General features: G+C 37.9%; 2 long non-coding RNA genes across 4 annotated transcripts; both read left to right on the forward strand.

The window, feature by feature from the left end:
* The first annotated feature begins 12,321 nt into the window (after positions 1-12,321).
* LOC127103262 (uncharacterized) lies at positions 12,322-14,564 on the forward strand. 2 transcript variants are annotated; one of them, XR_007794761.1, is made up of 6 exons: positions 12,322-12,614; positions 12,695-12,821; positions 13,036-13,231; positions 13,315-13,451; positions 13,798-13,922; positions 14,171-14,564. It is a non-coding gene; the product is annotated as an uncharacterized LOC127103262 (long non-coding RNA). The 2 variants fall into 2 exon arrangements; XR_007794762.1 differs by having other exon boundaries at positions 12,323-12,614; positions 13,050-13,231.
* Positions 14,565-35,990: 21,426 nt separating this feature from the next.
* LOC127103263 (uncharacterized) lies at positions 35,991-38,365 on the forward strand. Of its 2 annotated transcripts, XR_007794764.1 has the most exons (5): positions 35,991-36,542; positions 36,771-36,952; positions 37,036-37,173; positions 37,520-37,644; positions 37,894-38,365. It is a non-coding gene; the product is annotated as an uncharacterized LOC127103263 (long non-coding RNA). The 2 variants fall into 2 exon arrangements; XR_007794763.1 differs by having other exon boundaries at positions 36,771-37,173.
* Positions 38,366-72,089: the final 33,724 nt, after the last annotated feature.

Below are 72,089 nucleotides of genomic sequence, written 5' to 3' on the forward strand. Positions count from 1 at the left end.
AACCATTTTCACTTCATTCAACTCCTGCAAGCAAGAGGAAGAGGAACCAAGTTGAATTGCATCAAGAATTGACCTCCAAAGCTACTATCTGAAGGTGAATTTCTTCAAATTTCAACTCTTCGATTCTCTCTTATTTCTTAAGATCTTGGCTTGATTTGTGGTTGGATGAAGTCCTACCAATATAGGCAATGATACTGAGTTGCTTTGAGGCCGAATGGAAGCAATTCAGTTTTGATACCTCAACTTTCAACTCCATATTTCTGATTATAGAGTGGGAGTTGGAAGATTTGGAGGTCACATTTAGATTCCTTGTGTTTTTCTCTTCAAAATGGTATATGATCCATTCATTTTGGTAAACTTTTTAATCTGACTAGTCTGGCGAGCTAGCAGGAGAAGATGACCAGAGCTAGGGCTCTGGTAGTGTGTTGACACGATCCAAACCCTCAGATCTTCAGGTTATGTTCTAATTTGTTCTGTCCTTTGTGAATACCAACTGTGTGCACGCATTGACTGTGGACTTGGTGGAAAGCGCACACGTGAGCATCAGATCACCTGAATTAATGAGAAAGATCTGACGGCCCTTATTTTTTATAATTTATTTTATTTTTCAAATTATTTTATTAAATAGCATTTTCTTACAAAATTCCCTATAATTTTATTTTAATCCAAAAATTATGGGACCACCACCAAAATTTCATAAATAATTTCCTCTTCCCACTTCTGAATTAAAATTAATTTTTGGATTAAGTTTGATATTTTTAGTGAACTTTGACTTGTTTTAATTGATTTTTAAATAATTCTGACTTTCAAAAAATGCCAAAAAAATTAGTCAATGGTCATTTGACCTTGTTTGACCTATGATAATTCCCCTGGCCATTTCTTTGTTGATTTGAAGGGATTTTAGATTTTTTTCCCTTTTAAAATGTATTTTCTTCATTTTAAAAATTGATTTAAATTGTTTTAATTGCTTTAATATTTTGTTGAGCTCTTTTATTGACTTTGTAATGATTCAACTTCTGTTTGGCCTTGGTCTTGGTTGAATTGGACCTTGACTTGGTCAATACCATTGAATTTAGGGGGCTGATGAAGTTTGAACTCATCCCTCAAGATAAATGAATGGTATTGATCAAGTGAGGTTCATCCCTTGATCAATTTGGGATTCTATTTCATTTCATCTCTCCATCTTCATCTCTTTTCTTCCCCTATCCTTTCATGGCCAATGAATTCTCATAGATCAAAATGCTAGTTGATTCAACAATGACCTTGTGTCAGATGAATAAACATGAGCATGATTGAGATAGGTCTATCCCCTCTTATTTTTGTGTGTGGTATGCTTTAGGAGCTTGGTCTTGATACCTTGTATCTAGCTTGCATTAACACTAATATTATTATTGACCGACCTCAGATAGTTGTGACTTCTGTATAAGTCCAATTACAATTGCTTAACATAGCGCTAAATTTGACCCGAAGGCAATAGCATTTTTGTAAGTGAGATTGTAAATCTCCTATTCCTCATGGTATTATGTGAAGATTTTGCCTCTTTTTCATTTGTGAGAGCTAGTGGCATACTTGTTGATTTATCCAAGTTGGAGTCCTTCTCATGAATGATGTATAGGTTCATATATTCATGCTTGTGAGTGGATGGTTAAGTGTTCTCCAAAAAAAAAGACTAAAATAATTTTTTCTTATTCCACTAACATTTACTAACATTTTTTTATATTGACTTTATTTTAGTGTCATTTACTTTAATGCAATTTAAATTCTTGCACTTTATCATTCATTGTCATTTACATGAAGAGATATTGTATTTTAAGATGAAAGATTGTGATGAACCATTGCTTGGAGAAGGGCCGGAGCCTGGTTCCCATTGGGGCATGGTATTTTATGGAGATGCTAGTTCATATGGTAATGGAATTTGGGCAGTGTTTGTAGCGGTAAATTCATGACCATCAAGCTATGGATAAGCTTATCATCAATAAAACCAGAGTCGCCACCGCGCTTTTATTGTTTCCAAAGGAAATGGGAAAAGTACGAACAAAACCCAAAGATAAGAAGTTTTCAAATCAAAACTAATAAAATTCCAGAGATTACATGTAAGGGGGTTGGTTACACAGAGGGAAGGTGTTAGCACCCAAAGTGTCCTAGGTACTCCTAAGGAGCCCTTTTTTATGGGTGTATGTGTTTTTGGTATAAAATGATGTTTGAGAAAAATAGAGTGTGAGGATGAGAAAAGAATTCATTGATTATATTTTTGTGTTTGACAAGACCTTCGGACTTGTGCCTATGTACCAACATAAAAATAAGGGATTAAAACCTTGTAGTTCGTGGTAACAATTTCAAAGTGAGTGAGTTGCTTTTAACAAAAGGTTAATGAGAAAGGCACAAAAGGCCCAAAAGTTTGGATGAGGTTATTAGTTCTTTTTGTCTTTTTAAATTTTAAGTCAATATGATTAGATTTATTTACAAGTTTGATTTAATAAAAAAGAAGTTCAAAAATTCAATGGCATAAGGCCAAAGTTTCTACTTGAAATAAGGTCTAAGTTTGAAATCACAAGCAAATAAGGTTTTTGAAAAGGGGGGAGATTTAAAATTTAAGAAGTAGGAGAAGATGAAGAGACTAATCATAAGCATAAAATTAAAATTTAAGAGTTGAAAATATCTGACCAATGGGATGCAATCTAACAGACAAGAATGTCATATAGAAAACCCATTTTCCCTTTGGACTTTGAATCAAGCAATAATCAATCAGGAAATTAGCAATATCAGACATCGTGAAGATAAAGGCATCAAATAAATATAGCCACATCCAAGCAAGCAATTCCCATAGCTAGTAGTCTTCTTTGCCTTCTCATGTATTAGATGAAATACTCTTTGATCAACTCAGAATAAGGCATTAGACCTAAGATCAAAATAATAGTTTTCATCAAGACAATGTAGCAGATGAGTTCAAATGAATCCCAAGACTTGCATCAGATGAAGGCTCAGTTCACAATAACTTGATCTCAGAATGTTGGCATTGGCCAGGTCCTTTTTGCACAGGTAATGTTGCCTAGTTCTAAGTCCAAAAGTTCAGATCAAGATCAAGAGTCCACCAAACATTTTTTAGGTTTTTTTTTATTGTTTATCAAGTATTTTAAGGTCCTATGACCACAAACAAAATCAAAATACACAAACAAACAAATATATACAGTCACAAGATATGGCTCAAATGAGCAAAGTGAAAATGGCATAAACATAAACAAGTTTAATGAAATGTAAATGGAAATGAATGATAAATTATTGAAAATTAAATTGCATAAAGTAAATGACTTGAAAGGAAAGCAATTTTAATAAGAGTTAGTCACATGTGAGTCAAGGTTAATTGAATGTTAGTGTTATTTTTGCTCTTTAATTGATTAAGTCATTCTTTGGAGAACACTCAACCATCTATTCACAAGCATGAATCCTTGAACCAGGACATCATCCATAGGAAGGAAAAAAGGACAAGTTTTCACACAATACCATGAAAGATGGGAAACTTACAATCTCACTTACTAGAATGTTATGCCTTTAGGGTCAAATTTAGCTCTATGTTAAGCAATCGTAATTGGACTTATATAGAAGTCACAACTATCTAAGGTCGGGCAATCAAAATTTAGGTGTTAGTACATGTAAGAGATTTGGTATGATGAACCAAACTCCTAAAACATGCCACACACTAAACTAAAAAATCCAAATGAATGGACATATCGCATCCCTACGTGTATTGATTCATCTGACACAAGGTCATTGATGAACCAATTATCCTTAGGATACCTGAGATTTCATTGGTCAATGAAAGGAATGGGCAAGAATATGGATGAAGATGAAGAGGGAGGGGAGGTAGAGAAACACAAATTGGTCATCGGAGGAATTTTATCAAATTAAAATCATTCATTCATTTTGGAGATGAAATGTACATTTCACCAATCCCTTAAATCCAATTATTTTAATCCAACAAAAAGTAAAATCAACCTTGACCAAAGCCCAAACAAATAGTCAAACATCACAAGACCATAAAAATGGCTCGATATAATTTTTACACAATTAATCAATTAAAAATCAATTTTAAAATACATTAAAATTCAATTTAATTTGGTCAAAACCTAAAATCTCTTCAAAACACCAAATAAATGGCCAAGATATTTATCCTTGGTCAAGCAAAGTCAAAGGACCTTAGACAAAAAATTTCATGATTTTTGAAAACTCAGAAGTATTTTTAAACAATTAAAAATATGCACAAAAACATTTAATTTATGAAAAATATCAAAATTAACTAAAAAATAATTTTAATTCGGAAAATGAAAGAGAAAAATATTTAAATATTTTTGGTGAAAGTCCCATATTTTTTTGATTAAAAACGAAATTATTATGAATTAAACAAAATAAAGCAATTAAATGAAAAATTAGAAAATATAAAAAAACAAGGGGCATCAGATCTCCCTCATTAATTGAGGTGGAAGATTTGATGGTCACGCACGCGCTATCCACCAAAGACCTGAGTCAAAGCGCCACACGTGTGGTAATCATAACCAAGGGCCAAGATTAAAACGTTTGGACCAGATCAGATGGGTTGGGACTTGTCAACGCACCAACGGAGCCCTGACTTCGGTCATCTTCTCCGGTGATCACCACCGGACTGGTCCAACCTCAACTTCATGAAAAATGAAAAATAAGGACACTATTTCAAAGAGAAAATGCTCAGGAGCTTGAATCTAACCTCAATTTTCTCCAATTCCAAGTATATAAAAAGATACATGGATTTGAATTTTGAGGATCATGAACTGAGTTGCTTCGATTTGACCTCAAAGCAACTCAATCTTATTTCCACATTGATAGGACTTCAGCCAACCAAAAATCAAAAAGAATAATAAAGAATTGAGAGAGAATCGAAGAGATGAAGTTTCTGAAATTTCACCTTCGAGTAGCTTCAATTCAACTTGATCTTGATCTGGATTTGCTTGATTCTTCCTCCTCTTGCTTGCAGTGATCAATTGAGATGGAAAGGGCAGTGAATTCTTGGAGTTTGAACTTCAAAACAGAAGGTGAAATTCAAACTTGATTTCAATGAAATCCTCAAGCAATTCTATGATGTGAGGGTCAGAGTTCTCTTGGCAAAGCTTGGGCAAGGTGTTGGTGTTAATTCTGGGGCCATGAGCTTGTTTAAATAGGCAAGGCAATTGATCTTTGCACCACTTGAAATTTTGCCAAAATTGGAAACCAAGTTGCATTGATGCATGGGAAATGATTTGGGCCTGATTAATTATGCAATCTATCTCCAATTCATGTGCAATTAATTCTGAAGTCATTACATGGAAGCATGCAAAGAGGAATGATCACTTGAATCCAAAACTTGCCAAAACAAATCCCACAATGGAGCCATGCGCAAGTCCCTCAATATTGATCCAAATGATATGACCTTGGACTTTTTGGAAATGTGAGATCAAGGGGAACAACTTTCATGTTGACCACTTTTCCATTTGAATCTTGGATCATGATGAATTTTGAGGTGGAAGTTTGGGAAATCAAACATATTTGAAAATTTTCTAAGTACTAAGACAAATGTTCACTTCTTCCACCTTGAATAACTTTTGCGATGAACTTCAAATGGAAATTGTTCCTTAATAAAAGTTGTATCTCTTTCAAACCTATTCAGTTTGGTCATAAATTTCACCTCATTTGGATTTGGCATGAAGGCGTTATGCATTTTAGAATTTGAGGAAAATCACTTGTTCAATGGTAATGGCCCAAAATGACCTATAGTGTTTCCTCTTGGCATATGCAGTTGAAAGTTGAATTTGAACTTATTCCAAACATAAAAGTTGAAAAGTACATCTTGAATTTTATCATGGAACTTGAATGTATTTCATCGCATAAAAATTGAGCAAGTTATGATCCTTAGAAGTTGACCTTCTAACTAGGATTCAAACAAAATAACCTATCATCTTTCACCATAAAAATGACTTTCCAAGAAAAAATAGCTCTTGAATTCATCATGAAAGTTATTTTGAATGTCATAAGGAGTAACGTTTCTCTTGGAATCATTTTCATATGACAAAAATTGTAGGAGATAGGATCTAGGGAACCCCAGTTTTGACCAATTGACTTTCTCTGGTCAACCATCACGAACCAACTTGCAAACTTGATATTCTCTTGATGTTTGGGACTAGTGGAGGATCATATATGTGTAATATGATATTATATGAAGTATCCTTTGAAATATTTGATCAAATGATGAAGAGACTTATTGAGGAAGTCACATAAGTTACCCAGATGAATTAGGGCTTCCAAGGCAAACAAGCTTCAAACTCTTGATGATCTCTTGATCAAAATGATATATGAAGACCATGGGGATCCATATATGATGTATAGAGCCAATATAAACCATATATTGATTGATCTCCTTGCATTGAGGGTCTTAAACCCTATATATGAGCTTGATGGAGCATGTGTGATCACACACACTACCTACAAAAATAACAAACTATACATTGACATATTTTTTTTGGTATTTTGGTTAGTAACACCCGAGTCTAGAGAGGACAGAGAGTGGTTACATGTTACACCTGAGGGCGAGGGAGTAGTTGTCGGTGCAGGAGGCATGACAATGAGACACTCCTAGCAGCTTCTAGGAAAAATCGAATTCACATCAGAATGAGAGGGATCCTGAGGTTGTGTAGGTATCAGACTGTATGGTTGAACGAAGACTTAAAAGGATTAATTGGTACTACCTATACCAACAAGATGCATATTCTTTTTGGTAGCGTAACCAATAAGAACTTCATAGTTAAGCGTGCTTGACTTGGAATAGTATTGGGATGGGTGACCTTACGGGAAGTTTCTCAAAAAGTGTGTGAGTGAGGTCAAAACATGCTGAAAAAGACTCGTGTTGGCTTGTGGGGTCATTCGGTAATCCTGAAAGAAGTTTGGGGTGTTACAAAAGGTATCAGAGCGAGACCTCTCCCAGTACGATGTGGTTCGGCAACGAACCAAGCGGAAGCCGGTGGGCATGTAACACCCGAGGCCAGAGAGGGTGGAGAGTAGTTACATGTAACACCCGAAGGCGAGGGAGTGGTTGTCGATGTATGAGGCATGACAATGAGACACTACAAGTAGCTTCTAGGGAAAAACTGAATTAACATCGGAATGAGAGGGATCCTGAGACTGTGCGGGTATGGGACTGCATGGTTGAAGGAAGGCTTATAAGGATTAATTGGTACCACCTATACCAACAAGATGCATCTTCTTTTTGGTAGCCCGTTCCATAAGAACTCCACAGTTAAGCATGCTAAAACTGGTATAAACCAACAAGTGAGGGCCTACAACATTGTATTGGAATAAACGGAAGAAAAAAAGAATGAATTAAGTGTTTGATTACATAGTACAAACAACTCTTGGTTCACAAAGAGGTATAAGACGGGGCACAAAGAGATAGTGTATTTGGATCATAGAATAAGGTATATCACATGAAGTGAATGAAGATAGAGTATGAATGCATCATGGAGATGAACGGAGGGAAGTGACCAAAGTCACAGAATAGAAGGATTTGGTAACAAGTCACTGAAGAAGTATGATTTGAAACCAAAAGTCAGATATAATGGAATCCATAGGAGAAATGGGATTCGTACCATGGAGGGAAACAAACATAATGGCCAAAAAGAAGGAACTAAATGTCTGGGGACAATCCAAACAACTCTAGGTACAAATGTGGACTATTCATTAGGCGTCCTAAAAGGATGTATCTGGGTATCCAAAGAAAGTGTATTTCAATGTCAAAGGAATAAGGTGTCACTGGGTGAACGATTTATGATCAAAGGTAGGTAATGCATCATGAAAGATATGGATGGTTCCCTAAGGATGAAGAAGGAATAATTAGAAGTATGCTCGTCAAGGATTCGCATCCTCGTGCCTACGTATTCTCATTTTGCAATGAGAAAGTCAGAGTAATCGTAGTTCGGAACTACGAGAAAAGAGAGGGAGATATACAATGATGAAAAGTATAACTTGCACCAACAGAATGGCATCAAGGGAACTCACAAATATAACTTGCGTTGAACCCAAGAGCAAAACTGGTATGAACCAAGAAGTGAGGGCCTACAACACTGTATTGGAACAACCAAAAAAAGATTGAATTAAGTGTTTGATTGCATATCACAAACAGATATTGGTTCACAAGGCAGACTGTTCATTAGGCGTCCTAAAAGGATAGATATGATACCCACAAGAAAGTATTATTGGATGCAAGGAACAGTATATCACTTGTTGGGGAACAAACAATTCGAGATCGAAGAAGAAGAATATCTTGGATCTATGAAGGAATAAACTTTGAACCGAAGAGCGAAAGAGGTATTGAATAGGATGTGGAGGAAATTAGGCATACCCACTCCTGTCATAACCAGAAACAAAGCGAATTAAATGTTTGGGTACAAGCCAAATAACTCTTGGTTCACAAAGCAGACTATTCATTAGGCGTCCTAAAAGGTTGAACATGGAAACCAAGGAAAAGTGATATTTGATCTCAAAAATATGGTATTGATTGATGAATGAAGAATGATTGATTGATAAATAGGTAGATTGATAAATAAGGTAGCTCACGAAGAATCTGGATTCTCCTACCTACATATCCTTATAGTGCAATAAGGAAATCAGAGCTTTCGTAGTTCAGTCTACTAGGGTTGAAAGTAAGATGATTAGAGGCAAAAGAATATGATTGAATGATTGAAAATCGAAATGAAAATAATGAAGGATGGAATGATAAGAGACTTGACAATTATTGGATAAGAATCACACTAAAGTCTATGAGTAAAGGTGGATACGATAAGCAACGAGCCAAATGTCTTGCACCCAAAGATATCGAATGAGTGTGGGAAAGCTCCAGTCTCATTCCTTCTTTACTACTTAAGGCTCATGGCATGTAATTATCATCCTAGCTTTCAAGTGGAGAGAGAAGAATCGTTGTTTTGTTTGTTGATGAAGACCTTAACAATCGTTCGATTCAAATTTCACTAAAGTTTAGGAATAAAGGCGAATACGATGAGCGCTGGGTCATTCGTCCCATACCCAAAGATATCCAGAACGGGGGTAGGCATTCTCCAGTCTCATTCCTTCTCCGTTGCTTAAGGCTCGTGTCGTACACTTGAATTATGATTGATAAGTTGTTGACGTAGTCCTTGCTTTTCTTTGTGGATAGAGAGAGACTTGTCAATCGTGTGATAAGGATTGTACTACATTCTATGAATAGAGGTGAATACGATGAGCGTTGGGTCATTCGTCCCATACCCAAAGATACTCACAATGGGGGTAGGAATCCTCCAATCCCATTCCTTCTCTATTACTTAAGGCTCATGCCACACAATTATAACTTTGATTTAACAAGCTTTTGTAGTTCGCCACCTTTAATTGCTTGTATTATCCACTGCTTGGTATGACTGAGGATGCCTTGATCGAGAATCTGACTTGAGGATTCGAGCTCCACAGCTTACAGGAAAAGTATTATTAAGTGACCAAGGGTCTTTTGGTCACTCAATTTAGACTGTGGTATCATACAAGTTCAAAGGATTTAATTAATCAAAATTGCTTTTGATCAATTTAAATCATGGGTTTGATTTGATTTAAGAAACTAGATTAGCACTTAATCTAATGGTTAGAAATTAATCGAACTATCCTAAGGGATCATGTCATGGTTAATCAAAGTGTTGACTAAAATTCTATGTACCAACCCTAAGGGAGCATGTCATTGTTAAGAGTTGATTAAACTTCTAATGTCAAATTCTAGTCCTAAGGGCTCATGTATTTATATAGTCAAAATGGTAAGATAAACCCCTAAAGGGTAAAATGGTCATTTACAAAATATTATTATCAAATTTATAACAGAGCAACAATCAATTAAAACGCTAAATCACAATCCTACTCATATATAATTCTAAAGGATCTAACTGAACTTAAACCACTTTACAACCTAATTAAACTAAAGGTTAATATTTCTAAAATCTCTTATTTCCAACATTTCTATTATTCAAAATTCAATGGATACTAAATATTCCTAATATTTATATTATTCTAGAATCTATTATAGTTAAACCTAATCAAAATTCTAACCAAAACCTAATGGATTCAACAAGTTCTAAAACCATTCTAATCAAATAAGGCTAAAGACTTAGAAAAACCAATTAAGTTCTACACTAAAAATACTCTAATTATTTAGTTCCCTAATTAAAACCTAAGGTTAGTTTCCCTAAGATTTTAACAAGTCACTGAGATTAGTTAAGCTAAACTAACCTAATCCTAATTATTCTAAAGCTAAGAAAAAAAGGATTAAACATAATTGGGGTGCAAAATTAAGAGAAGGTGGTGTAGACAACAGACGGGCCTTAGGCCCATGAACCTTGCATCATAGGATCCACAAGATGGGGGTGCAAATAGTGGTTCCATACAACCTGCACACCAAGAAGTAAAGGCCCAAAGATAGGCCCTATTTCCTCCAAAATTTTGTTTAAAAAAAGCAAGATGGGCCTAAGTGTTAGCCCACGCTCCAACAGGCCCTACCGCCTCCAAGCCAAACGAAAGGCCACACATTGGAAATGAGAAAAAGTGCAATTAATCTAGTTAATTCAGGATTTAATGGTCATTATGGTAATCATTTACCACTAAGCCTTGGGATTAAAAACTCATTAACTAGCCACTAGACATTAAACACGCATGAAGATATTAGGGATGGACCATTCACTGTTTAGATTTAAAAACTTCATTCTTTCCCTTTCGTCTTCTCATTCTCCACTAATACAAAACGCCATCGCGTCGGTAAAATCCAAATGGAGAATCGAGGCTATCAAATCTTGATGATAACCACCCTTCTCGAAATTCCACACTAACAAACCCGTCTTAGCTACCAATCTCCGGTCGATACCTGATCGCGACTTAGTAAGTCTATATGAATCGTGACTGCAAATGCACAGTCCTATCGCGTAGGTTTAAAGATTATCGAACCCACAAGGACTAATAATCGAACGTATCGTGGTTTAATGTTGCTATGTAAATCTAAGGCTAATGATTATTCTATGATTGGAGGGATGAAGAGAAATAACTATAACGTAAATAGAAATAAGATATGGGATATAGGGGATATCGGTATGTAATACCTCAAACTTCAGGGATTCGATAGACAGTTGATGTAGTCTTATTGGTTAAAATATTCTTCAGTAGAAATTATTTATAGAAAGGACTTAGTCTCACACTCTCGTTTTTATTGACTCTGACCATACTCCTAAACCAGAATGCTTGGCTCTCGCGGTCTCATTTTGAATTTAAAAGTAATTTTTGAATATAAATAAAGTCTAATTAATCCTAAAGCGCTCTCGTTATGTTTAGGATTAATGTCTAGTTTCAGCTATCTGGTTAAAATCTCAAACTCCAGTTCTTGTTGACCGTAACCTTAGTTTGTTTTGTACTCTCGTACGAAAAACAGTTTGATTAAAATAAGAAACTAAAACCGAAAAAATAAGTTTTATAAAAACTAACACCAATTATTTATTGAATCTCGTCGTTTCGACGATCTTTACATACCGATACCTAAGGGTTTAGCCGGACATGGATCCGGTAACAGACATGGTGATTGAGGAATTAAACATGCAATAAGGCATAAATAAATAAAACAGTAATCAAAATAAAACCTGTATTGCAATTTAAGAACTGGAACTGAATCTTGAATCTTCAATTAAAATAATTCCGGCAGGCTTTGGCAATGAATAACCCTTACAATTGAATCCCAAATGCGTAAAAACTAATAAACCGTAATAGTCCCTGATGTGGAGAAACTATCACTTTTACAAGGTAAGAAAACTGCCTAGAAAACTAAAAGAAAAAAATTGTGCTGAACAAAATTAATCGTGAACTTGAAATTGGAAGAAGAGAGAGAGTCCTGGGAGTCTGAGAGGTCCATTTTTATATCTTTTCCGTAATCCCTAAAATGTAGCAAGGTGGTGGCAATCGTGGCATAAAAAGTGGAGAAAATAGTGGAAGACTAGGTTGTGGCGGTTGCCACAACCCTAGCTTCTTAATGAGTGGCGAGCGCCACCTTTGTAGCAACCACTTCTCAAGGGCTGGTGGCGGGCGACACCTTCCTCATGGTCCAATGTGGAGGGCGCCACACTCCTTGGATAATGGGCGCCACAAGCCCATTTGCTTTGGTGGCCCATTATCCATTTGAAAGCCTCATTTTCTTCTCTTTTGCTTCCCTTTTTCTTTCCTTTTTGCTTGCGGTAAACCTTTTAATCGATAAATACCTGTAATAAACATGAAATATTGCGTAATAATAAATGTTAATCGAGTAAAAGAAATGCATATGGAGTCAAAAAATACGATACGTTTTCGCGTTACCAATACCAAACCCTAAGTCTTGAAGCCTGAAATAGGCGAGAATCGAAGGGAATTGGAGCCTCTTGCGTTAGGGCTTCCACTACTCCGGGTGATTACACACGCCTATGACAAAAATATTAAGAAAGAAAGGTGGATCGAGCCTACCTGTAGAACGGAGATCTAATCTGGAAGGCGTTGAAGATAGAAGACGGCGACGTAGACCAAGGATGGCGGCGTTTCCGGTATGAATCCTTCGCGACCTCGCCTTCTTCTTCTTCTTCTTCTTGTCTCGGAAAAGGAGGTTTAGCTCTTATTATTTCAGAACTTCAATGAGGAGCTCTAAACAACAATCCAGAATGAGCTTTGGAGTGAAAGTAAGAGAAAGGGGCAGCGAAAATTGCAAAGGAGGGTGAGAATCCAAAAATTCGATCCTTTGTGAATGAGGCTTGGTAAGTATTTATTACCTTTCCAGTTATTCAGTTTTGAAATTCCCATTCGTCTTCACCCCAAACTCGAGTTAGTTAGAAAAATCACAAATCTGTTAGGGTGGTTAATTTGTTGTAACTACCAGTTCAAATGGTTGAGTAATGATCCAATGGGTTACCCTTAGGTTAGTTAGAATGGGCCGCCTCCTTTTGTGATTTAATGAGTGAGTTTTTGCAGTTAATTATTTGCAGGGTTATGTACATTGAAGCTCTAGCTTGGCATGCTGCAGAGCAAAATGCATAGCGGGTTTTTTGCAAATGACTTCATGATGGTCAAGGAACTCTAGACCGATACAGCAGGTGTAAGCAGGTCTCACTTTGGATTTACGAGGCAGCCAGCACAGATTTTTGCAGACATTACCTATGTTGTAATGGTGAGGTCTTTGTGTTTTTGCTTTCGATTGGTTTCCAATAGCCTAGTTTAAAACAGCCCACTATCAATGTTCCCTTTTTGCAGGCTATTCCATTATTCAGAGGTGGTAAATATGGGGGAAATGAAGCGCTCCAAGTCGTTTATGATTGCCTCGAGGGTAATATCAAGCGGATAGGTGACAAAAATCTGGGGCCAAACCACGTCTCGACAACAACTCTGAGGTAATTGGACGATGTCTATTTCCACCTTTACTCGAGAAACTTTTATCAGCGGTTTCGCTTTCGGTACCGACCTTTGGAGCGGCTAAGTGTGTTATGATATTGTAATTCCCGATGCCTTTGTTTATAGTAGGTTAATTTCTTGTTGGGGTGCGTTTCTGCACTGGGTTCGTCATATTAAGTACATGGATCCAATGAACTTTACGTGCACCTTGCTATTCATGACTTGCATATCGCCAAACTAGAATGGTTGTATCAGTGATATGTGTTCCTGTCGCCGTTTGGTTGAGAAGCTCTTAGTCAATTATTTTATTTTTTGGCAATTAATCATGTCCCATGAATGCTGCAGGATTGGTACGTAACGTCGTTGGGAGGATCATACATGGTGACGCACCGTTCTTGTTTGATGGAAACTCTGTCAATTTGTTTGATTTTCAAGGCATGTTAATTGGCGTGTGGATTTGCTTGCTTGTGGTGAGTTTTGTTGTTTCTAATATGATTGTTAGTTACTAGGTTTAATGCATTACTTTGGAAATTTGTTGTCATGGTAAATTAGTGATGATGAATGTTATGTAAGCTATGTTATAATGCTTGGATTATTGTTAATAAGATGCATTTCTTGCAAGTGAAGATGTTATAGGATGTTAGTATGCTTAGCAATTATAAATATGGGTTGTTTTCATGAATTAGTATGTGACGTTTTGGAATTGTTAATGATGCAGGTCGTATGTGTTTGGCTACCATGACTTTGGTTGGACTGTTTGTGGAATGGATAGAATAGATCATGGCAGGATGTCATATGGAGCTATTATCATGGACATGTTGGCATGAATCAAGGCGGCTAGGAACTTCTACGGACCATTGGAAATGGAGAAGACTTTGAACTTTGCTTTAATGGTGATGTGGTTTGAAATGGCGATGTACACAATTTAACATTAGGTCATAGATGCAATGGCATGTTTGTATTGTAACTTGGTTGAATAAGGTAATGAATGAATTTGCTTGTGATTGTAAGTTGGATATTTAATGGTTAATCGAATTGGATGTGTATCATGGCAATTGGTTGTAATGTATGATTTTGTTTTGAATGGAAATCATATTGGTTTGGACATTGAAGGATGATGGATGTAATTGAAATTGGTTTAAAGGTTGGTTTGACATTTGAATGTGGTGTGAAAATATCATAATTATCATGGGCTTTGAAATGGTATGTTGCAAAAAGGTTACAATCATTGGTTAAAAATGGTTAAAAATGTGAAAATGAATAACATTAAAAATGGTTTATGGAATGGTTTATTTGATTGGAATTGTATTAAAATGTGAGAATGAACAAGATTAAAATAGACATTGGAACGAACATGATTTAAAAATACTTGGTTTAAAATGGTCATTGTCTTGAGGTTTTTGGATCTTAGGGTTTTAGGTGTGTGATTGACAACAAGAATAAGACTATTAGGGATTGAGGGATGTGAAATGGTAAGTTGACTTTGGTCAACTGGTTGACCAAAAAGTCAACAGTTGACCAAAAGTCAACATATGAAAAAAGACGATGTCATGGGCTTCAATGATTAAAGTTGCATGTTCAAAATGGATCCATGAACTAATTAGAATCAATGTACTAATTGAATGAATGATAGCGAAACCTAGTGATTATTCCATGACCTGACCAAAATGAATCAATAAAATTTGGATCAATGAAGATCAATGGAATCAATGGATGATGTGACTTAGATCAAATGAGACCGATGATAGTATGCAGTGGAATATGAATGCAAGCATGCTTGGAACCAATCAAAACAAGCCAAGTACTAGGGGTTAATGGCCAAAATTGAAATCCAAGTAATCAACCAAAAGCCTAAACCCAGAAGTAAGCAATGCACCAATGTCATGAACCACAATTAGGGTTTCCAACCCTCCTCAAAGAAAACCATATAGTTACCAACCTCTCAGATCAATTAGCTAGGGTTTTAATGAATTCCAAGTCCAAAAGTCAATCATACATGGCACTTGAACACCAACTATCCCTGATTAGGGTTTCCCACACAACACAAAGCTCCACAAGCAACATCTCAAACCAAGGGCCCATAATTAAGGTTCAGAACTCAAGGCAATTACACAGAAGGTCAAACACAAGATCCCATGGGAGAAAAGTCAAGGATTTGAGTTGGGATGCCCAGGTGAATGTCCTGATATAGACTTCAAGAGTCAAGGTCCCAAAGAATCCAGAAATTAGGGTTTCTCTCCACATGATGAGCAATACCATAATCTTCAAGCCAAAATCCTGATTTTCATTAACCACAAACCTTGAATCTATGACGCTTATTAGAAAGTGTTAATCATGAATGAATGATGTACATGAATGAAGCATGAGTGAGTTTAGACAAATCTCAAGTCATACGCTAAATGAAAAGTGAAAAGAGGAGGGCAAATTTTAGGGTACAACAACTTCCTCTATTTAATCTTTTTGAACCTGAATACAAGGTTACGGAAGCTTCCCAGGTATTCGAGGTGGAAGAGGATTAAATAATGATGTATCCAAAAATTTGTCTGAACGAGTGGTCCACTGTTGATATAGGTTTTTGATGGCTTTGGGGAAGTCATGGCAGAGGGCATGATATGCGTATTGCATGATGTGTGCTTTATTTTCAAGATGCATGGATGTTAGACAGATCTCCTTTATGGGGTATGATTTTTTGTTATGGTGGAAATTTCGACTCGTCATTGACTATCACAAGGTTAATATTGTAGGATTCAGGTGGTAACACTACTTTCGAGGAATCATCTACCTGCTGGAGAATGTCGGGATACAAAAACCGGCAGGGCAGCCAATTAGATGTCAACAGGTGTTCAAGCAGACAATTTTCAGGCTACCAGTCGTCTTTTAAGTTCGTCGGGATTTTACATTAATGCATAATGTTTCCCTTTAGTGTAGCTTTTATTGTTCTCCGAATTTTTAAGGTATTATGTAAATAAGATAAAATAGTTACTTTGCATACAAAACACGAAAGGAGAAAGATACTTGATGAAATGAACTGAATTTTATTGATATCAAACTGTACACATGATGTGTACAAAGATGCGGACAGTCTTGATGAGGATGTTTCAAAAATTGAAAAATAAATGAAATGGCAATGGGAAATATTTTGTATATTTTTCATTGATCACAACATTGGCCTTAGTCTACTGCAAAATCTGAATCCTGAGACCTTGCTTTGACTAACGATGATTGGATTGATCTTTGACCATCTGATCTCTAGCTTTTAGCGTAATGGGCTCGAGGATCATAGTCAATGCCTTTATCCCTAACTTTTTCCTAGACATTTTTCATTCTTTTTGTCCACCGTTATGCTCCTTTTTGCCTAAGTCTCCCTTTCAGGTTTTCGGCTTAGCGAGCTTTATAGTTGTTCCCTAGCTTTTGCATGGACAGTTCATTTTTTGGTCCATCGGGATAGCCATTTTTTCCTAGATCGATCTTGTGAAGATTAATCTAGAAGGCTTTCGTCATTTCTTTTTAAGCATAATATTTTTTGACTATGTCTGCATTCACTGGCGATGGCAAATCTTCCTCATCCATTGTTGTGAGGATTAGAGACCCACCTGAGAAGGCCTTCTTGATGACAAAAAGGTCCTTCATAGTTAGGAGTCCATTTGCCCCGCGGGTCTGAGTAAATAGCATAATACCTTTTGAGCACGAGTTCCCCTGCGCGGTACTCACGAGGAAGAACTTTCTTATCAAAAGCTCATTTGAGATGTCTTTGGTACAACTGACCATGATAGACGATCGTCAAACGTTTCTCTTCGATCAGATTCAGTTGGTCATACCGTGATTGAACCTATTCAGCTTCATCGAGGTCAGCCTCCATGATGACTCTGAGTGAAGGGATCTCGACTTTAGTTGGTAGGACAGCCTCAATCCCATATACCAACAAGTATGGAGTTGCCCTAGTGGATGTGCGGACTGAGGTTTTGTAACCATGTAGAGAAAAGGGCAACATCTCATGTCCGTCCTTGTATGTCTTGACCATTTTCTAGACGATTCTCTTGATATTCTTATTAGCTACTTCTACGGCGCCATTCATCTTGGGCCGGTATGGTGAAGATTTATGGTGCTCGATCTTAAATTCTTCGCATAACTCCTTTATCATGTTGTTGTTGAGATTACTAGCATTGTTAGGATCTTGCTAGGTATCCTATAGCGGCAGATTATCTCTTTCTTGATAAACCGGGTAACCACCTGTCGAGTGATGTTGGCATATGAAGCAGCTTCGATCCATTTCGTGAAGTAGTCAATGGCGACCAGGATGAATTGATGACCGTTGGAAGCTTTAGGCTCTATCACCCCAATCATATCAATTTCTCACATAGAAAAAGGCCATGGAGAGGTCAAAACATTCAATGGAGTCGGTGGCACAAAGATCTTGTCACCATATATCTGATATTTGTGACATCTTCTAACAAAGTTGTAACAGTAAACCTCCATTGTCGTCCAGTAATACCCAGCCCGAAGGATCTTCTTGGCCATAGCAAGACCTTTTGCATGTACACCCTCACAGCCTTCATGTATGAATTTTATGATCATACTGGCTTCGTGTCTATCCACGCATCTGAGCAGTACAGAATCATAATTTCGCTTGTGCAACACATCACTGTTTAGGAAGAACTTGGAAGAGAGTCTTCTCATAGCCTTCTTATCGGTAATGGATATACCCTCGAGATATTGTCGTTTCTCCAGAAATGTCTTTATGTCATAGAACCAGGGCTTATCATCAGGATCTGCCTCGATTGCTAGACAATGTGATGGTTCACCCATGTGGTCAATATGGATGGTTAGTGCTTCATTCTTCCATTTGACTTTGAACATAGATGCCAACGTAGCTAGAGCATCTACTAATTGATTCTCTTCCCTAGGAATATGATGAAAAGAGATTTCATCAAAGTAGGGTACCAATTTTCTGATATGCTCCTTGTAAGGTATCACTTTCTATCCCGAGTCTCCCAATCACCCTTCACCTGACTTTATACCAAAGTTGAATCACCGTATACCTCAAGAATCTTGATCCTTAAGTCGATGGTCGCCTCCAAACCGTAGATGCATCCTTCATATTCTGCCATATTATTGGTGTAGTCAAAACATAATCTAGCGGTAAACGGAAGGTGGAAACTGATCGGAGACGTGATAACAACACCTATGCCATGGCCTCGAGCATTAGAAGCACCGTCGAACACGAGTGTCCATCGTGATCCTGGTTCAGGGCCTTCCTCAGGGCCTGCCTCGAAGCCTGGCATAGTGAAGTCTCTGATAAACATTATGTCTTTGTTTGAAAAGTCAAACCTCAATGGTTGATAACCTTCGACAAGTAGGTGAGCAAGCTAGTCAGAGAGAACACTCCCTTTTATCGCTTTTTGGGTCAACAAGTTTTGCCACCGGACAATTATACCAGTAACAGCAGGCTTTTCGAAGATATACTTTATCGGATCCATTTTGGATATCAATAAAATGGTATGGCAAATCATATATTGTCTCAGGCGTCGAGCAACCCAAGTCAAAGCACAACAAGTTTTCTCTAAAAGTGAGTATTTGGTCTCACATTTAGTGAATTTCTTGCTGAGATAGTAAATAGCATGTTCCTTCTTGCTTGTGTCGTCATGTTGACCCAAAACGCAACCCATAGATTCATCGAGTACTGTGAGGTACATAATCAGAGGCCTACCAGGAACCGATGGTATCAGGATTGGTGGTTCTTGCAAGTACTTTTTTATTTTGTCAAATGTCGTTTAGCAATCGTCGTTCCAGATACTCGATTGATTCTTTCTCAATAGTTTGAATATCGGTTCGCATGTAGCTGTTAAATGTGATATGAATCTAGAGATGTAGTTGAGTCGACCTAAGAAACCTCGGAATCCTTTTTCTGTTCGGGGAGACGGCATTTCTTGGATGGCTCGAACTTTGTCGGGATCAACCTCAATACCCTTCTGACTAACTATGAAACCCAAGAGTTTACCGGATTGGACCCCAAAAGTGCACTTAGCTGGATTTAGTCGCAACTTAAACTCTCAGAGTCTGACAAGCAATTTCCTCAGGTTTACCAAGTGATCTTCCTCAGTTCTGGATTTGGCAATCATGTCGTCCACTTAAACCTCAATCTCTTCATGAATCATATCGTGAAAGAGGGTTACCATGGCACGCTGATATGTTGCCCATGCATCCTTCAAGACGAATGGCATTACTTTGTAGCAGTAAGTTCCCCAAGGTGTGATGAAAGTTGTCTTCTCCATATCTTCTGGCGACATCTTTATCTGATTGTACCCGAAGAACCCATCCATGAAGGAGAAGACGGAAAACTGAGTTGTATTATCAACCAAAACATCAATATAAGGCAAAAGGAAGTCATCCTTCGGACTCTCTCTATTGAGGTCTCGATAATCTACACACATTCTAACTTTACCATCTTTCTTCAGAACTGGAACGATGTTAATGACCCACTGTGGATACTCAGAAATAGCCAAAAATCCAGCATTAAACTGCTTCTTAACCTCTTCTCTGATCTTGAGTTCCATGTCGGGTCTGGTCCTTCTGAGCTTTTGCTTGACAGGGGGACATTCAGGTGTGAGTGGCAAGTGATGTTCAACGATGTCGGTATCTAACCCTGGCATATCTTGATATGACCAAGCGAAGACGTCAACATACTCGTGCAATAACTCTACCAACTCGGAGCGTACATTCTTGGCAAGGGATGCCCCAACTTTTACTTCTTTTTTATCAGTTTTAGAACCCAAATTAATGACATCCACTAGTTCTTTGTATGGCTGAATCTCTTTTTCTTCATGCTCGAGGAGTCGTGCTAGTTCAACTCGTAATTGACAATCTTCCTCATTGTCGTCTTCAGCTTGGTTGATTGGAAATCTAAATTTACAGTTGATTTTGGCCATATTGTAATTAATAATTTTGTTTGCTCTGCATATGATGAGCTTATTTTAGTATGCTTTTTAAGAAAGTGGAAAAAAGGAAAAAGAAGTCTTTTGCCATTTCGTTGTTTTAGTGAAAAAGGAAAAATAACTGAAAGAAAAGGGAACATAAGTTTTGCATGAAAAAAGTACTTTTTATTTATTCACATAATACTTTTAAACATGGAGGCCCTTACAAGCTATCCTCTCGACTCGGGCGAGGATGAGGGATTGAGAAAACAAAATGCATTACATTTTTTCCGAGTATACTATGGGAATCATTGTAGCCGTCTAGTTGGGAAGCTTGAACCCTTGAGGACATCTGTGTATGAGGCTAGGCGTCTCTGGTTTGCTGCCACTAGATTCTCCAATCACTGCCACAGTATGATCGTTTTGAAAGTCGGCGCTGTTGAATTTAACTGGGTTGAATTGCTTCTTTTTTGGGCTCGCCTTGTGCGCTGCTGGGTGATAACCGATACCAAATCTGCCGCACTTTTGTGCCACGTAAACAACTCTATCCCAACTGGGAAGCGGACCTTTCTCCAATGTCTGTTTGGCACTTTTGACTGAAGATAGGACGGTGGCGGATGATTGGTCATGATTGGCGGTAGTAGAACTGACTTCTTCAAATTCTAAATAGTGGAGCGGAATCTCACCAATTCCTTCATCTGTCTCTACATATCTGAATGACGAGAGTTCGCTAACCAATAGGTCTTCTTCACCACATACAATTACCAGTTTATCATAAATCAAGAACTTTAGCCTACGGTGTAATGTAGAGGTGACTGCCCCAGTGGCATGAATCCACGGTCTGCCCAACAAACAACTGTAGGTTGGGTTGATATCCATGACTTGGAAGGTAATGCTGAATTGGTGGGGTCCAACACATATGGGCAGATCGACTTCCCTAATAACATGTCTTCGGGAGCCATCAAAAGATCGTACAATCAGTGCATTGGTCCTCATCTCGGGCCCTTTAAACTGTAATTGACTTAATGTAGATTTTGGCAATACATTAAGCGAAGAACCAGTGTCAACGAGGACTCGAGATAGAAGAGAGTCTATGCACATGATCGAAATGTGTAGTGCTTTATTATGGCCATTTCCTTCAGGAGGTAGCTCTGCTTCATTAAATCCCAAATACCTACCGGCAATGATATTAGTAACCACGTCGTTAAACTGATCAACCGTGATATCTTGCATCACATGAGCGATATTCAGAACTTTCAGCAATGCTTTGCGGTGAGCCTCAGAACTCAATAACAAAGACAAAATGGATATCTTAGAGGGGGTTTGGTTCAACTGGTCGATGATTTTGAAGTCACTCTTCTTGATCAATTTGAGGAATTCTTGGCTTTCCTCAAAAGTGATGTTCTTCTTGTGATCTTCAAGTTGCTCATTCTCAACCATCGGCACTTTACCTTTAGACACCTCTGATTCTGCAACTTTGTTGCCAATAACATTCGTCGGCACTGGAACAGTTGTCATGTTCGGAGTGGCAGGTACAGTTGCCCCTGCCTTCGGAGTCGGAGTAGGAATGACCTTCTCCTTAGGCGGGGTAACTGTGGGTGATGAAGACACCCTAGGAGTGTACTTTGGAGAGAATACACGGCCACTGCGAGTCATGCCTCCCGCTCCAACGATGTTGACGATTTCGGTGTCAGGAATGCAAATTTATTTTCCTCCCAAATACGTTGTTGTCTCATAATTCCAAGGAATTGCCTTGGTGTTCTGATACGGAAACGGACTGGGAACCCGAAAATGAATTGGCTGATTCCTCTTGGGAGGAGCTTCAACCTTCTTCTTCCTATATACAATAGTTATTGGTTTGATCACTGTGATTTCTTTGGCTGCTTTAGACTTAGAGAACTGTATCAGTCCCTGATCCATCAGTTTCTGCACATAATCCCTTAACTCGCCACAATCGTCTGAATCATACTCACATACTGCACAATCATTGTGTACACCTGCTAGGAACCCAAATTGTTTGAGTCTTCTCAATACAACTGACAACTGAGTTTTCACATCATCGACCCACTTTATAGGCTCGGCGGTTTCTTCTTCAATGACGACACTAACCGTGGGACCATCATGATTAGGTAGAGGGTTCGTTTTCATGTTCGGCTTTTCCTTTGAGAAAGACAAGATCTCTCGATTAATCAAGTCTTGTATTTTGTTCTTTAACGACCAGCAGTCTTCAGTGGAATGTCCCACATGCCCAACATGATAGGCGCATGAGGCGTTGGGGTTATGTTTAGGATGATAAGGCAGCATAGCTTGAAGGATTTCTTTTGGCACGAAAGCCCTCACATGGATCAAATATGGTACCAGATCAGCATATGGTACTGGGATCTTATCATATTGGGTGTGTTTACCGTAATTACCTTTGTTATTCTGCCCTTGGCCTTGTCCCCTATTGTCATAGTTGTACTGTTGATTCTGATTTTTCTGAGTAGGTGATGGTTGTCGATTGTTGTTCTGCTGTTGATACTAACATGGTGGTTGTTGATACTAGGCAGCAGCGACACACGTATACGGATAGTACGGCATAAGGGCCATCGGAAACTGATATTGAGGGATGGGCACCTGCCGTCGCATCATTTTCTTCCCTCTCTTTCTTCTTTGTGAAGCCCTCATGCGACCTCTTTTTCGTTATCTTTGGAGCGGTTGTATCTGTGATTTCCCCGATTTTAGGCCATTCTCTACACGCTCACCAATGGTTACCATGTCTGCGAAGTTTGTAGACGAACTTCCAATCATCTTCTCATAATACAACCCTTGGAGTGTACCCATGAAGATATCCACAAGTTCATTATCAGACAGTGTTGGTCGGACCCTGGACGCCATCTCACGCCACCGCTGAGCATACTCTTTAAAGGTTTAATTAGATTTTTGCGCCTGATTCTGTAACTGAAGCCTCGTCGGAGCCATGTCAAGATTATACTTACAGTGTTTCCAAAACGCCTCAGATAGATCCCTCTAGAACCTAATCTTGGTGCATTCCAAACTCATATATCAATTCAGAGAAGCTCCAAACAGATTGTCTTGGAAGCAATGGATCAGCAAGTCGTCATTGTCGATGTGAGACGCCATCTTTCAGCAGTACATTGTGATATAACTACGAGGACAACTTAGGCCTTTGTATTTCGGGAGGTCTTGCACCTTGAACTTTTGCGGGAGCACCACATTTGGAACTAAGCACAGATCTCGAGTGTCAATACCAAAGGCTGAGAAACCCTCAATAGCCCTTATTTTATCGTCGAGCAGCTGATAATCCACCAGCCGGGCCGGATTAGCAGTGGGAAGAGCGGCCTGACTAGCTGGCCGAGAAGTTTTAGGAGCTATCGCCTGAGCAGGCACATTCTGGGGAGCAAACAACATCTATGGTGGGTATGAGAAATAAGAGGTATTGTTTGAGCGACATGCACCATGTGAGGACACTGCCCTCCAGCCTGAGCATTGGGAGCCTGAGGTGCCCCTGTCTGCACATACTGGAGTTCAAGATTGGTGGGTGCATAGATCAGCATGGGCACAGAAGTTTCCCCAGGATACTGGTTGGTGCTCGTAGGTTGAGCAACTTGAGCAGGAACCTGCAAGTGGAGGCGCAGGCCTCGATATTCACCTTCAGCGTCAGGAGTTTCATTAGGAACCTGACCTTGGTTGTCCTCAGGGCTGGCAACATAAATCAGAGGAGTTTGAACAGTAGGTATACCCCATGGGAAAGTAGGATTTCCGGCAGCAACAAAGGCAGTGAGAGTCGGATGAGGGAAGAAAGCCCCCCCCCCCCATTGGCGAAGTGAGCAACAAAGTTTTGGGGCATTCCCCAAGGGTAGGCAGCAGCAAGCCTATTCATGTCAGCAGGGACCAATTGACGGTTCCCAGTGGTTGGTACCACGGCCTCCGCCAGAGTTTCGACGATAGCACCAACAGCAGCAACAAGATTGGCCACCCCAACAGCATGGGTGACGTTGGCAGCAAGAGAGGTAGGCCCCCTCTAATTTTGGAGAATTTCTAGAATGGTCTCCATATTGCCCCTGAATAGGTTCATCTCACCTTTTACCTGGGTGAGGGATTCGCGAACAGCAGCATTGTCAGGTTCGTAATCAGCCATTATCCTTGATTTGTTTGCACGGGTGAAATAGTGATGACGAGTCTTGTTTTTACTGCGGAAAGATGGTGATGGTAAGCATTTTGTTTTCAGGAAGCTTATGACAGATAAATGATTGGATGCATGCATGTATGCAAAAAAAATTATATATGCATATTTATTTATGTTATATTCATTTTTGTAAAGGAAGAAATTTCAAAGGAATCCTTGATTTTGTTTATCAACATAAGCAAATAAAAAGCATAAAGAGAGACAGTTTGTAAAATCAATAGCCAAGAAACTCTTTTATTCATATATCAAGAAAATGGAATACAAGTACATATCAATAAGCTGCCCAATAGGCTACAAGAGTCTCAACGTCAACCCTATCAGAGATCAACCTAGAAGCAAGAGTGAAATACAAATCAACCCCAAAGGGCATTATTCAGAAACATCTCGACAACAGCTCCTTATAAAAAATCTGAGAAGTCTGTGTAGCTTGTTCAGTGAACGGGGTCAAGCGTGCACTCCTTTCTCCTAATACCATGTTTCCTTCGGGTGGTAGATCGTGATCGGGTTCACCTAAAATGCTTCTCACAAATGCTTCCTCCTGGTTTTGGAGATTTTCAAGATGTCCATGGTCCTTCTTTAGGCGATCATTCTCTTGTTAGAGTAGGTTAGTGCATTCTAGGTTCTTGCGTGATTGCTCTTTCAGGTCATGAATCTCCTCAAGTTTCTGGTTCAGCTCATACTGATTCTGGCGAAGAGTGACCTCTAACTGCTTGGTGCGGCTTTGCTCATCCTTTAGCCCTTTCTTGCAAGCTTCCAGCTGGTATCGGAGCTTCTTGATCTATTCTATGTAATTAAGCTCTGCTTTACAAGCCTGGTATTAAGTCTCGGCTAATTGTTTCTTCTTTATTATAAAACTAGCATAAGTTCCCTTGAGTGTATCACCTACCTTTATTCTTTTGAATACCTCAGTTTTCACTTCGTCATCTGCTTGACGTACCCTGTCTCTTTTCTGGTTCAAGTTGAACTTCAAAGTTTCTTTCTCCAAGGAGATTTTGCCAAGTCTAGAATTGAGATCGGCGTTCTCATTCTCTAGGGCCTTGATAACTCTTTTCAGTTCATCGACCTCAGAAGAGTTTGATGGAATGCTGGTTCAGGAGGCTTAATGCTCATGGATGGTTCAGACGGAAATGGCAGCAAAATCTCATTAACCCTATCTTTTACATTTGGTGTAAGCTTCCTTGGCAATGCAATTCTTCTTACCCATTTCTGCTCTTCCTTGAGGACAAATTGCTCCCCAAGCCTTGACGATCTTCTTGGCTAATTCTGTATCTTCAACCCCTTCAATCAAGACGAAACCTTTTACACTTTTTAGATCAGGCTTATCTACCATGGGGTATCCCAACTGTCATAATGCCAACCTCGGATTGTAATTGATTCCCCCTTTCGTACCAAGAAGAGGTACATTAGGAAAATCACCACAGTTGAGGATGAGTTTGACATTGTCGTAGATTCGAGAATACCAAGAGATGTCTTCGGCATTCAAGGACATGATCCGCTGAGACCACTTCAAATTATCTTTGTTTTCAATGAAAGGGCCTTTGTTGGGTAGATGCGAAATAAACCATCTATACAGAAAAGGAGTACATCAGACGATGATTCCTTTCTTCTTTTGGGTCCTCACATGGATGGAGTGGTAAGTATCAGCAAGGAGAGTGGGAACATGGTTCTGAGTTAGAAAGATGTCAATAGCAGCCAGATCCACGAATTCTTCCATGTTCGAAAACAATATGATCCCATATATTAGTAGAGCTAGAATGGCGTTGAAGGTCGTCCAACTCCCAGCTTCGGTGAAGGCAATGGCTTTATCTACTAGAAACTTTGAGGTGAATCCATGAATTCCACCTTTAGGTTTCATGTTCAGCTCAATTTCCTTCTTCCCTATGCGGAGGGCTTCAGCAAGGACTTGGTATTTGGGGACTTCCTTAGTGCAAACATAAGGCACTTGGTTCTTGATCCTAATACTCTTCCAATGTGGGTGCCAACTGGTAATCCTTGAATGTAAAGCATCTCAACGGAGGATCGTAGAATTGCACTAGAGTGTGCACATCAGTGGTATTGACTTCGGTGTTCAGTATTCCCAAAAGGTTGCCATAAGACGTCTTGAAGTCATCTTTGTTTCCAAGAACAAGATGTGCCCCCAATCCTCTCAAAACAGTCAGCTGAGGTTCCACGAACTTGTAACTGTGAGTGCCTCTCCTCTCAAAATTCATGTTTTGTCTCGGATGCTTAGCCAACAAACTGGACTCTTGGATTCCTGGAAAAGAAATGCATATGCAAATTTTTTGTCATGATGAATGATAATGTAATGATGGGATGATATAAGTCAAGCAGATTCAAAACTATGATACATTATGAATAATTTATATATTTCATTTGTTGTAGGCTCAAAAGTTTAATGCAACATGAGTATCAAGGTAGGTAGAGTCTATGGCTTCCTGCAATAAAAACCCATATCCCCCTCACAGGTGTAGACTATGCTCCAAGGTGGTCCCTAGAAGGTCTCCCAGAGTCATCGACTCGAAATGGAAATACCCTGTCGTAGTGAATACTCATAGGACAAAAGTACTTCCAAGTGAATCTAGTCTGGGTGTGGTTCTCGTGACAAATCAATGCGTAAAATATGGGTGTACACGACTATCCACGAGTCTATCCTATGTGTATACTAAGCTTGGTTATAGAGCTTTCCTCTCATGTAGTCTATCCCAACCCAACAGGGAATATAACAGATAATATCCATAATATAAAGAAATAAGAAATGCGATAAATGAAGCGAGTAAGTGCATAAAGGTAAACACCTATAAAAAGCGAAACCAACCTAAATTAGGCTCGACTCCTTTTAGCGACTAGGAAGTACTCCAAGTAGCAAAGTCTCCCCAACAGAGTCGCCAGCTAAAGCTAGCGGAAATATACCTGAACGTATCGCACGCTCTAACATACAACAGAGTCGCCATCGAACTTTATTTATTCCTGAAGGAAAGGGAAAACATCGATAAAACCCGGGGGAAAGAGATATGATGGGTAAGGAAGTCGGTTATGCAAGGGGAAGGTATTAGCACCCCTAACATCCATGGTACTCCATGCGAACCATTTTGATTGTTCTTGCTCGAATAGGTGTGATATCTAAATATTACTCGCAAAAGAATGGGGAAAAAGAAAGGAATAGATAGAGTGCTCGATGAGGATTAGGGCCATCATGCATACGTATCCTTATAGTGCAATGAGGAATTCAAAGCTCTGTAGTTCAAAGAACTAGATGTGGGAGATGAAAAGAAGTATGATCAAAATATGGTCTGAACCAAAGAACTGAGTGTTTTGAACTCCAATAAGGGGTGAAAATGTGAACCCAAGAGTAAAACTGGTATAAACCAACAAGTGAGGGCCTACAACACTGTATTAGAATAAATGGGAAAAAAAGTGAATTAAGTGTTTGATTACATGGTGCAAACAACTCTTGGTTCACAAAGAGGTACAAGACGGGGCATAAATAGATAGTTTATTTGGATCATAGAATAAGGTATATCACATGAAGTGAATAAAGATAGAGTATGAATGCATCATGGAGATGAATGGAGGGAAGTGACCAAAGTCACAGAATAGAAGGATTTGGTAACAAGTGACTGAAGAAGTGTGATTTGAAACCAAAAGTCAGATATAATGAAATCCATAGGAGAAATGGGATTCGTACCATAGAGGGAAACAAGCATACTGGCCAAAAAGAAGGAATTAAATGTCTAGGGACAATCCAAACAACTCTAGGTACAAATGCAGACTATTCATTAGGCATCCTAAAAGGATGTATATGGGTATCCAAATAAAGTGTATTTCGATGTCAAAGGAATAAGGTGTCACTGGGTGAACGGTTTATGATCAAAGGTAGGTAATGAATCATGAAAGATATGGATGGTTCCCTAAGGCTGAAGAAGGAGTAATTAGAAGTATGCTCGCCAAGGATTCGCATCCTCGTGCCTACGTATTCTCATTTTGCAATGAGAAAGTCAGAGCAATCGTAGTTCGGAACTACGAGAAAAGAGAGGGAGATATGAAATGATGAAAAGTATAACTTGCACCAACAGAATGGCATCAAGGGAACTCACAAATATAACTGGCTTTAAACCCAAGAGCAAAACTGGTATGAACCAACAAGTGAGGGCCTACAACACTGTATTGGAACGACCAAAAAAAGATTGAATTAAGTGTTTGATTGCATAACACAAACAACTATTGGTTCACAAGACGGACTATTCATTAGACGTCCTAAAAGGATGGACATGAGACCCACAAGAAAGTATTGTTGGGGGCAAGGAAAAATATATCACTTGTTAGGGAACAAAGAGTTCGAGATCAAAGAAGAAGAATATCTTAGATCTATGAAGGAATAAACTTTGAACCGAAGAGAGAAAGAGGTATTGACTAGGATGTGGAGGAAACTATGCATGCCCACTCCTGTCATAACCATAAATAAAGTGAATTAAATGTTTAGATACAAGCCAAACGACTCTTGGTTCACAAGGCGGACTATTCATTAGGCGTCCTAAAAGGATGTACACGGAAACCAAGGAAAAGTGATATTTGATCTTAAAAAGATGGTATTGATTGATGACTGAAGAATGATTGATTAATAAATAGGGTATAGTGTAATAAGGAAATCAGAGCTTTCGTAGTTCAGCCCACTAGGGCTGAAAGTAAGATGATTAGAGGCAAAAGAATATGATTGAATGATTGAATTGGAATGAAAAGAATGAAGGATGGAATGATAAGAGACTTGACGGTTATTGGATAAGAATCACACTAAATTCTATGAGTAAAGGTGGATACGATAAGCAACGAGCCAAATGTCTCGCACCCAAAGATATCCAGAATGAGTGTAGGAAAGCTCCGGTCTCATTACTTCTTTACTACTTAAGGCTCATCGCATGTAATTCTCATCCTAGCTTTCAAGTGGAGAGAGTAGAATCTTTGTTGTTTCTTGTTAATAAAGACCTTAACAATCATTCGATTTGAATTTCACTAGAGTCTATGAATAGAGGCGAATACGATGAGTGTTGGGTCATTCATCCCATACCCAAAGATATCCAGAATGGCGGTAGGCATTCTCCAGTCTCATTCCCTCTCTATTACTTAAGGCTCGTGTCGTACACTTGAATTATGATTGATAAGTTGTTGACGTAGTCCTTACTTTTCTTTATGAAGAGAGTGAGACTTACCAATTGTGTGATAAGGATTATGCTAAAGTCTATGAATATAGGTGAATACGATGAACGCTGAGTCATTTGTCCCATACCCAAAGATACTCGGGATGGGGGTAGGAATCCTCCAGTCCCATTCTTTCTCTATTACTTAAGGCTCATGCCACACTATTCTAACTTTGATTTAACAATCACTTGTAGTTCACCGCCTTCGATTGCTTGTATTATCCATTGCTCGGTATGATTGAGGATCCTTGATCGAGAATCTGACTTTAGGCTTTGAGCTCCACAGCTTACAGGAAAAGTCTTTTTAAGTGACCAAGGGCCTTTTGGTCACTCAATTTAGACTGTGGGATCATACAAGTTCAAAGGATTTAATAATCAAAATTGCTTTTGATCAATTTAAATCATGGGTTTGATTTGATTTAAGAAACTAGGTTAACACTTAATCTAATGGTTAGAAATTAATCGAACTATCCTAAGGGATCATGTCATGGTTAATCAAAATTTTGACTAAAATTCTATGTACCAACCCTAAGGGAGCATTCCATTGTTAAGCATTGATTAAACTTCTAATGTCAAATTCTAGTCCTAAGGGATCATGCATTTATATATTCAAAATGGTAAGATAAACCCCTAAAGGGTAAAATGGTCATTCATAAAATATTGTTATCAAATTTCTTACAAAGAAAAAATCAATTAAAGCGCTAAATCACAATCCTACTCATACCTAATTCTAAAGGATCTAACTGGACTTAATCCATTTTATAACCTAATTGAACTAAAGGCTAATATTTCTAAAATCTCTTATTTCTAACATTTCTATTATTCAAAATTTAATGGATTCTAAATATTCCTAATATTTCTATTACTCTAGAATCTATTCTAGTTAAACCTAATCAAAATTCTAACCAAAACCTAATGGATTCAACAAGTTCTAAAACCATTATAATCAAATAAGGCTAAAGACTTACAAAAATCAATTAAGTTCTATACTAAAAATATTCTAATTATTTAGTTCCCTAATTAAAACCTAAGGTTCGTTTCCCTAAGATTTTAACAAGTCACTAAGATTAGTTAAGCTAAACTAACCTAATCCTAATTTTTCTAAAGCTAAGAAAAAAGGATTAAACAATACTGGGGTGCAGAATTAAGAGAAGGTGGTGTAGACAGCAGACGCGCCTTAGGCCCATGAACCTTCCATCGCATGATCCACAAGATGGGGGTGCGAGTAGTGGTTCCATACAACCTGCACGCCAAGAAGTAAAGGCCCAAAGATAGGCCCGATTTCCTCCAAAAATGTTGTTAACGAAGAAAAGCAAGATGGGCCTAAGTGTTGGCCCACGCTCCAACGGCCACTACCTCCTCCAAGCCAAACGAAAGGCCACACATTGGAAATGAGAAAAAGTGCAATTAATCTAGTTAATTTAGGATTTAATGGTCATTATGCTAATTGTAGCGGTAAATTCATGATCATCAAGCTATGGATAAGTAAGACATAAAATAACAAGAGTCGCCACCGCACTTTTATTATTTCCAAGGGAAAAGGGAAAAAGTATGAACAAAACCCAAAAGTAAGAAGTTTTCAAATAAAAACTAATAAAATGCCAGAGATTACAGGTAAGGGGGTTGGTTACACAGAGGGAAGGTGTTAGCACCCAAAGTGTCCTAGGAACTCCTAGGGAGCCCTTTTTTGTGTGCATATGTATTTTGTACAAATGATGTTTATAAACAAATAGAATGGGGGGTGAGAAAAGAATTCATTAATTATATTTTTGTGTTTGACAAGACCTTCGGACTTGTGCCTACGTACCAACATAAAAATGAGGGATCAAAACCCCGTAGTTCGTGATACAAATTTCAGAGTGGATGTATTGTTTTTAACACAAATTAGGTTTAAAAGGCACAAAGGCCTAGAAAATAGTTTGAATGAGTTAGTTCTTTTTTTCTTTTTAAAATTTTAAGTTAAGTATAGTTGAGTTTATTTACAAGTTTGATTAAGAAAAAGAAGTTGGAAAATACAATGGCATAAGGCCAAAGTTTCTAGTTTGAAAAATGGTCTATGTTTAGAAAATAACAAGTTCAAGCAAAGAAGAATTTTTAAAAGGAGGGAGAGATTTTGAAATTAAAGAGATGGAGAGGAGATGAAGAGACTAATCCTAAGCATAAAATTAAAAGTTAAGAGTTGAAAAGATTTGACTGATGGGTAGCAATCCAATAGGCAAGAATGCCATATAGAAACCCCAAACTCCCTTGGATATTAGAATCAAGCAACAAACAATGCATACAATATTAACTTGAAGAGCAATGAATCAAATAAAGATAGCCCCATCCAAGCTTTACCCACTCCATGACCCCTTTCAAATTTGTCCATGTAACAAATGAATTCCACAAGCTCCAGGTTCAAAATAACAGCTACACAATGATCATGTTGCAGATGAACTCAGATGGATCTTCAATGATGTATCAGATGAAGTTTCAAATTGCAAGCACTTGGTTACATGATAGTTGGCATTGGCAAAGTCCTTTTTGCATAGGGATGTTGCCTAGATTCTAAGTCCAATTGTCCAAGATTAAACCAACAGTCCGCACAATAGTTTTTTAGGGTTTTTTGTTCTTATTATGTACATTAATGGTCAAAGACCACACAAACAAACAAGATATGCACAAACAAGATATATCACACAATATGGTTCAAGTGGACAAAGTGAAAATAACATTAACATAAACAATTAGGATGGAATGGATAATGGCAAATGAATAGAGCTTAAAGATAAAGTGCATTAAAAGTAAAACACTTGAAATTAAATGTTAGTTGTTAATGAATTAGACGTTAGTATTGCTTTTGCTTTTTTTTATTTAAGTCATTCTTTGGATAACACTCAACCCACTTATCACAAGCATGGATCCTTGAGCCAAGACATCTTCCAAAGGAAGTAAAAAAGGCCAAGTTTCCACATAATACCATGAAAGAGGGGAGACTTACAATCTCACTAACTAGAATGTTATGCCTTTTGTGTCAAAAATTTAGCGTTATGTTAAGCAATCGTAATTGGACTTATGTAGAAGTCACAACTATTTGAGGTCGGGCAATAAAATTTTGGTGTTAATGCATGTTAGAGACATGGTATAATGGACTATGCTCATGAAACATACCACACACACACAAAATATGCAAAAGAGGTGGCCTAATCTCATTCATACTCATGTTGATTTTTCAATCAACTAGTTTTAGAACTTTGAGATATCATAGACCAAATGAAATAGATGCATAAAGAAGGGGAAATAGATGAAGAGGGAGGGGAATGGATCATAACTCAAATTAGTCAAAGGAGGACTTTTACCAAATTGATATCATTCATTCATTTTGGGAGATGGAATGTACACTCCATCAATCCCCTAAATCCAATGATATTAACCTAGCAAAGTCAAATCAACTTTGACCAAGGCCCAACAACACAAGTCAAACTTACACAAACCATCACAAGAGGTCAACGCAATTATTTGGCATTTATTCAAATTAAAAATACTAAAATAATGCATTTAAATCAAATATGGTTTATCAAATTCCTAAACCTCATCAAAACACCAAAGAAATGACCATGAGATTTATCATAGGTCAAACAAGGTCAAACGACCTTGGAGAAAAAAATTCAGAATTTTTGGAAACTTAAAAGTATTTTTAAACAATTAAAAATAATCACAAAATCAATTAAATCATGAAAAATATTAATAATGATCCAAAAAATAATTTTAATTCAGAATATGAAAGAGGAATTTATTTAAATTTTTTTGGTGAAACTCTCATATTTTTTGGATCAATATTAAAATTAATATGAATTAATGAAAATCAAATGAAATAAAACAAAAAAAAATCAAAAAAATGTGAGCCACTTGATCTCCTCATTAATTGAGGTGGCAGATCAAGTGGACCAGCACGCGCGTTCCATGATGCACTACAGTCAACGCGGCGTAGGCTTGGTATTCAGAAGCAACGCATGAGATTAAAACATTTTAAAAGAGATCAATGGCTCAGAACCTGTCCATCACACCACCGGCATTGGACCTCCGGTCACCTTCTCAGGCGAGGTCCACCAGACTGGTTCACTCATCACCATCAAGAAAATGAAAAAGGAGGACATGATCTGAAAGAAAAAATAGCGTAGAGCACGAATCTGACCTCAATTTCAACTAACTCCTAATATATAAAAAAATATGAGGAGTTGAATTTTGAGGTGTGACAACTGAGTTGCTTTGATTTGACCTCAAAGCAACTCAATCTTCTTGCCTACATTGGTAGGACTTCAGACAACCAAAGATCCAAGAGAAATGATGAGAATTGAGTAAGAATCGAAGAGAAGAAGTTTTCTGAAATTTACCTTCAATGTTGTGCAGAAATGGATCTTGCTTGCTTCAACCTTGATCTGATCACACTTGAGAAGCTTGCAGGAGAGGTTTGGCAATGGTACAAGGCTTTGGATCCTGGAGTTTTTGAATCTCCAAACAGTGAGATTCAAACTCAATTTTCAAGTTGAAAATTCTCAGGTTTTCCTTTGAATGGTGAGGGTTTCAATTGGGGGGCAAAGCTGACCCGCAATGTGTCTTTGAATTGAGCTCCAAGGGTCTGTATTTATAGCAATTGGGACTGATATTTGCACACTTCAAAAATTGCTAAATTTGGACATTTCATGCACAACTTTTCATGGGCATGTACATGCCCATGAATCAATCGAATTTGATCCACTTGCATCTGTTCTGAAGTTCAAATGAGGCTTGGATGTCAAGGTAATGTGAAATGTGATTTTTGGCATTTGATTTCTTCCAATCATGTAGCTCTGTTAAAGCCATGCGCAACCCTAGCAAACTTTATCCAAAATGCACGAACTTGGGTTCTTTGGAAAGCTTAGATCAAGGGGAACAACTTTGATGTTGGACACTTTTTCATTTGGAACTTGGATCATGGTGAATTTTGAGGTGGAAGTTTGGAAAGTTCAACATGTTGAAAAATTTTCTAAGTGTCAAGCCATATATCTCAAATGAGAACATTGTCTTCATCAAAGTTGTATCTATTTCAAAGACCTTCAAAATGGTCACCAATTTCATGTCATTTGGATTTATAATGATAGCTTTATGCATTTTTGAAGTTGAGGAAAATCACTTGTTCAATGGTATAGGGCAAAAATGACCTATAATGTATCATCATATCACATGCTCATAAATGTTGATTTTGCTCTCACTCTAAACATAAAAGTTGAAGTAGACATCTTGAATTTGATTGTGCAACTTAGAAATATTTCATCTCATAAAAGTTGAGCAAGTTATGGCCTTGGGAAGTTGACTTTCAAATTAGGGTTTAGACAAAATGACCTATAACGTTTCAACATAGAAAATGACTTTCCAAGAAAAATTAGCTCTAGAATTCAACATTAAGCTATTGGAATGTCATTTAGAGTAACCTTTCTCTTGGAATCATTTTCATATGGTGAAAATTGTAGGAGATAGGGTCTAGAGAGACCCAGTTTTGATCAGATGAATTCATTTGGTCAACCACCACCAACCAACTTGCTAATCTTCAATTCTCTTGACTTTCTAGGCTCATGGTAGATCATATATGCACAAGATGATGAATTTTTAAGTGTCCCTTGATAAATTTGATCAATTGGTGAGATAGCTTGTTGGAGAAGTTACTCAAGATACCTAGTCAAACCAGGGTTTCCAAGGCAAATCACATCCAAACTCTTGAAGAATACTTGATCAATATGACATGTAGAGATCATTGGGACTCATATATGATGCTTTGAGACCTTGTGGACCAATCTTTGGTTGTGCTCTTAGCCACGAGGGTCTCAAACCCTTGATATAGACTTGATAGATCAATGAGGATCATCCCTTACCTACAAAAGAGTTAGGCAAATACAAAGACACATTTTTGGTATTTTGGTTAGTGAAATGATAAAATACAAGTATGATACAATCACATGGTGCTTGGTGATCTCTCCCAAAGAAAACCCAATGAGAGAGGGGTAAGGAGGATGCCAAAGTATGATTCCAATGCTAATGTATGTGATGAAATTGCATGAGGGATCTTAGGGTCAAAATTGGAGTCTTACACTAATCGTTTACCAATAAGTCTTGGGATTAAAAACTCATTAACTAGCCACCAAATATTAAACACGCATGAAGATATTAGGGATGGACCATTCACTATTTATATTTAAAAACATCATTCTTTCCCTCTCGTCTTCTCATTCTCCACTAATAGAAAACGCCATCGTGTCGGTAAAATACAAACAGTGAATCGCGGCCACCAAATCTTGATGATAGACACCCTTCTCGAAATTCCACACCAACAAACCGGTCTTAGCTACCAATCTTCAGTCGATACCAAACCCTAGGTCTTGAAGCCTGAAATAGGCGAGAATATAAGGGAATTAGAGCCTCTCGTGTTAGGGATTCCACTACTTCGGGTGATTACACACGCCTATGAGAAAAAGATTAAGAAAGAAAGGTGGATCGAGCCTACCTGCAGAATGAAGATCTGTCCTGGAAGTCGTTGAAGAGTGAAGATGACGATGTGGACCAAGGATGACGGCGTTTCCGATATGAATCCTTTGTGACCTCGCGTTCTTCTTCTTCTTCTTATCTCGGAAAATTAGGTTTAGCTCTTATTGTTTCGTAGCTTCAATGGGGAGCTCTGAAAAACAATCCAGAATGAGCTTTGAAGTGAAGGTAAGAGAAAGGGGCAGCGAAAATTGCAAAGGAGATTGAGAATCCAAAAATTCGATCCTTTGTGAATGAGGCTTGGTGAGTATTTATAACCTTTTTAGTTATTCAATTTTGAAATTCCCATTCGTCTTCACCCCAAACTCGAGTTAGTTAGAAAAATCACAAATCTGTTAGGGTGGTTAATTTGTTGTAACTACCAGCTCAATTGGTTGAGTAATGATCCAATGGGTTACCCTTAGGTTAGTTAGAATGGTCCGCCTCCGTTTGTGATTTAATGAGTGAGTTTTTGCAATTAATTCTTTGCAGGGTTATATACATTGAAGCTCTAGCTTGGCGTGCTGCAGAGAAAAATGCATAGTGAGTTTTTCGCAAATGACTTCATGATGGTCAAGGAACTCTAGACTGGTACAACATGTGAAAGCAGGTCTCACTTCGGATTTGCGAGGCAGCTATCACAGATTGTTACAGACATTACCTATGTTGTAATGGTGAGGTCTTTGTGTTTTTGCTTTCAATTGGTTTCCAATAGCCTAGTTTAAAACATCCCACTATCAGTGTTCCCTTTTTGCAGGCTATTCCATCATCCAGACGTGGTAAATATGGGGGGAAATGAAGCGCTCCAAGTCGTTTATGATTGCCTCGAGGGTACTATCAAGCAGATAAGTGACAAAAATCTGGGGCCAACCCACGTCTCGACAATAACTCTGAGGTAATTGGACGATTTCTATTGCCACCTTCACTCGAGAAACTTTTATCTGCGATTTCGCTTTCGGTACTGACCTTTGGAGAAGCTAAGTGTGTTATGATGTTGTGAGTTCTGATGCCTTTGTTTATAGTAGGTTAATTTCTTGTTTGGATGCGTTTCCGCATTGGGTTCGTCATATTAAGTACATGGATCCAATGAACTTTACTTGCACCTTGTTATTCATGACTTGCATATTGCTAGACTAGAATTGTTATATCAGTGATATGTGTTCCTGTCGCCATTTGGTTGCGAAGCTCTTAGTTAATTCTTTTCATTTTTGGCAATTAATCATGTCCCATGAATGCTGCAGGATTGGTACGTAACGTCGTTGGGAGGATCGTACATGGTGACGCACCGTTCTTGTTTGATGGAAACTCTGTCAATTTGTTTGATTTTCAAGGCAGGTTAATTAGCATATGGATTTCTTTTCTTGTGGTGAGTTTCGTTGTTTCTAATATGATTGTTAGTTATTAGGTTTGATGCATTGCTTTGGGAATTCGTTGTCATGGTAAATTAGTGATGATGAATGTTATGTAAGCTATGTTATAATGCTTGGATTGTTGTTAATAAGATGCATTTCTTGCAAGTGAAAACGTTATAGGATGTCAGTATGCTTAGCAATTATGAATGATGGGTTTTTTTCATGAATTGATATGTGATGTTTTGGAATTGTTTATGATGCAGGTTGTATGTGTTTGGCTACCATGACTTTGCTTGGACTGTTTGTGGAATGGATCACGGCAGGATGTCATATGGAGCTATTATCATGGACATGTTGGCATGGATCAAGGCGGATAGGAACTTCTACGGACCATTGGAAATGTAGAAGACTTTGAACTTTGCTTTTATGGTGATGAGGTTTGAAATGGCGATGTACACAATTTGACATTAGGTCGTAGGTGATTAGATTAATGTAATGGATCTTGTGCTATATGGTTTTGTAATGTATGATTCATATTGTAATTATACAATGGCATGTTTGTATTGTAAGTTGGTTGAATATGGTAATGAAGGAATTTGCTTGAGATTGTAAGTTGGATATTTAATGGTTAATGGAATTGGATGTTTATCATGGTAATTGGTTGTAATGTATGATTTTGTTTTGAATGGAAATCATATTGGTTTGGACGTTGAAGGATGATGGATGTAATTGAAATTGGTTTAAAGGTTGGTTTGACATTTGAATGTGGTGTGACAATATCAAAATTAACATGGACTTTGAAATGGCATGTTGAAAAAAGGTTACAATGGTTGGTTCAAAGTGGTCAAAAATGTGAAAATGAATAAGATTAAAAATGGTTTATGTGATTGGAATTGTATTAAAATGTGAGAAGGAACAAGATTAAAATGGACATTGGAACGAACATGGTTGGAAAATGACTTAGTTTAAAATGGTCATTGTCTTGAGGTTTTTGGATCTTAGCGTTTTAGGTGTGTGATGGACAACAAGAATAAGACTATTAGAGATTGAGGGATGTGAAATGGTAAGTTGACTTTGGTCAACTGATTGGCCAAAAAGTCAACAGTTGACCAAAAGTCAACTTATGCAAAAAGACGATGTTATGGGCTTCAATGATTAAATTTGTATGTTCAAAATGGATCCATGAACTAATTAGAACCAATGTACTAAATGAATGAATGATAGTGAAACCTAGTGATCATTCCATGACCTGGCTAAAATGAATCAATGAAATTTGAATTAATGAGGATCAATGGAATCAATGGATGATGTGACTAGGTTTCCAATGGAATCACTGCATACTATCAAATGAGACTGATGATAGTATGCAGTGGAATATGAATAAAATCATGTTTGGAACCAATCAAAACAAGCCAAGTACTAGGGTTTAATGGCCAAAATTGAAATCTAAGTAATCAACCAAAAGCCTCAAACCCAGAAGTAAGCAATACACCAATGTCATGAACCACAATTAGGGTTTCCAACCCTCCTCAAAGAAAACCATATAGTTACCAACCTCTCAGATTAATTAGCTAGGGTTTTAATGAATTCCAAGTCCAAAAGTCAATCATACATGGCGCTTGAACACTAATTATCCCTGATTAGGGTTTACCACACAACACAAAGCTCCACAAGCAACATCTCAAACCAAGGGCCTATAATTAGGGTTCAGAAGTCAAGGCAATTACACAGAAGGTCAAACATAAGATCCCATGGGAGCAAAGTCAAGAATTTGGGTTGGGATGCCCAGGTGAATGTCCTGATATAGACTTTAAGAGTCAAGGTCCCAAAGAATCCGGAAATTAGGGTTTCTCTCAACATGATGAGCAATACCATAATCTTCAAGCCAAAACCCTGATTTTCATTAACCACAAACCTTGAATCTATGATGCTTATTAGAAAGTGTTAATCATGAATGAATGATGTACATGAATGAAGCATAAGTGAGTGTAGAAAAATCTCAAGTCATAGGCTAGATGAAAAGTGAAAAGGGGAGGGTAAACTTTGGGTTACAACACTTAGGAACATGCATAATATTGGCCACCCATTGCAGATACTCGGAGGTAACAAGAAAACCAGAATCAATCTGCTTCTGCACTTCCTCCTTGATTTTCACTGCCATATTAGAATAAGCTCTTCTCAACTTCTGCTTGACCGGCGACCGTTCTGGATTCAAAGGCAATATATGCTCCACAATCTCATAATCCAACCTAGACATGTCTTGATAGGACCAAGAAAACACATATGAATATTTACAAAGAAGATCAATCAACCCCTTCCTAGCTTCGGGACACAATTGAGACCCAATCTTGACTTCCTTCACATCATCCTCGGAACCCAAGTTGACTAATTGAATACGTTCTTCAAACGGTTGAATGGCTTTTTCTTTGTACTCAATTAAACAGGATAACTCATCAGATACTTCTTCATCATTAATCTCTTCCTCAGCTTCAAACACATGGAAATCAAAGTTTGAAGAGGGATTAGGATCATTGTATTCAATGGGTTTGAGAATTAACCTGCATAATGATTTGATATTTTGATTTTAGAGAAGTGGAGTGCAAACAAATATTATGCGGATGTAAAGTTCATTATTTATTTTTGTGATTACCATTTTCAGAAAAAGCAAAAAGTAAAAATAAAACATCATAGATGTGGATGAATAAAATTGTATTTTATTGATGATAATAAGGAAAATGCCCAACAATGTTCATTTCTCCCTTAGGCATAGGAGAAGGATTTTTCTCAAAAATAATAAAACAAATTACTTAGAACGGTGAATGACAGTAGGAACATCAACAGCAACCCAATTGTTGCAAGTATGGCCATGCGTCACAAAGATGGCGTAAGCTTCGTCTTCATCACCACTATCTTCAATAATTGCACCTGAGTGTTGATCATTCTCATGAATGAACCCTCCGCTGTGGAAAATTGGTTGCATAACCTTGACATTGGCGTTGAATGGCCCTGGTTGAAATCTGAGTCCTGCTCTATTCTTGTTCTTAGCGACCTCCACAACATGCCCCCACTTATCAATGTTGCCATCCTGAATAGCCTTTTGTGCATCCTTTAAAGAAGACATGGGTTCCCCAGCCTTTTTCAATTCATCAACAATGGACAAAGCTTAGAACAGTGTTCCAACTTCCTCCTCAACATCAACATACGTGAAAGATGACAAATGGCTCACCAACAATGCCTTCTCCCCACCAACAACGATAAGCTTGTTGTTCTTCACAAATTTCAGCTTCTGGTGTAGAGTAGACGTCACAGCTCCAGCTTCATGAATCCATGGCCTTCCCAACAAGCAGCTATAGGTCGGGTGGATATCCATTACCTAGAAAGTAATCCGGAAATCACTCGGGCCTATCTTTACTGGAAGGTCCACTTCTCCAATGATAGTTTTATGAGAACCGTCAGACGCTTTAATAACCATGCCACTGTACCTCATTAAGGCGCCTTGGTAGGAGAGTCTTGATAGAGTTGACTTCGGCAACACATTCAGCGATGACCCTGTGTCAACCAAAACATTGGACATAACGTCCTCCTTACAATTCATCGAAATATGGAGCGCCAAGTTGTGATTCCTGTCTTCCTCGGGAAGTTCTTAGTCATTGAAGCTCAAGTTGTTACAAGAAGTGATGTTGGAAACTATGTGGTCAAATTGATCCACAGTAACGTCGTGTTCAACATAGGCATGTTCCAACACTCTCTGCAATGCTTCTCTGCGCGCTTCAGAATTTATCAGCAATGACAACACATAAATATTTGACGGTGTCTGGAGCAGCTGCTCCACAACATTGAATTCACTTCTTTTGATTATCGTAGCACCTCATCATCATCGTTAGTCTTCAATTTGCTGGATTCACTAGACTGACACATTGGAGCACTAACCGGGTTCACTACAGGGATTTTTGCCTTCTTACCTTCGGAAACATCTTCTACAACCTTTAGAAACACGAGACTGAACACACGACCACTACGGGTCACCTTCGCAATATCTGTAATATTTACCACTGAATCTGAAACTTGTAAAGGAACCTCTTGACCATTTTTAATCATTATGGTATTGTACTAGTATGACACAGCTTTGTCGGATGCATAAGGGACAGGGCCCGCTAACCGTATTACCAACGGCGATACCGATCTATTGACATTATTGTTGTTGCTACTATCAAACTGAATGACTACCCGCTCAGGGGTTTTGAATATTGTCACAATGACGTTCACATCATCTCTCATATCCCTCGACTATTGAATATGGATTACATTCCCATCCATCAACTTCTGGATATCCCTCTTGAAAACCATACACCCATGGGGGTTCACATTGCAAATGACACAACCATCATGATCATGTTCACACTCACTGATTAAATACAAAGTTCTATGCATTTCCACTAGAGACCTTCGGATGCGCCTCACATCAAAAACTCTAAAATTCCCTGGACAGTTGTCCACCATGTTGACAGGAGCGTTCCCATGAGCAGGCAACAAATTGGCTTTCAAATTAGGCACTTTGTCCTCAAAGGACAACATTCCACTCTTCACAAGCTTTTGAACTTCATATTACAATGGATAACAGCTCTCTCTATCATGACCAGGGGCTCCCTGGTGAAAAGCACAATGAAGATCAGGCTTGAACCACCACGGTAGTGGCTTAAGAATTTGCGAAGGGTTTCTTGGCTGAATAAGATTATTAAGTACCAAAGACAGGTACAACTCTGCATAAGTCATAGGAATAGGGTCAAAGGAGACCATTTTCCTTTTAAAATTTGTTGATGATGATTGTTGTTGTTGTTGTTGGTTCTTTGTTGCGGTTGTTGTTGATGTTGTTGTTGTTGAATTGGAACTGATTTATTGTTGGAATTGTTAGAAAAAATGGAATTACTGAAGAAACTTGGTGTTGATGTTGACGAGGTTGAGAACTTTTCCTGACATTAGGCCTCCTCTGCCTCCCCAATGACACTCAATTAGTTTTTCCTTCCTTCCTCTTAGAGAAACTTCCACCATACTTCTTGGTAGTTGACGCCTCTTCTTTAGTCAAACGTCCTTCACAAACTCCTTCTTCTAGCCTCATTCCCATGTTTATCATTTCAGTAAAATCATTGGGGGAACTTGCAATCATGCGTTCGTAGTAAAACAAACTCAACATCTTCAGGAAAAGCTTAGTCATCTCCTTCTCTTCAAGAGGCAGACTTATCTGAGCAGCTAATTCTCTCCATCTTTAGGAATATTCTTCAAATGTCTCTTTGTCCTTCTGAGACATCGACCTCAACTGGTCTCTATCAGGTTCTATATCAATGTTGTACTTATACTGCTTGACAAAGGCCTCACCCAAGTCATTGAAAGTATGGACACTTGCACTGTCCAGGCCCATATACCATTTCAGGGCGGCTCCAATTAAATTGTCTTAGAAATAGTGGGTCAATAGCTGATCATTATCAGTTTGAGTAGACATTTTCCTGGCATACATAACAAGATGGCTCAGCGGACAAGTATTCCTTTTGTACTTTTCAAAGTCTGGGACCTTGAATTTCACCGGAATTTTAACGTTGGGAACCAAACAGAGTTCAGCAACACTCTTTCCAAACAAGTATTTCCCTCTTAGAGTTTTCAATTTTTGGGCAACTCGAGGAATTGATCCTTCATTTCATCCATCTTCTCATATACATCTGGACCTTCAGATGGTTCAGAATGGTAAATAGTCTTATTAACACGAGGCAGAGTATGAACGATGGGAGGAGGCACTGACATGACCGAGTTGGATGCCAGCAGAGAAACAAATATGGGCGCATACCCCTCTGGTACGAAGTTTGGTGGCATTCCCCAAGGGAATCCAACAGGCATAGCAGGAATGGATTGGCTGGAAGCAACAATAGGAACAGTTGATGAAATAATCTCAAAAATGACAGTCCTCTGAGGAGGAGGAGTTGCAGGAGACGGTGACGGATGATTCTGAGCAACAATCACGGATTCCATTAGCATCGTAAGTATGGAGATCTCATCCTTCAGCTCTCTATTTTTTTGCTCTAGATGATCCATTCTCTTCGGTTTATTAGCACGAGTATTATAGCGGTGAGTCAGCTTGGCTGATGCATAGAAGAAGAATTGATAAGACATCTGGCGGAAGAAACCTGTCATGCAAATGATGCATGTAATGCAATGTTTTGATTGTTTTTAATTTCAAGGAATATATGAAGTCTCATTTGCAAATATATATATTTAAATAATAACGATTAACAGTTTGGTTGACCATAAAATCTCTTTTTATTCATAAAATTGGAAGGATTACACTGAGTACAATTTCAGAAACCAAAATACAAATACAAGAGAAAAGGAAACTATCATCCTAAGGATCCCTAGCAACTGCGTCAGATGATCTGGCTATGGGTGCATACTTCCTTTGGATGCGTTGAATCTCAAACTCAAAGGATGTCTTCATCTGAGCCTTCTCAAGAACTAGTTGATCAATAATCTTCTTCCAAGCACCGGAAGGTTGAGGCATACTAGAGGCAACTAAATTTTTTGGCTCTCTCTGCCTCTTCACTGCTCGGTCTTCAAGAATCTCAATAAGTGCATCCTTGTCCTTAGACTTAAGCTGCAACTCTCCATGCTTTCGGCTTAAAGCATGGAACCGCTCTTCCCACAAATATCTCTCTTGCTTCATCTTGGCAAGTGTGTCTTCCAACTCCTCTACATCTTGGTTAGGGAGAGTTGATGGCTCATCCACAACCAAAAACATAGGTCTTTTACGAGTGTACAGCATCTTGAGCTCCAAAGCTCTCTTCTTTACCCAAATGGTGTAAGCTTCTAAAGCTACACAGTTGTGTGGCCCAAGCTCAGATCTTCCTTTCCTATGCATATTATGCCAAGCATGTATCACCATTTTCTTCAAAAGTTGGGGATCTTTACCCTCTTGATAAAATAGACCTTCTAACTATATGTTATTAGGTTTATCTCTCAAGGGGAACCCAAGTTGACGACGGGCCAATGTTGGGTTGTAGTTGACTCTTCCTTGTGTACCAATGAGAGGCATATTAGAGAACTCTCCATAACTATCAATAATGTCCAAGCTACCCAATGCAGAACCATACCAAACAATATCATCATTAGTGAGAGACATAAGTCTCTGAGACCACCGTAGACATTGCTTATTCTCCAGGAAAGCAGGTGTCTGAGGCAAGTGCGAAATAAACCACATCACACAATAGTCCCACCACCTTTAGGATTCCTCACATGCAAATAGAAATACATGTCACCCAATAGAGTAGGAACATGATTTCCAATCAAGAAGATTTTAATGGCGTTAACATCAATAAAACCATAAATGTTAGGGAACAAGGCTATACCATAGATGAGCAGAACAAAAACAGCTTCAAAAGTATCCATGCTACCGGTCTGAGAAAAAACAGTAGCCCTACCAATGAGAAACTCATAAGTCAACCCAAGAATTCCTCATTTCTTCACCAAATGGGGATCAATCTCATATTTCTTCAGATGAAGAGCTTCAGCTATAACCTGAGATCTCGGGACCTCCTCCAAACTACTGAAAGGTACCTTGTCATATATGGGTATACCCAAGAGATGGGCATACTCCTCCAACATGGGCACAAGCTGATAATCTGGAAAAGTGAAGCACCGCTAGAGAGGATCATAGAACTGAACCAAAACACTCAGAAGTCCTTCAACCAGATCAGTAGATAACACAGACAAGAGTTTCCTATGATGTTTCTTGAAGTCCAAAGGATCTAATAAAAAGGATGACAACTTCCTTAACTCTTTCAAATCAGGACATCTGAAACTGTACTTAGTAGTGTTCCTTCGTCCATAATCCATGGTCTGAAAATATTTGCAAATAAGACCTTAGTTTCCTTGAAATTTATTTTTCTGTGATGAATGTTATGATGCGCATGTATGCATGAATGCAACAATCTTAAACAAGGGATCACACACAAGGCAATCACAAAAAAAGGTCAAGGAATGGATCAAGTCATCATCAAGATTAATCATTCATTTTGGTGGATTATGGTTTTCACCTTATCAACACCCAAGTTTCATTGATATTGATGAGACTTGATCGGATCAACCAAGAATCAAAGGGTTTGTTGCGAGTCACGAGCATGGAGTCAGGTTAAGAACCGTCCCAAACGAGTGTACTAAGGATAAAAACCTGTAGATCATGTTCTATAAAAGTTCCCAAAGTCTTGATTCCATCTATCAGATATTATAGGTTAGGATGACTGACTCATCAACCCATAATATTCTCAAGAGAAACTCGTCTGAGTGTAGTATCGCGTAACAACTGTTATCAAGTCTACACTTGAATAGTCTCTGCACTACGTCCTAAATAGGCCAAGTTGGGTTAAATGTTCTACGGTCCTCAACTTCTCGGACCCCAAATCAGAGAAAGTAATGCCTATCCACAAATAACTTGTGTGACATCAGTAACTCCAAAGAGGTCTCCACTGAGTAGATGGGTCTCAAGCTAACTTGTTAAGGACTACTCCACACAAGTTGACCATGACTATACCATCCTCCTATCTTAATTGCACTCAAGTTCGGGTTAGAACTTATCTTATCACACAGAGATCACCAAGCACAATAAACAAATTATATCACACAAACAATATACAAACATCAAATATACATACATATATATATATATATATATATATATACACACACACACACACACACACACATAAAAAAGTAGGCTAAACCCACTGAGGACTACTCCCCAGCAGAGTCGCCACTTAATTTATGTAGCGGTAAATTCATGACCATCAAGTTGTGGATAAACTTGTTGTCAATAAAACCAGAGTCGCCACCACGCTTTTATTGTTTCCAAAGGAAAATGGAAAAGTACGAACAAAACCCAAAGATAAGAAGTTTTCAAATCAAAACTAATAAAATGTCAGATATTACAGGTAAGGGGGTTGGTTACACAAAGGGAAGGTGTTAGCACCCAGAGTGTCATACGTACTCCTAGGGAGCCCTTTTATTGTGTGCATATGTTTTGGGTATAAATTATATTTGATGAAATAAAGAGTGTGAGGATGAGAAAATAATTCATTGATTATATTTTTGTGTTTGACAAGACCTTCAGTCTTGTGCCTACGTACCAACATAAAATGAGGGATCAAAACTTCGTAGTTCGTGGTAAAAATTTCAAATGAGTTGATGAATTGGTTTTAACAAAAGTTTAGATGAAAAGGCACAAAAGGCCAAAATTTTGAATGGGGTTGTTAATTCTTTTTTGTCTTTTTGAAATTTAAGTCAATATTGTTAAGTTTATTTATAAGATTGATTTAAGAAAAAGTTTGAAAAAATTCAATGGCATAAGGCCAAAGTTTCTAATCATTAAAACATGTCTAAATTTGAAATTACAAGCAAATAAAGTTTTTGAAAAGAGGGAGAGATTTTGAAATTTAAGAAGTGGGAGGAGATGAAGAGATTACCCTAAGCAAAAATTTAAAAGTTAAGAGTTGAAAAGATATGACCAATGGGATGCAATCCAACAGACAAGAATGTCATATAGAAACCCATTTTTCTTTGGACCTTGACCAAGCAATAAGTAACAGGAAATAAGTAATATCCAGAAATCATAAAGATCAAGGCATCAAATAAATATATTCACATCCAAGCAAGCATTCCAATAGCTAGCAGTCTTCATTGTCTTCTAGTGCATCAAATGAAATATTCCTTGATCAACTCTGAACAAAGCATCAGACATAGACCAAAACAAAAATAACAATTAAGCACAGAGACAAAGTAGTAGATGAATCAATGGAACTCAAAGGTCTTGCATCGAATGAAGGCACACTTCAAGATAGCTCAGTCTCAAAATATTGGCATTGGCCAAGTCCTTTAGCACAGGGAATGTTGCCTAATTCTAAGTCCAAAAGTTTAGATCAAGTCCAACAGTCCATCAAATGTTTTTTAGGGTTTTTGTTGTTATTATGTGTTTTAAGGTCCTAAGACCACAAACAAAACAAAGACAGACAAACAAATATATACAATCACAAGATATGGCTCAAATGAGAAAATTGAAAAGGACTTGAAACATAAATAAGTTGCGTAAAATGTAAATGGCAATGGATGATAAATGACTGAAATTTAAATTGCATAAAGTAAATGACTTGAAAGTAAAGCAATAATGAATAAGAGTTACTCAATGGTTAGCCAAATGTTAGTTAAAGATTAGTCTTGAGTTTTAATTGATTAAGTCATTCTTTGGAGAACACTCAACCATTCATTCACAAGTATGAATCCTTAAGCCAAGACATCTTCCATGATAAGGGCTCTAACTTGGATAATTCAACAAGTATGCCACTAGCTCTCATGAAAGGAAAAAAGGTCAAGTCTCCATACAATACCATGAAGAATGGGAGACTTACAATATCACTTATTAGAATGTTATGTCTTAAGGGTCAAATTTAGCTCAATATTAAGCAATTGTAATTGGACTTATGTAGAAGTCACAACTATATGAGGTCGGGCAATAAAAATATAGGTGTTAATGCATGTTACAGATTTGGTACAAAGAACCAAACTCCTAAAACATACCACACGCTAAAAGAAAATGGGAGGGACCTATCTCAGTCATACTTGTATTGATTCATCCGACACAAGGTCATTAATGAATCAATTAGCATTTAGACATTAGAGATTTCATTGGTCAAATGAGGGAAATGGGGAAGAATAGGATGAAGATGAAGAGGGATGGGGGAAATAGAAACACAAATTGATCATGAGAGGAATTTCATCTGATCAAAACCATCCATTCATTTTGGGAGATGAAATGTACATTTCAGCAATCCCCTAAATTCAATGGTTTTGATCTAACAAAAGTCAAATCAACCATGATCAAGGCCCAAATAGAAATTCAAACATCACAAGACCATGAAAATGGCTCAACACAATTTTTAAACATTTAATCAATTAAAAAATGAATTTAAATGCATTTTAATTTGGACAAAACCTCAAATCCCTTTAAAACACCAAATAAATGGCCAAAGAATTTATCCTAGGTCAAATAAGGTCAAAGGACCGGAGATAAAAAATTTCATGATTTTAAAAAGTCAGAAGTATTTTTAAACAATTAAAAATATGCACAAAAATATTTAATTCATGAAAAATACCAAAATTAATCCAAAAAATAATTTTAATTCAGAATATAGAGGAGAAAAATATTTAAAGATTTTTGGTGAAAGTCCCATATATTTTGGATTAAAATGGATTTATCATGAATTAAACAAAATAAGGTAATTAAATGAAAAATCAAAAAATATGAAAAATCAAGGGCCATCAGATCTGATGGTCACGGGCATGGGGAACACGATGCACCAAGGTCAATGCACTGCAAACATAGTCAAATAAATCAAAGGCCCTGATTATAACATTTAAACATGATCAAGTGGTTGGGGAGGTGTCAACGCACCACTGGGGCCCTAGCTCCGGCTTCTTCTCCGGTGGACCTCACCGGACTGGTCCACCACAAAAATGAAAAGTGAGGACATGGTTTTAAAGGAAAAATGCTCAGGAGCACGAATTTGACCTCCATTTCTTCTAACTCCAAGTATATTGGAAGATACATGGATTTGAAATTTGAGGTTCATGATCCGACTTGCTTCGATTTGACCTCAAAGCAACTCAACCTTATTGCCTACATTGGTAAGACTTCAGCAAACCAAAAGTCAATCAACATAGTTGAGCAATGAGGGAGAATCGAAGAAGAGAAGTTTCTGAAATTTCACCTTCGGGTAGCTTCAATTCAGCTTGATTTGATCTGAATTTGCTTGGTTCTTCCTTCTTTTGCTTGTAGTGACCAATTGAGATGGAAAAGGAAATGAATCCTTGGAGTTTGAACTTCAAAATAGAAGGTGAAATTCAAACTCGATTTCTAAGTAATACTCAAGGTATTCTATGGTGTGAGGTTCTGATATCTCTTGGCAAAGCTTGGGCAAGGTACATGTGTTATTTATGAATCAAAGGACTTGTTTATATATGCAATTGAATTCATTTTTGCATCCTTTGGAAATTTGAAAAAATTAGTAACAATGGTGCATGTATGCATGGGCAATGATTTGAGCCTAAAGAATGATGCAATCTCACTCCAATTCGTGCACAATGGATTCTGAAACAATAACATGTAAGCATGCAAAAGGAAATGGGCAATTGAATTCAAATCTTTCCAAAACAAACCTATGAAAGGAACCATGTGCAAGTCCCTCAATATTGGTCCAAATGAGGTGATCTTAGACTTTTTGGAAAGGTGAAATCAAGCATAATAACTTTCATGTTGAACACTTTTCCATTTAGAGCTTGGATCATGATGAATTTTGACGTGGAAGTTTGAGAAATCAAACATATTTGAAACTTTTCTAAGTACCAAGTCAAATGACCATTTCTTCCACCTAGAATAACTTTTTCTATGAGCTTCAAATGGAAAACATTCCTTCATAAATGTTGTAGCTTGCTCATCCCTATTCAATTTGGTCACAAATTTGTCATTATTTGGATTTGGCATGATGGAGTTATTCATTTTAGAAGTTGAGGAAAATCGATTGTTCAATGATAATGGCCCAAAATGACCTATAATCTTTCCTCTTGGCACATGCCCTTGCAAGTTGATTTTGACATTTATCAAAGTATAAAATTTGTATAGGACATATTTATATTGATCATGGAACTTATATGGCCTTCATCTCATAAAAAGTGAGCAGGTTATGGTCCTTGGAAGTTGACCTCATAACTAGGGCACATACAAAATGACCTATAATGTTTCACCATAAAAAAATGAATTTCCAAGCAAAAATAGCTCTTGATATCAACATGAGAGTTGTTTGTAATGTAATATGGAGTAACTTTTATCTTGGAATCATTTTTATATGACAAAAATGGTAGGAGATAGGGTCTAGGGAACCCCGGTTTTGACCAGTTGACTTTCTTTGGCCAACCTCTTTGAACCAACTTGAAATATTGAAGTTCTATTGATCTTTGGGAATCATGGAGGATCATATATGTATTATATTATGTAATATGAAGTATACCTTGAAATATTTGATCAATTGTTGAAGAAACTTGATGAGAAAGTCACACAAGATACCTAGATGAATTAGGGTTTCAAAGGCAAATCAACTTCAACTTCTTGATGATTTCTTGATCCAAAGAATAAATGAAGAACATGGGGATGCATATATGATGTATAGAACTACTGTAAACCATATCTTGATTGATCTCCTTGAACTGAGGGTCTCAAACCCTAGATGTGAACTTGATGGGGCATATGTGGAGGTACACACTACCTACAAAAGGAACAAAGCTATACATAGACATATTTTTGGTATTTTGGTTAGTAAACAAAAGAAAAATGAAATATGATATAATCAAAAATGTGCTTGGTGATCTCTCCCAATGCAAACCCAATGAATGAGAAGTAAGGAGGATGCCAAGGTGTGATCCCAAAGCCAATGCAAATGATGAGATAGCATGAGGGATCTTAGAGTCAAAATTAAGGTCTTATAATTAGGAAAACCACAAACCTTGCATCTATGATACTTGTTAGCATGTGTTGATTATGCATGAATGATGAACATGACTGAGTGAGTCTCAAGTTATAAGTCAGGTGAGAAGCAAAAATGGAGGGCAAATTTTGGGGTACAACAATGGGTAGATCCACTTCCCCAATAACCTGTCTTCTAGATCCATCGAAAGCTCGAACAATCAGTGCATTAGTCCTCATATTGGCCCCCTTAAACTATAATTGACTTAATATAGCTTTTGGAATTACATTAAGCGAAGAACCGGTATCGACGAGAACTCGAGATAGAAGGGAGTTTGTACACATGATTGAAATATGTAATGCTTTATTATGGGCGTTTCCCTCAGGAGGTAATTCTGCTTCATTAAATCCTAAGTATCTAATGGCGGTGATATTTACAACCACATCATCAAACTGATCGACTGTGATATCATGCATCACGTGAGCAGTATTCAGGACTTTTAACAATGCTTTACGGTGAGCCTCAGAACTCAGAAGTAAAGACAAAATGGAGATTTTGGAAGGAGTCTTACCCAATTGATCAACGATCTTGAAATCACTCTTCTTGATCAATTTGAGGAATTCTTAGCCTTCCTCGAAAGTGATACTTTTCTTGTGATCTTCAACATGTTCATCTTCAATCATCGGTCATTTACCATTAGAAATTTCAGATTCTGCAGTCTTATCGGCAATAACCTTTGTTGGTATTGGAACAATTGTCATGTTTGGAGTGATAGGTACAGATGTCCCTGCCTATAGAGGAGGAGTAGGAAGGACCTTCTCCTTAGGCAAGATAACTGTAGGTGATAGAGACACCCTAGGAGTGTATTTTGGAGTGAATACACGACCACTACGAGTCATGCCTCCCATTCCAGTTATATTAACAATTTCAGTGTCATGGATGTGAATCTCTTTTCCGCCCATGTACGTCGTCGTTTCATACTTCCCGCGCACCGTCTTGGTATTCTGATACGGGAACAAGCTAGGAACATGGATATGGATTGGATGAATCTTCTTGGTAGGAGGTTCAAACTTCTTCTTCCTATACACAATAGTTATAGGCTCGATCACTGAAATCTCTTCAACTGCCTTAGATCTAGAAAATTGTATCAGCCCTTGATTCATCAACTCTTGCACACAGCCATTCAAATTGTCACAACTGTCAGGATTGGATTCGCACATAACATAATATTCATGGATACCAACCAGAAACCCAAATTATTCAAGCTTTTTCAAGACTACCGACATCAGAATCTTCACATCGTCATCCCTCTTAACAGATTATGTGGTCTCGTCTTCAATGACAACATTGATTGCTGGGCCGCCATGATTAGGCAAAGGGTTTGTTTTCACATTAGGCTTTTCTTATGAAAAAGACAAAACCTTCTGATTAATCAACTCTTATATTTTATTCTTAAGCGGCCAACGTGAAAAGCGCATGAGGCATTAAGGTTGTATTTGGCATGATAGGGAGGAAGGAAAGGTAGAATTTCTTTTGGTACGAGGCCCCCCACATGAATCAAATATGGTACCGATTCAGCATATGGTACCAATATCTTATCAATATGATGACGCTTTCCATAGTTATTCATGTTGTTATGGCCTTGACCTTGACCCCTATACTAACGAGTATTTTGTTGATTTTGAGTGTTCTGAGTCGGTGTTCGTTGTTGGTTGCGATTTTGTGGTTGATACTAACACGGAGGATGTTGATATTGAGCGGTGACAACATAAGGATACGAATAATATGCCATGGGAGCCATAGGAAATTGATATTGGGGGTGGACACTTGTTGTCACAACACTTGTCTCCCCTTATTTCTTTTTTGTAAAGCCCTAATGCAGCTTCTTATTCGTAGTCTGTTGAGCGACGGTACCTACAATCTTTCCTGATTTCGACCCATTCTCGACGTGTTCGCCAATAGTCACCATGTCTGCAAATTTAGTGGAAGAACTGTCGAACATTTTCTCGAAATATAGCCCATGAAGATGTTAACTAGTTCATTATCTGATAAAGTAGGTCTGACCTAAGAAGCCATTTCTCATCAACGTTGAGCGTACTCTTTAAAAGTCTCACTGGATTTTTGTGCCTGATTCTGTAACTGTAATTTGGTTGGTGCCATATCGAGGTTGTACTTATATTGTTTTAGGAATGCTTTAGATAAATCTCTCTAGGATCTAATCTTGGTGCGCTATAAGCCTATATACCAGTCCAAGGAAGCCCCTGATAGACTATCTTAGAAGCAGTGGCTTAGCATATCATCATTATCAATGTACAATTCCATTTTCCTGTAATACATCGTAATGTGACTTCGAGGACAACTTAGCTCTTTATACTTCGGTAGATCTGGTACCTTGAACTTCTGAGGAAGTACCACGTTCATAACCAAACAGAAACCTTCGATAGCCCTTATTCTGTCGCCCAACAACTGGTAATCCGCCGGTAGGGCCGGACTAATAGTGGGGATGACGACCTTACTGGCTGGTCGAGAGCTATCCTGAGCCATCACTTGAACATGCACATCTTGAGGACCAAACAGCATCTGCGGTGGGTAAGAGAAACCGAGAGGCACTATTTGGGAAGCAGTGTGCATCATGTGAGGGAACTGCCCTCCAGCTTGAGCATAGGGGCCTAAGGTGCCTCAGCCTGCACATACTGGAGTGCAGGGTTAGTAGGTGCGTATGTCAACATCGGAACAGAAGTTTCCCTAGTGTAAGCAAATGGAGCAGCTTGAAATTGGTTCAGATTCACAGGTTGAGCATCTTGGGGAGGAATCTGAAAGTGGACGTGCGAGCCTCTGTACTTAGCTTCATTGTCAAGGGTTTCGGCAAGAACCTGAGCTTGGGCCTCCTCCGGGTTGGCAGCATCAACTGTGGGAGGAGTCTAGATAGTGGGTACACCCCATGGGAAAACAACGTTCCCGACAACATTAGGGGCGGTAAGAGCTTGGTGAGGGATAAAGGCACCCCCATCAGCAAAATGAGCAGCAAAATTTAGGGGAATTCCCCAGGAATAGGCAGCAGCAAGCTTATTCACAACAGAAGGAAACATGTGCTGATTCACAGTAGTCGATACTGCGGTCTCCACAAGAGTTTCGACGGCAGCAACGGCATCAGCAGTAACATTGGTCACCCCAGCAACATTGGTGACATTTGAAGCAACATGGTTAGCAGAGGTGGAAGCCCTATGAGCTGGGAGAATTTCCAGGATGGTCTCCATGTTACCCCTGAAGAGGTTCATCTTGCCTTGGACTTGAGCAAGAGTATCCTTGACAATAGTGTTATCAGATTCATAATCAGCCATGATTCTGGATTTGTTGGCACGAGTATAATAGCGATGATGAGTTGTCGTAATTGCTATGAAAAGATGGATAGGGTAAGCATTATATTTTCTTGCTAGCAAAATGTAGTGAATGCATGAATGTATAGATGTATGTAATCATAAAGAAAGATATTTCTAGGGTGCTAGTGTATCAGTGTTCATATATAGTCATACAGTGAGTAGGAGTAAGACAACATAAATATTTCAACAAAATCTCTTTTATTAATTTGAAGATCAACAATACAAATTATTACAACTCAAAATCTATTTAATGAACTACAAGAAGATCAACCTTGATCTTTTCAAATACAACCCTACACACTGATACAAAATGAAAAACAACCATGGAGTGTTGTGAGGGAATATGTCAGCATATGCCTTCTTCAGCAATCCAGGAAGGTCCTCAATCGCATGGTCAATAAATTTGGCCAGGCGTGCATACCTGTCATTCCAGTATTGTGCATCCTTGACAAGGTTGTACAATAAGGAATGATTAGGCCCTCTTAAGAGATCTTGTACAAATGCCTTCTTTTGATCCAAAAGAATCTACAGGTGATGACTATGGGTCTCCCACTGAGTAGATTCATCCTTCAGCTGGTTCCTATCTTCCAAACTCTAGTGTGCTTGACCTTTCAGTTCACGAATCTCCTCAAACCTTTTATCGAGATCACTCTAGTGTTGTGAAAGAGTTACTTCTAGCTTCTTGGCACGACATTGATCTTCCTTCAACCCCTTCTGACACTTCCTTAATTGGTCTTGCAGATTTTTGATCTGGTTTTGGTAGTCAATCTCCAATTTGCATGTGTGGTATTGGGCTTCAGCTAATCATTTCTTCTTGGTTCAAGGGTATGATAAGTTCCCTTCAAGGTTTCTCCCACCTTTCTTCTCTTATTCTGCTCAACCTGAATGTCGGCGTCTGCTTTGTTGAATCGCTCTCTCTTCTGACTGAGGTTGGTCTTTAAAGCATCTCTTTCTAATGTGACTTTTCCTGTACTGGACCGAAGGCCAGCATTCTCTTTCTCCAACTTCCTGATAGTCTCTTTGAGACAATCCACTTCAGAAATGGTAGCAACAGGTGGTTCAATAATCTTGAGACTCGTGGAAGGTTCCCATGGGTATGGCAACTTAATCATTTTAGCTCTTTACTTCACCCAAGTAGAATATGGTATTGTTGTAATGCACGTCTGCTTGCCCAATTCTTTCTTCCCAATATGTTGTATCTTACCCTAGGCTTTGCGCATTTTCTTCATCAAATCTGGATTCTCGGCCCCTTCATCTAAAAGTAGTTCTTCCAATTGTCGGTCTTCAGGCTTTTCCCTCAGTGGATACCCTAACTGACGCAATGAGAGAACATGGTTATAGTTGATCAACCCCCCTTTAGTACTGATGAGTGGAACATTTGGAAACTCCCCACAACGAAAGATAAGTTCTACCCCCATATAATCATGGTTGTACCAGATGACGTCTTCAGTATCCAATGACATCAACCTTAGTGACCACTTCAACGCCCCCACATTATCAGCAAATGGTCCTCTCTTTGGCAAGTGGGTCATGATCCACTTGTGAAGTACAGGGATGCAACAATTAATAGTTCCACGCTTCTTCATGTTTCTCCAATGGAAAGAGAAGAAAACATCAGCTAGCAAAGTAGGAACTGGGTTCTGGGAGATGAAGTTGGTGATAGCGACCTTATCAATGAAACCTTCGACACTCGAGAATAACACCAGACCATATATGAGTAGTGAAAAGCTAGCATAGAAGGCGTCCCAACTTCCACTGTTGGCAAATACAGTGGCTTTCTCGAACAAGAACTTAGACGAAAGGCCTTTGGTATTACTGTAAATTAGGAATAAGCCTAAGAGAGGGGTGAATTAGGTACTATAAAACTTTTTTCGGTTTTATCTTGTTTTAATAATATTTCCTTGGATATTACTAAGTGATGAATACGGTAAATGCTGAAAAAATAAAGAACACAGAGAGATATCCCAGTTCCCCTCACAGATCGAGAGTACTCCGGTCCCCTTTCAACACGAAAGAGACTTTACTATCTGTTATGACTTTTACAAGACAGACACAATCACCAAGAATAACCTTTTGTGATTCACCAAGTTGATATAGAAACAATCCTCTCAAACTCAACTCTCTTGCTTCCAACAATTCTGGACAGCAGGGTGTTTACAAAACAAACAATCTTATTTTCAACAACTCTAAAAAATAAGATATGGATTACAAAATGGTTTTTGAATGTAAAGTTTGTAGTATAATGATCACACTAAGTGATATATCAATTTACTTGATCTTCTCTTCCAATGAAAATAATTCACAAACACAAAGATGTTAAATTGCTCAAGTATTTTCTGGTTTGAATGTTATGAAAATATGCAGAAAGTATCTTGAATGAAACTTGTATCATTTGTACCTTAGATGTATAACTCCCCATTAATTTGTGAAACTTATAATCATGTTGACTTGATCATCTTGAAGGAGATTTGTATCATTTGTACCTTAGGAAATTCTCATGCATACAAGCATAATTCATAACACCTTTCTCCCCCTTTGACATCATCAAAAAGAAGGGAAAGATGGGTGAAAGATAATATCACGACAAGTATAAAATAGAACATGTATTATAACTTGTAAAACAACCCCAAATGCATTCCAAAATTGAAATATTCCAGGGGAAATCGATTTACATCATGGGTAAATCGATTTACCCAATTCAAAATATGCCAGAAACTAAAAACAATGCCATTGTTCCACGGGGAAAACGATTTACACAATGGGTAAATCGGTTTACCCAGTCCAGAAAGAGCCAAAGACAAAAAAATAGTGCTTCTATTTCATGGGGAAATCGATTTACATCATGGGTAAATCGATTTACCCACTGAAATAAACTAAAATAAACATATTTTAACAAAGTTTCATGCATATTACACACAATGAATCATGTATAAGAATGGAGTAGATAGATGAGTTAGAAACGTATGTGCAACTTTGATTATTGATGTAACATAACCTTAGTTGAATAATCTATGTGTCTTTTTCATCCAAAATTCCAAGTTCTCTCCGGATTTTGTAGAAAGGTTCTCGTGCCAAAGGTTTTATAAAAATGTCGGCAAGTTGATTATGAGTATCCACAAATGTAACTTCGACATCTCCTTGTAGCACATGATCATGAAGAAAATGATGGTGAATGTCAACATGTTTGGTTCTTGAGTGCATGACCGGATTCTTTATAATATTTATCACACTTGTGTTGTCACAACATAGATGAATGCATCCAAGTTCGAGTCCGTAGTCACGAAGTTGTTGCTTAAGCCAAAGTATTTGAGCATAATAGCTACCTGCTGCTATGTATTCCGCTTCGGTAGTGCTAAGAGCAACACATGCTTGTTTCTTGCAAACCCATTATACTAATGCATTTCCAAGAATGTGACATGTACTACTAGTGCTTTTTCTATCAATTTTACTTCCTGTATAATCAGCATCGGAATTACCAACTAAATTGCAAATACTACCTTTAGGATACTATAGTCCAACATTTGTTGTCCCTTTGAGATAATTCGTGATCCTTTTAACGGCGATGAGATGCGATTCCTTTGGATTTGCTTGAAAGCGAGCACATAGACAAACACTAAACATTATGTCAGGACGGCTTACCGTCAAATATAACAATGAGCCAATCATACCTCAATAATTTGTGATATCAATTGAAACACCTTATTCATCTTGATCAACATAAGTTCTGGATCCCATTGGAGTAGACATAGCCTTGCAATTATCCATGTCGAATCTCTTCAATAATTCTTTGCAATACTTGGATTGGTTGATGAAGATGCCATTCTTTAGTTTCTTAATTTGGAGTTCGAGAAAATAGTTTATCTTACCCATCATGGATATTTTGAATTCTCCTTGCATCATTGATGAAAATTCTTCACACATTTCTTTGTTTTTTGAGCCGAAAATGATGTCGTCAACGTAGACTTAAACCAATAAAGTGTTATCTTTTATTTTCTTAATAAACAAGGTTTTGTCAACTTTACCTTTTTCAAATCCCTTTTCACAAAGAAAGTTGCTGAGACGATCATACCATGCTCTTGGTGCTTGCTTTAGGCCATAAAGAGCTTTCCTCAACTTGAAGACATGTGAAGGATTCTTGAAGTTTTCAAATCCCGAGGGTTGTTTGACATATACTTCTTCATTGATATAGCCATTCAAGAAGGCGCTCTTGACATCCATTTGAAATAACTAAAATTTAATGAACATGCATAAGCAAGTAATGAACTTATAGCTTCTAACCTTGCAACCAGAGCGAATGTTTCTTCAAAATCAATGCCTTCCTCTTGATTGTATCCTTGGGCCACCAACCTTGCTTTGTTTCGAACAATTATACCAATCTCATCAAGCTTGTTCTTAAACACTCATCTGGTACCTATGATGTGTTTATCACTTGGCCTAGGGACAAGTTCCCAAACTTGATTCCTTTCGAATTGGTTTAACTCTTCTTGCATAGCAATTATCCATTGGTCATCACCTAAAGCTTCATCAACTTTGGAAGTTTCAATTTATGAAATAAACACCATATTCAAGCATGCATCTTTGAGATTTAATCTTGTTGCAACGCCTTGACTAATATCACTGATGACTTTATCAATTGGATGATCCCGATGAGTTCTCCATTCCTTAGGTAGATCATTGTCATTTGTATTTTGTTGATCTTGCTCATCTTGATGTTTTGGTTGATTATCATTGTTTCCACCTGAAGTATCTTTTTGAGGAACTTCTACAATATCATATTCATCATCACACAAAACAATATCCTCCTTGGAGGGGTTAGTTTCATCAAACGTAACATGCATAGATTCTTCAATTGTTAAATTTCTTTTATTATATATTCTATAAGCTTTACTAGTAAGAGAATATCCAAGAAATATACCTTCGTCGGACTTCTCGTCGAACTTACCTAGATTGTCTTTGTAATTGTTGAGGATAAAGCATTTGCATCCAAAAATGTGAAAGTAATAAATGTTTGGTTTCCTTCCTTTTAAGAGTTCATAAGGGGTCTTTTTCAAGATAGGTCTAATAATAATTCTATTACTTACATAGTATGTTGTGCTCACCGCATCCGCCCAAAAATACTTTAGAAGATTTGAGTCGCTAAGCATTGTTTTTTCAAGTTCCACAAGTGACCTATTCTTTCTCTCCACCACTCCATTTTGTTGAGGAGTCCTTGGTGCCGAGAAATTATGAAATGTTCCATGTTCTTCACAAAACTCTTCGAATGAGGCATTTTGGAATTCTTCACCATGGTCGCTTCTTATGGAGGCAATATATAGAGATTTCTCATTTTGAATTTGCTTTGCGTATTTCTTGAACGCCTTGAATGCATCACTTTTCTTCACTAAGAAGAAAGTCCAAGTGTATCTAGAGAAATCATCCACAATAACTAAAGCATATACATTACCTCTGAAGCTTCTTGTTCTTAATGGACCAAATAAGTCCATATGCAACAATTGTAGTGGCCTTGTAGTGGACACCATATTCTTTGATGTGAAAGTTGATTTGGTTTGTTTTCCCTTTTGACATGCATCACATAATCTATCTTTGACTAATTTTATCTTAGGCAATCCAATAACAAGATCATGCTTTATAAGTTTATTCAAATGTTCCATATGAATATGAGCGAATTTTTTATACCAAAGCCAAGACTCATTATTATTTGCCATAAGACATTTTACCTTCAAAGACACATCATCAAGGGAAATCATAAATATATTATTAATTCCCGTACCTTTGAGTTTTACCTCATGAGATACTTCATCTTCAATCAAGCATTCATCCTTGGTGAACTTGATTTTGAAGTCCTTGTCATAAAGTTAGCTAATACTTAGAAGATTGTGCTTTAGTCCTTCGACATAAATGACATCTTTAAATGGATGTGAAAGGTGGTGCTCCAACTTTGTCTATACCAAGAATTCTCCCTTTGTTGTTATCACCATATGTGACATAACCCTTGGCCCTTAATGCTAGATTTGAAAATTTGTTAATGTCTCTCGTCATATGCTTGGAATAACCACTATCAAGATACCAAAGATTTGATGTGGTTTTCAAGCATACCTACAAAACAAATTATGTTTTGTTAGGTACCAAAATTTCTTTGGGTCCTTCATAATTAGTTCCTTTATTTACCCATACGTAATGCCACCTTGCTATGCTAAAATTTCTAACATAGCATGCATTTGGAGTATGGCAACTATTCCACAATAAAAATAAGTAGGTTCAAAGTTACTTCTATATCTAGGAACATAAGATTTCTTTTTAGAAAATATTTTTCTTTTAAGATAGTTATGAACATCTTTTGGCTTGTTCACTTTCTCTTTGGTTGGTTGGTCATTAGCTTTAACAAAGATAGTTTTACTAGAACTTGGTTTGGAAAACTTTGAATAACCAAGCCCACTTTTGTCATTGGAATATCTTTGTTGGCTAAGGACACCTTCCAACCCAATTTGTCATTTATCATATCTTTCAAGAACCCTTTTTAATTGGACACTTTGGAAAGAAAGTGATTCACAATTTGTACATACAAAATTCTGTTTTTCACTAATCATCTTTTGTTTTTCATCATCAACATCTTTTTCAATTGTCACGATTTTATCTTCTAGAGATGAAATTATTTTCTTCTGAGATGATATTGTTTTATACAGAATTTTGCATTCTTTAAGAAGTTCATTTATAGCACATTGTGCATCACTATCGAAAAGATAAAAATTGCTACTAACCTCATCTTCTTCATCGTCAGAATGGTGTGAAGCCATTAATGCTAAATTTCCACATTCGTCGCTTTCTGATCCGGATGAGGAACTTATCTCATTATCTTGCCATGCAACATATGCCTTTTTATTCTTGAATTCCTTCTTTCCCTTAAAGCCACATTTCTTTGAGAGTTTCGGACAATCCAGCTTTATACGCCCTTTCTTTCCATATTCATAACCTGTGACATCTTGCGTAGATGTAGAAGCCTCCCTTTTCCTGAAATGTTTATTTCTCTTTGCATAAAAGGATTTTTGTCATTTTTACCAAAAAACTTACCAAGCTTTTTAACAAGGAACATGAAATTTTCATCTTCCTCCGGTAGGCCATCATCTTTATCTTCCTTTGAACCTACCTTTAAAGCAATTCCTTTGGATTTATTCTCTTAAATTTCATGATTTTCAAGTCTTCCAAGTTCAAGTTCATGTTCTTGGAGTTTTCAAAATAATGATGCGGACGTCATCGTAGAAAGACTTTTCTTCTCCGATATGGCTGTTACTTTTGGTTGCCATTCTCTAGTCAAGGATCTTAGCACTTTAAGGTTTAGATCATCATTTGTAAAAGTCTTTCTGAGAGAAAATAAATGATTCGTCAAGTGAAAAAATCTTTTTGTAATACAAAAATGGATTCTCCGGGCTGCATTCTGAATATTTCATATTCTTGACTTAATGTGTTTAATCTGGATCTTTTAACTTCAACGGTTCCTTTGTGAGTCTCCACCAAAGTGTCCCATATTTCTTTTGCTGATTTACATTGAGATATGGGGAATAAATCATCCATACTTAATTCACTTTGAAGAATATTGATAGATTTCTTTCCATTAAGTATTATTATCTTATCATCTTCATCATATGAACTTTTAACCTTCGGAGTGCCAACATCATTGACTACACTAATAGGATTATGCGGACCATTTTCAACGATTTCCTACATACCATCTCCTTGTGCTTCTAAATGTGCTTTCATGCGGATTTTCCAGAAGTCAAAATATTCTCCAGAAAATAGAGGTGGTTTGTTGCTACTACCGCCATCTTTAAAAACCAGGTTTACGCTTGCGGAAGCCGTCTTCTGGATTTGAGGAGCAAGTTACTAATAACCTGCTCTCATGTCAAATGTAAGTTAGAAATAAGCCTAATAGGGGGGTGAATTAGGTACTATATAAATTTTTTCGGTTTTGTCTTGTTTTAAAAATATTTCCTTGGATATTACTAAGTGATGAATGCGGTAAATGCAGAAAAGATAAAGAACACAAAGAGGTATCTTGGTTCCCCTCACAGATCAAGAGTACTCCAGTCCCCTTTCAACATGAAAGAGACTTTACTATCTGTTATGACTTATACAAGACAAACACAATCACCAAGAACAACCTATTGCAATTCACCAAGTTGATATGAGAACAATCCTCTCAAACTCAACTCTCTTGCTTCCAACAATCTTGGGCAGTAAGGTGTTTACAAAACAAACAATCTTATTTTCAACAACTCTGAAAAATAAGATATGGATTACAACAATGTTTTTTGAATGTAAAGTTTATAGTATGATCATCACACTAAGTGATATATCAATTTACTTGATCTTTTCTTCCAATGACAATAATTCACAAGCACAAAGATGTTAGATTGCTCAAGTATTTTCTGGTTTCAATGATATGAAAATATGCAGAAAATATCTTGAATGAAAGTTGATTACAAGAAATGTGAATTCTGAAAATTCTAAGAGTTTGATTGGAAGAGGTGAAGTTTGAATTTGAAATATCATGTATGTATATGTGCATAGCACCTCTAATGAAACATGGTAATGTTATGAAAAAAATCATGAACAATTGTCAAGATGAAATGAAACGATTCCATGAAGTGGTGCGAGAAGAGGTGTTTAAAAAGCTACTGATTTTTCAAAAACGCACAGTGGTAAATTGATTTACATAGTGGGGTAAATCGATTTCCTTGTTGCAACGTTTAAAATATTTCAAAAACTTACAGTGGTAAATCGATTTCCCTTAGAGGTAAATCGATTTACCTAGTTCAAAAACTTAAATTTTTGCTTTTGGAAAAGTAATGCTTTAGTGGTAAATCGATTTGCCTATGTGGTAAATCGATTTACCTAGTTGAAAAAATTATTCTTTGCATTTGAAAAATGTGTAGGCTTCAGTGGTAAATCGATTTCCCTAATAGGTAAATCAATTTACCTAGTTGAAAAAAGTGAGAAAATTTAATCCTAAGTCATTTTCCATGCACTAGGAAAGGTTATGCAATGAATGTATGAATACTTGAGTATCTAAGACTTTCGTGAAGGTAAATATTCTCGTTATACTTTCTTGAAATGTAATAGCTTAACTTCTTGAATCAATATGCTTTGTCATTGAGTAACATCTTTGCCTTCTTGTTACTTGGAGCTTTGTCTTCATTAAAATACATTCATCATAGAGAAGCTTGACTTCACAATTACCCTTAACTATGAAATTTGACTCAATCAAATCCTTCTTCATGTGTAATGCTTGTGCTATCTCGGCAGAATCTGGGAAGTTACCTTCGATCATGTAAGGCGCTTGGTTCTTAACCGGCAACTGGAGCAAGTGAGAAAATTCTTCCAGCGTGGGAGCTAGAAGAAATTCTTGAAATCTGAAACAGTGTAATGTGGGGGTCGTAGAACTGTATAAATGTGAATATCGATCTTGCATCTTCTCAAGTAACTAGGACACCCAACAGATTACCATAAGCTTTATTGAAGGCTACCCTGTAATATTCAACCAAAAATTCATTAAGCTTCCTCAGTTCATCAAACTTAGAGTCTCTTAACTTGTACTGATACGTGTTTCTTCTGTCTGTCTTTTCCATAACTGAGTCGACAATAGCAACTGAAAACTGTAGGTCCCTGAAAAGTGAAATGTAACAATAAAAATCAACATTATAATGCAATGATGTTATATGATGCAATGATGGTGAGATACCACATAATCATAATTCTGGCATATTCTGGATAAACTGTATATTCTATTTGTTGCAAGTTCAAAGGTCCGACGTATACACAAGCAAACGGGTATGAAGGGTCTTGGTTTTCTGCAAAAAGAACCTAATATCCCTTTCACAGGTATGTACTATTCTCAAAGGGTGATCCTAAAAGGTTCTTAGAGTCAATGATCCATTTTGAGATACCATTGCCTTAGAGGAATGAGTCGTCGAACAATGATGCTCCCAAAAGGATCTACTCTAGGTGTGGCGTCTTGTGTCAACCATAATCATGGAATAACTCCACAGAGGTCCAACACGACTCTAGTCACGTTATTATCCTACGTTTGTACTCAAGCTCGGATATAGAGCTTCTTTCTCATGTATCGTCACCCCAACCCAACAACAACATACATATATATATATATATATATATATATATATATATATATATATATATATATATTATATATATATATATATATATATATATATATATTATGTATATATATATAGATATATATATATATATATATATATATATATATATATATATATATATATATATATATATATATATATGTATGTATATATATATATAGATATATATATATATATATATATATATATATATATATATATATAGATATATATATACATATATATATATACATATATATACATACATATATATATATATATATATATATATATATATATATATAAATAAGGGAATATAACAATAATAAGATGAATGGCGAATAATAATAAAAAACGAGTAAGGTATAAAAGTAAACACCTAAAATTAGCGAGGAAAAACGAAAACTAGGCTCGACTCCTTTTAGCGACTAGGAAGTACTCCAAGCAACGAAGCATTCCCCAGCAGAGTCGCCAACTGAAGCTAGCAGAAATATACCAGAACGTATCGCATGCTCGAACATACAAGAGAGTCATCATCGAACTTTATTTATTCCCGAAGGAAAGGGAAAACATCGATAAAACCCGGGTGTAGCACCTCAAATTTGCACCTCCCATTTGTATATACATTTCATTGTTAGGTCATTAACATCACATTAACATTGCATTGTCATTACATAGTCCATGGCATCTCATCAGGCAAGACTGGTCAGGAGATTCAACTGTGCAAGGCAACAAGAGCCTTCTCCATGAGATCAAAGCCCTAGGGTGGTTCCAATGAACTTACATGACTCAAGGATCACTTTGAAGTAATTTGGCCAAGTGTTGAAGGCTCAGAACTCGTCAGTGCATGTGCAAATCATCTGAGGCCCACAAAAGTCAACAGAAGTCAACTGCAAAGTCAACTGTGGATTTGGAGGTGGGAAGTGGTTAGAGTTGCTCCATTCATGTTCAAACAAGTCTCATTTGACATTTCAAGCACTCACATTGAAGAATTTGAAGTCAAGTCAAGAATTTCCCAAAATAGCAAATGACCTGTAATTTGAAAGTTTCCAAAAATGGAAAGGTTTTAGACCAACTTCAACTCAAGATTACATCATCAATAAAGCTTCAAATGAAATTCTGTCCAACATGAAAGTTGAAGATACTTCTCTCCCATTTCCAAAAAGTCCAAGATCATGAATTTCTCATGTGTGGTTGAGGAGATATGATCCAATCATGGCAAAGTGTGTTTTAAAATTCAAATGGGCATAACTTTTGAACCAAAGCTCCAAAATGAGTGGTTCTTTTTGCATTTTGTTCATCATGACATGTACTTTCCAAGCATATCATTACATGGCTTAAATTTCCTTTGCATGGGCATGTGCTTGTTCATGAAGATTTGTGAAGAAAATTTCATAAAACCATTTTGGTTGATCATGAGCATACAAAACCAATTCCAAAGGGTGCATGGAATGATTTTAAGTGGATTTGGGCCAGGAGTTTGTACTGTTCACGCATGCATGGGGTGCATGAAGTGAAAATGATATTTTGCACTTACACCTTAGAACTTGTTAATCTTGATTGCATTAGGCTTAAACAGGTTTTAAACATCATTAGCATGAAATATATAAGGCTAATATCAACTGTTTTCAGCATTAGCTACAATTTTAGATCTGAATCAAAAAATCATCAAAATTCTTCTCTCAATTTTTTTTTCAAAATTCTTCACACAAGAGCCATTCCTTTTGATAGATTCATGATTAGGAAGTGTTTCTGAGCAAATCTGAACGTGGAATTGGAAGGAATCGTGCCATATTTGTTCATATTCAAAGCTTGAAGCATCCATGGAACTTGCAAAATCTGCTGGATTCGTGTGCAATTGACCTTCAAATTCATCATCAAGCACTTCAATAAGCATTGTGGAGAAGAATTGAGGCATTACAAGCCTTGCATCACGCGATTCCAAGTTCTGTTCATCAAGAAGGTCAGTTTTCGAGTTCAATTATTTTGAAATTCATTAGGATATTTGTGTAGATCATGGCTTGGTGATGATTCTGATACAAATTTTGAGTGAATTGGTGCTGTATTGACAAAGTTATGCTCGATTCAAGTTTGGATGAAAAAATTTCTTCGCTTCGATCTGTTGTATATGATGATCCATGGTTAATTGATGTTTGATCTTGAATGTACATGACATGATGAATCGTTTGGTGCTAAATTTATTGATTTCTGGACATTTTGTGATTTTCGGGAAAAAAGCGTATGAAGATCATCATGATCTTCATCTTCAACCTTGAGCTTCATGCGTTTCCAGATTCTGCCACGGTTTTGCTACCATTTTGCTACGAAATTTTCATGAGATTAGCTACGAAATTGTGGTTTCCCAACGCTTAGGGTTAGGACCAAAACGTCATCGTTTTTGGTTGGCGCGCATAAATTCAAATAGGAACCGGGTTCGAGCCAGGCTGAGCGCGTTTCTTGAAATGTTTCATCATTTTCACCTATTTTCCAATGCTTATTCATTTTTTATCTCAATTTTTACTATCAACTTCCAAAAATCATTATAAATTGAAAAATGCATCAATTTGACTCCAATTTTTTGCACAATGCTCCTTATCCTGTCTACCTTTTTATGAGCATAAATTTGAAAGTTGTGCCTGGCTGAAAAATTGATTTGTGCTAGGATGTTTGAGTACATATGCTTGTGTGACCTTGCCTTGATCTTTCCCTCATGAAATGCTCAAAAATGATCCAATCACTCTGAAATTTTGTGTGTAGTTTCTAGACATGTTGATGAACATTTTGGCTTTGGTTTGATATTTTTCCCATGCACCAATTCTGTTTTATGATTGAGTTAACTTGGTGTGACAATTTGTGTCACATCTTTGCTTGCATGAATTGTGCTATGTGATTGCCATGCCTAATGATGTCCAATGCTCCTAATTTTTTGTGTGATGAATGTTATGGATGTATTGATTGCTCATGATTTTTTCCAGATTTTTTTTGAATCATTTCTGTTTTGATTTGAATTTTTCATTCATGATGATCATATATGAACTTTGAAATGGCCTTTGACTTCACTTGATCATGAAATGCATTTGGTTAATGATTTTGATATGAGCCTTTTTAGGATATGTCAATATGTGTTTGAAGTTGCTTCATGTCAAGTTTGAAGTTCTGTTTTGACTTTTTGACCCTCTTTTGACCCTAGATTTTGACCTAGTGGTTTGGACTTACCATTTGGGTTGTGATTTCAGGTTCAGATACACATTGCCATGATTGGAGTGGCTCATTCATTTAAGCTTGATCATTGGTTATTGTTGGCTAACCTTTGTGTGTTTCGTAGGCTTTGAGGACAATTCATTTGTGTTGTGCTTGTGCCTTGCACCATTGTTACCTGATGCTTTGTCTGTCTGTGTGATTAACTGTTGTTTGTTTGTCTGTACAGTTTAACTGATTGGTTTAGATGTTCTACAGGTACCTAAGTTGCTTTGAGTTCATTTTGAACTTGCTTTGCTTACCACTGAGGTATAATTCTTCTGACTTCATGTAGTCTGGAAGACCTGTCCTGTTATGTGGGCAGACACCTGTCTGAAGCCCTCCTTAAGAGGCAATGCTTGTGAATGTTTAATTTTTGTGCCAAGCAGGTAAAGACCTCTTTAGAGGTAATTGGCAGATAAAAGGGATGTGCAATCCATCCCCTGCTATTCAGTTGTGTCATTCACTTTGCTCACACCATGTGTTGATGCATTGTGAATAAGAACCCAAAATCATGTTGTGTCAGTCATCTGTGGAGAAGAGTTCCTACATTCTGAATTCCCACACCTTCTATTTGAGTCAAGCTCTCCCAGGCCAGGGATAAGAGCTGTGAGGTCTTACCCTCACTTACCATTTCATCTACTTCACCCTAACTCTCAATGTTAGGGTTAAGAGCTAACCACACCCCATTCCAGTTGGCTTGTTTTTACAGCCTAGCCTTGTATGAGCCCAATTGTGTGCATATAGTGTGTGCGCTTGCTTTATTATGCGTGTATGTGTTTGACTGTACTGTTTAGGTTAGCTTGCTTCCTGTGCAAGTTAGGATAGAAACCTTAACCTAGGACCATTGCGGATTACATGATAACTATTAGGCTCGAGTCAGGCTCCCTTCTAGTTTGTCACTTCCCAGTCTCTGGTTAGGTTAGAAGTTCTTTCCCTGTTAAGGGGAACTACGTCGCCCTGATCCTCATACCAGATGAGGTACGTAGGCAGGAGATGAGCTGATCTCTCCGGGGCGCCCTTTTTCTTTTGCAACCCCTATGTGTGTGTTTGGAGTCTGATGTAAGTCCAGCGATTGGAATTCGGTTTCCTGTGTCTTGTTTGCTTGTTGGAGTCTGACGTAAGTCTAGCGATTGGCAGTTGGTTTCCTGTGTGTGTTTGTTGGTTTGGAGTCTGATGTAAGTCCAGCGATTGGCGTTCGGTTTCCCTGTTTGCCTGTTTGTGTGGAGTCTGACGTAAGTCCAGCGATTGGCAGTCGGTTTCCTGTTGTGTTTTGTTTGGCGTGCGTTAGCCGAGCTACGAGTGCTCTGATTCTTCTCTGGTTAGAGAAGATACGTATGCATTGGGTGCGACATCCTAGCGAGCACGTTTCCCCTGTCCCGAACTACGTCGACTCTGATGTCTGTGTCTGACAGACTACGTAGGCCCAGGATGCGATATCCTGCCGAGTCCCGTTTCTTTTTGTCTTTTCGGTGTTTCCTTCCAGCCTTGTGCAGTTTGTGAGCAGTCTTTAGCAACCTTTCTTCTATTCTTTTGTGCGTGGATCCCGTCGAGTACGACGGATGCGTGGGGGTGCTAATACCTTCCCTTCGCATAACCGACTCCCGTACCCATCCATCTCTGGTCGCGAGACCATTCCTTTCTAGGTTTACTTCGAGCGTTTCCTTTCCCTCCTTTTGGGATAAATAACGCACGGTGGCGGCTCTGTTGTTTCGTTTTCCCGCCGGTTTTTCGCGTAATGCGACAGCTGGCGACTCTGCTGGGGACCTATCCCGAGAAGTTGACCTCTTGCTGGTCCATCTTCCCTAAGCGAGTCTCTCCTAGCGCTCTCTAGGATAGGGTTTGGTTGCTTTACTGTTTCATTTATTGCATTTATTTGTTTATGGTTGCATTTATGTTTGCATGCATCATATTTTCATTTGTGTTGGCTGTGTGTTTGTCTCTCTGTGGGGTGGGAGTTACAAGAGGTAAGGCCCAATACCCAGGCTATGAGTGAACTCTAGGACACCTAGGAATAGAGTGATTCTTGGGAAGCGGGTGGTATTGCGCCACTTAGCGGAACATGGTATCACGAGCAGTTCAGATCCTGATGGGGTATTATCGGTGCATACATCGGGTGTGTACATGATGATATTCTATGAAAGGGTTGTTTATCCTGCGTTTCTCTCGACCTTACCCTGGCCTAGATTACACCCGTGAGTGGGGAGGGAATGATCATTTTACAGGTACCGTTGGTGACTTGTTGGTGACTTGTTGGTGACTTGTTGGTGACTTGTTGGTGACTTGTTGGTGACTTGTTGGTGACTCTTGGTTCCTGTTGGTGACTTGGTTCGGCAGTATGGGTCTCAGATGACTTTTGGGTCTCAGATGATTGTCTGGTTCCGAATTCAAGCCGAAGCTTTAAACCTGTGCTCCGTAACACACAGCCGACCAGTCGTGTTTGCATCATTTGCATCATAGCATGTTTATTTTTGAAAAAATAATGCAATAAAAAAAAGAGATCAAAAAAAAAGAAAAAGAAAAAAGCTAATCTCCTCATGCATATCATTTCTCAAGTTCATTAAGGAGTCTATTCATTGTGAGAGATGGCATCCGTCCCAAAGATGAAGAGGAAGACTTGCACCTACAGTTTTCACCGTGAGCCATTGACAACGTTGATAGAGTTGAGCAACTTTGTGACCGGCGGTAATCAGAGGGTGTTTGTTGATCAGTATGGGGATTTGTTGACACTGTTGAAGATGGTGGTAGATCTAGTGTCGTTGCAGACTCTTCTGCAGTTCTATGATCCCGAGCTTCGTTGTTTCACTTTCCAGGAGTATCAGTTAGCTCCCACTCTTGAGGAGTACTCTATTCTGATGAATGTCCCAATCAGATACCAGATTCCTTTCTTGGATGTTCCAAAGGAGGTTGATTTCAGAGTCATTGCCAGAGCTCTTTATTTGAGTATCAAGGAAGTGAGTGACAATTGGAAGTCGAGTGGTGATGTGGTGGGGTTGCCTTTGAAGTACTTAGTGAGGATGGCTAAAGAAGAAGCAAAGAAGGGAAATTGGGAAGCTTTTCATGCTCAGTTAGCTACCATGATTTATGGAGTTGTGTTGTTCCCGAGTATGCCCAATTTTGTGGACTTTGCTGCTGTCACTATTTTCCTTGGAGGAAACCCAGTCCCTACTTTATTAGCTGACACTTACTATGCTATACACAGCAGGCATGGTAAGGGTGGAGCTATCAGATGCTGTCTCCCTTTACTGCTCAGATGGTTCTTGTCCTTGTTGCCAGGCAGTGGACCTTTTGTGGATGCTCAGAGCATTCATAAGTGGACTCAGAGGATTATGTCTCTTACCTCCTATGATATCAGATGGAAATCTTACCGGATGGATGTGCATAATGTCATCATGAGTTGTGGAGAGTTTCGTAATGTGCCACTTGTAGGGACTAAGGGTTGCATCAATTACAACCCGGTTCTTTCTCTTCGCCAGTTAGGGTTTGTGATGAATGGAAGACCACTTGATGCTGAGATAGCTAAGAGTGTGTATTTTGAGAAGCGGAGCGACCCTGTTAGATTGGAGCAAGTAGGAAGAGCTTGGAAGACCATTGGTGTCAAGGATGGAGCTGTGCTAGGGAAGAAGTTTGCAGTTGCTATGCCTGATTACATTGATTGGGTCAAGAAGAGAGTTGAGACTTTGCTGTTGCCCTATGATAGGATGGAGTCATTGCAAGAGCAACCACCTTTGATCCTTGCTGAGAGTGTGCCTGCTGAGCAGTACAAGCAAGCCTTGATGGAGAATCGTCGGTTGAAAGAAAAGGAACAAGATACCCAGATGGAGCTTTACAAAGCCAAAGCTGACAAGTTGAGTTTGGCCCATCAACTCAAAGGCATGCAGGGTGAAAAGGCTAGCAGATTGAGAAGCAAGAAGAGGTCTTATGAGGAGATGGAGACCTTGTTGAATGAAGAACACCGTGAGTGCTTGAGGTTGCAAAGAGCGGAAGCTAATTATCAGAAGAAGATAAGAGACCTGGAAAAGCAGCTCAAAGACAAAGACATCCAGTTGAAGAAGGAGGTAGACTTGAGACATGCATCAGAGAACCAGCTTGGAGGAGAAGTTGTGGAGCTCAGAAGACAATTGAAGGAGAAGCTCACTCCTCT

This window comes from Lathyrus oleraceus, chromosome 7 (assembly GCF_024323335.1).
Source record: "Lathyrus oleraceus cultivar Zhongwan6 chromosome 7, CAAS_Psat_ZW6_1.0, whole genome shotgun sequence".
NCBI lineage: Eukaryota > Viridiplantae > Streptophyta > Magnoliopsida > Fabales > Fabaceae > Lathyrus > Lathyrus oleraceus.